Source organism: Grampus griseus (assembly GCF_964374135.1).
Source record: "Grampus griseus genome assembly, chromosome: 1".
NCBI classification, from domain to species: Eukaryota; Metazoa; Chordata; class Mammalia; order Artiodactyla; family Delphinidae; genus Grampus; species Grampus griseus.
In genome coordinates this window covers 82,715,645-82,787,733 of record NC_139017.1, presented here as the reverse complement: position 1 = coordinate 82,787,733, position 72,089 = coordinate 82,715,645, and the positions used below count along the sequence as shown (strand labels likewise).

The 72,089-nt window shown below is 38.6% G+C and overlaps 2 protein-coding genes across 3 annotated transcripts; both read right to left on the bottom strand.

Annotated features, from left to right (window-relative positions):
• Positions 1-12,377: 12,377 nt before the first annotated feature.
• On the bottom strand, positions 12,378-27,985 carry BCAS2 (BCAS2 pre-mRNA processing factor). Its single transcript, XM_082679226.1, has 7 exons — positions 27,704-27,985; positions 27,502-27,594; positions 24,901-24,971; positions 23,023-23,184; positions 14,780-14,830; positions 13,996-14,076; positions 12,378-12,688 (listed from the first exon to the last, which is right to left on the bottom strand). The coding sequence occupies exons 1-7, from the start codon at positions 27,794-27,796 to the stop codon at positions 12,562-12,564; spliced, it is 678 nt and encodes a 225-aa protein (XP_082535352.1). The 5' UTR covers positions 27,797-27,985; the 3' UTR covers positions 12,378-12,561.
• Positions 27,986-28,797: 812 nt separating this feature from the next.
• Positions 28,798-66,430, bottom strand: DENND2C (DENN domain containing 2C; the record flags this gene model as incomplete). 2 transcript variants are annotated; one of them, XM_082671757.1, is made up of 18 exons in its annotated part: positions 28,798-30,845; positions 32,326-32,412; positions 32,655-32,894; positions 37,129-37,234; positions 38,175-38,216; positions 45,081-45,258; positions 45,733-45,881; positions 46,362-46,502; positions 47,087-47,164; positions 48,078-48,147; positions 49,742-49,851; positions 53,824-54,011; positions 55,846-55,890; positions 60,194-60,290; positions 63,489-63,659; positions 64,243-64,355; positions 64,784-64,920; positions 65,607-66,430. In XM_082671757.1, the coding sequence occupies 18 exons, from the start codon at positions 66,428-66,430 to the stop codon at positions 30,814-30,816; spliced, it is 2,808 nt and encodes a 935-aa protein (XP_082527883.1). In that variant the 3' UTR covers positions 28,798-30,813. The 2 variants fall into 2 exon arrangements, with proteins under 2 accessions (XP_082527883.1, XP_082527882.1); XM_082671756.1 differs by lacking the exons at positions 63,489-63,659; positions 64,243-64,355; positions 64,784-64,920; positions 65,607-66,430 and having other exon boundaries at positions 55,842-55,890; positions 60,194-60,441.
• Between the last annotated feature and the right edge of the window lie 5,659 nt (positions 66,431-72,089).

The window sequence follows — 72,089 nt, the reverse complement described above, 5'->3', positions numbered from 1 at the left end:
TGTTGACATTTGTAGTTTAGAACACCAAGATCTACCTTTTATAAAACCTGTAATATCTAAGATCACATAACTTTTTTTTGCAATATACATCACTTCAGTTTGTGAAGAGAGTACAGCTACAAACAGCTAAGCATAAATAATGAATACCAATCAAAAGGAAATACTGAGCTGGTGGTAACTGTGGCTTGGCAGGCTAATGGAGCACATTGCTGGGTGTCTTGTATAGTAATATACTTGCAAGTCACAGGTGTTCTGCAGAGGTGGTCCATAGCTGAAGATTTTACAGAGTGCTGTTTCAGGTCACGAAGAATCATGACACCGTCTGATTTTTTTTTTTCAGTTGTCCAAAATATCTTACTTTTATATATTTTGCACTTAGCACTACTTAAAAAAAAAATCACCAACAATTATACTACCAGATGGCTCTCAGCGAAGCACATTACTGTCTTGAAAACACCTTGAACAAAGTTCAGAAATTTAAAACTTGGAATAAAAATGGGTAACAAAATATTACCATCCTAAAATTGGTGGTAAAGTGGTTACCATTGTTACAATGGTTGCCTCAAAGTGTCCACAGCATCAAAGTGCCTGTGAAAAATATCTTGCTAAGACAATGACTGGTCTGGCAGCTTTTTTTTTTTTTTTTGGCCACCCCACACAGCTTGTGAGATCTTAGTTCCCCGACCAGGGATTGAACCCTGGGCCCACAGCAGTGAAAGAACAGATTCCTAACCACTGGACCACCAGGGAATTCCAGGTCTGACAGCTTTTGAGGGAAGGAAGTGGTATGGAAAAGGGATGGAGAGATTGGCCATCCATATTGCTGATAGGCTACGGCCACTATTTTGTCCTTATGATGCCTTGTTTTTCAAAATGTCCTTTTCTTAACAAGATTAATAGATATAGTTTAGAAATAAGTAACACTCAGTGCTCACTGAAATTATCAAATGTTTAACCCTGAAGTAAATAGGCTTACATTGCACTCTTTATAATACATACAAATTCAGTAAAGGGAAACATCCATTGAAAATGCTGGGTCTGCAATTGACATATTGCCAAAGAATAAATTATATCCTGTGCTGTAATTATGTATTCAGAAATAATGAATACTAGGAGAAAATAGCAAAGTAGTAATTATGCCAATTACAATTGATTAGTTGGTATTAACATTAAAAAATGTGCTCATTTTATTATACTCTCTTATGCCACATGAAGGCTCTGATATATAAAGATATCTCATTCCTCTTTAAAATCCCTTTTTATAATTGATTAAATTCAGTGAACTCAGAATAATACTGGGAATTTGTATTATTACCCATGATGAAGTTTTATTTAGTTATGCTACAATTTTCATTGTTTTATGTTAGTCTGTTTTCTAATTTTCTAATCTGTTTCTCCTGTGCTATTGGAATACTATCACTGCATTTTTTAAATCACTGCATTTTTATATAGAACAAAATAATGCAAAAGAGCTGTAATAAGTGGAGTGCCTCAATATCCACTGTTGTTTACTTTTTGTTAGAAATTGAGATTAAATGTGGCAAAGTGATTGCTGTTCTATATAAAGTAGAGCTCTGTTTCTCTGCAGATCTACAAAGTATGAATTTGTTTAGCAGGACAAGATGATAATCCAGTGAGTTGGGTGCCCTTCATAGTTTTAACACTGAAAGTGAAGTCTACTTGAAATTAAATTTAACCTCTGAAAAAAACAGAAGGATCCTTCAATATGTGAAACATCAGAGTAAATTAATTATCTTCGTTTTCTCAAGTCACGAAATGGAGAGCAGACAGGTATTACGAATTGCTGCATAGGTAATTTACTTAACTTTTTATGACCTTGTGCCCTCTATGGTCAGAAAAGAATACTACAAGAAATAAGCAGTTTCTCTCTTAAACTAAGAGAGCATAACAGAATGTGAATTGAAGGAAAGACCTTCACACTTAGTGAAAAGTAAAAGACAAAATAAGGCAAGGAATATTTACGTGTGGCTAGATAGATTTTCTTAGGACCAATTTTAGTGAGTGGTTAAGATTTAATTATAGCGGGACTTCCCTGGTGGCTCAGTGGTTAAGACTCCGTGCTCCCAATGCAGGCGGCCAGGGTTCGATCCCTGGTCGGGGAACTAGATCCCACATGCATGCTGCAACTAAGAGTTCACATGCCACAACTAAGGAGCCCACATGCCGCTACTAAGAAGCCTGCCTGCTGCAACTAAGACCCAGTGCAACCAAATAAATAAATAAAGATTTAATTACAGCTATAAGCAAAAGCCTAACATATATGGTCATTAACAGAATTCAATTTAAGAAAGTTATTTCCTAAGCTGTACACACTTCTTTCCTTTGAAAGAATTTGATTGCATAGTATGGAGGATAAAAGAAAGACTGAGGGAGAATGAAGCTGAGGTGTTTTTTTTTCTCTTTTTAATTGAAGTATAGTTGATTCACAATGTTGTGCTAATCTCTGCTATACAGTGACTCAGTTATACACATACAGACATTCTTTTTTCATATTCTTTTCCATTATGGTTTATCACAGGATATTGAATATAGTTCCCTGTGCTATACTTTAGGACCTTGTTTATCCATTCTAAATGTAATAGTTTGCATCTACCAACCCAAACTCCCAGTCCATCCCTCTCCCTCCCCCCTCCCCCTTGGCAACTACAAGTCTGTTCTCTATGTCTATGAGAGTGTTTCTGTTTTGTAGATAGGTTCATTTGTGCCATATTTTAGATTCCACATATAAGTGATATCACATGCTATTTGTCTTTCTCTTTCTGATTTACTTCACTTAGTATGATAATCTCTAGTTGCATCCATGTTGCTGCAAATGGCATTATTTCGTTCTTTTTTATGGCTGAGTAGTATTCCATTGTATATATGTACTGCATCTTCTTTATCCACTCATCTGTCGATGGACATTCAGGTTGTTTCCATGTTTTGGCTATTGTGAGTAGTGCTGCTATTAACATAGGGGTGCATGTATCTTTTTGAATTATAGTTTTGTCCAGGTATATTCCAGGAGTGGGATTGCTGGATCATATGGTAAACCTATTTTTAGTTTTCTGAGGAACCACCATACTGTTTTCCATAGTGACTGTACCAACTTACACTCCCACCAACAGTGTAGGAGGGTTTCCTTTTCTTCACACCCTCTCCAGCATTTGTTATTTGTAGACTTTTTAATGATGGCCATTCTGCCTGGTGTGAGGTGGTACTTCATTGTAGTTTTGATTTTCATTTCTCTAATAATTAGTGATGTTGAGCAGCTTTTCATGTGCCTACTGGCCATCTGTAGGTCTTCTTTGGAGAAATGTCTATTAAGGTCTTCTGCCTATTTTTCGATTGGGTTGTTTGTTTTTTTGTTGTTGAGTTGTATGAGCTGTTTGTATATTCTGGAGATTAAGCCCTTGTCTATAGCATCATTTGCAAATGTTTTCTCCCATTCTGTAGGTTGTCTTTTCGTGTTTCTTTTTCTCCTTTTTTTTTTTTATGGTTTCCTTTGCTGTGCAAAAGCCTATAAGTTTGATTAGGTCCCATTTTTTTTTTCTTTTCCTATTGCCTTGGGACACTGACCTAAGAAAACACTAGGGGACTTTCCTGGTGGTCCAGTGGCTACGACTCCCAATGCAGGGGGCCTGGGTTCGATCCCTGGTCAGGGAAGTAGATCCCACATGCCGCAACTAAGAGTTTGCATGCCGCAACCAAGAGTTCTCATGCTGCAACTAAAGATCCCACACACCACAATGAGGATCCCACAGATGGCAGCAAAGATCCCGCATGCTGCAATTAAGACCCAGCACAGCCAAATAAATAAATAAATATTTTAAAAAAATAAGGTCATGTTACAACATACTACATACATTAAAAAAAAAGAAAACATTGGTATGATTTATGTCAGAGAATGTTTTGCCTATGCCTTCTTCTAGGAGTTTTACGGTGTCATGTCCTATGTTTAAGTCTTTAAGCCATTTTGAGTTTATTTTTGTGCATGGTGTGAGGGTGTGTTCTAACTTCATTGATTTACATGCAGCTGCCCAACTTTCCCAGCACCACTTGCTGAAGAGACTGTCTTTTCTCCATTTTATATTATTGCCTCCTTTGTCTAAGATTAATTGACTGTAGGTGTGTGGGTTTATTTCTGGGCTCTCCATTCTGTTCCATTGATCCATATGCCTGGTTTTGTACCAATACCACACTGTTTTGATTACTGTAGCTTTGCAGTATTGTCTGAAGTCTGGGAAAGTTATGCCTCCTTTCCCCACCCCCCTCGGGATTGCTCTGGCAATTCTGGGTCTTTTATGGTTCCATGTAAATTTTTGGATTATTTGTTCTAGTTCTGTGAAAAATGTCATGGGTAGTTAGATAGGGATCACATTAACTTTGTGAAGCTGAGCTTTTTACTGTCCTGAATTATGTAACCTTAAACTCCATACCCAAATTACCAGACCAAAAATTTTTAAGATCTAGAGAGAGAAAATTTTATATGAGGGTATTAACACCCCTCCTCCTGTATTTCTTTTCACTTACTGAGATATAATGGGACATTTGGAGTACCATCCATTTTATTTCTAGGTTCTGCAGAGTGAGATTATATATTCACATGAACAAAATTTGGTTGTAACAAAATGCTGATGCCGATTTTAATGGCATTTTTATCTGTAGCAAACTGTATATAAATTAATATTACTAGCATACTTCTTTCTTTTCTCTTCAATTGGTTTGACATTCTCTTGAAATTAATTTTTTAAATGATGGTGCAAAATCAGCTTTGGGAAAACCAAAGTATAACTGAAGGTAACTCAAAACATTGCAGTTGATGATAGTGGTTTTTACTGTACAGTAAAATCCCATTTTAATGAATATGTATTGCCACGTTGTATCCAAATCTAATTAAAATGGAAATTTCCTGCTACTGTGCACAGACTATTTAACCATTTAAGTAAAATAAGTACTAAGCATATTGTTCACATCATATCAGCACAGAATTCTCCTTTTTCCTCATTTGTATACCACCCTTTCTTCTAATGTAGCTTAACAGTAATTTATGCTATGAAGTTAGATAAGTCATCACTGTCCAGGTGTAAGATTCTTGGTTGGTAAAATGTGGAAATTAAGAGCATGACTTGCACCAACTAGGACCTATTGTATAACACAGGGAACTATATTCAACATTTTGTAATAACTTATATGGGAAAAGAATCTGAAAAAGAATATATATATATATATATATCACTGTGCTGTACACCTGAAACTAACATGAGATTGCAAGTCAACTATACTTAAAAAAAAAAAAAGGGCATGACTTGCAAGTTGCAGACATCACTTCAGTTCCTATCTCATTGAACACAACCTAGTCACGTGGCATATGCACATGATTGGATGGGAAACTGGGAAATTAGTTTTTAGTTGAGCAACCATGTGCCCAGCTAAAACTTCTATTATAGGAGGGGATAACATACCAGAAGGACAAGTTGTAGTCTCAGCTACAGTAAGTCACTGAGAGAGTAAGCTGAGTTTACCCTCTTCCCTCTCAAAAGACATACGAATCCAATCAAGTCAGATAGATATTATAGGGGAATCTTGAATTTGTATAATATATTTAAAAGACAGTTATTTAAAACTTCAAATACTGACCTACTGTTAATAACAAATTTCTTATCTGTCATCTCTCAACAAATCACTACAGCAAGGTTACGAGCTGTTGACTTTTATGGCTATTTCCCAGCCCAAAGTATATAATAGACCAGTAAAAACATCGCAAATTTTCCACTGCTGGGAGTTCCCTGGTAGCCTAGTGGTTAGGACTCAGCACTTTCACTGCAGAGGCCCAGGTTCAATCCCTGGTGGGGGAAACATCCAGCAGGCCGCTTGGTACAGCCAAAAAAAAAAAAATTTCTCCACTACTAAAATTATATAATCAATACATCTATTACATTTTTCTTGATGAAGAAAAACATCGGTACTTCCCTAGTGGTTCAGTGGTAAAGAATCCACCTTCCAATGCAGGGGACGCAGGTTCGATTCCTGATTGGGGAACTAAGATCCCACATGCGGTGGGTCAACTAAGCTGGTGGGTCAACTAAGCCCCTGCACCACAACTACTGAGCTCACGCACCTCAGCAAAAGAGCCCACAAACTACAGAGCCCACGTGCTCCGGAACCTGCACGCCACAACGAGAGAAAACCCACACACCACAACCAGAGAGAAGCCCGCGCACCACAATGAAAGATCCTGCATGCCTCAATGAAGATCCCACGTGCTGCAACTAAGACCCAACACAGCCAAAAAAAAAAAAAAAAAAGAAAAGAAAGAAAAGAAAAAATGAAAAAAGAAAAGAAAAACAACATGGGGAGTAGGTGGGTGAAAACTTTATCATAGTGGGCAGCTAAGTTAAAGGGGTTATCTTTTTTTTTTTTTTAAAAGAAGATGTTGGGGATAGGAGTTTATTAATTAATTAATTTATTTTTGCTGTGTTGGGTCTTCGTTTCTGTGCCAGGGCTTTCTCTAGTTGTGGCAAGCAGGGGCCACTCTTCATTGCAGTGCACGGGCCTCTCACTATCGCGGCCTCTCTTGTTGCGGAGCACAGGCTCCAGACGCACAGGCTCAGTAGTTGTGGCTCACGGGCCTAGTTGCTCCGCGGCATGTGGGATCCTCCCAGACCAGGGCTCGAACCCGTGTCCCCTGCATTAGCAGGCAGATTCTCAACCACTGCGCCACCAGGGAAGCCCAAGGGGTTATCTTTTAAGCTAGGGAAGATTCAAAGTGTAACAGATTATTTTTGTTTACTCAACTTCTTTCTCTCCTGACGGTGGAAGCACCATCCCCATCTTACTTTGAGGAAATATCACTCCAATCCAAACAACTGCCAACTATAGCACCCTACCACAAGACCACACGTATATGACCACAGCCTGGCCAATTGTACTACCCCAAATCCCTGGCCATACCGCTGAGTCCAAGGATTGAACATGGAATCCAAACGTGGTCAATTGGAACTCTTCTCTAGAATTATATATACTGATACACTTGCTTTCCTCTGAGATTGCTGAAGGGGGATGGTGTAAGTCTGTAGCTGCCTTGTACAGAGGAAGCCTATCTGTAGAAGGAGAGAATAAGGCCAGAAAAGGAGAGAGGAAAAAGATGAAAAACAATTAGGATGACATAGAATCCCTGCATTTAGCTGACCCTGAAGTCAGCTCCACCTCTGTCCTCACCAGTTAAATGAGCCAATAAAGACCCTTTTACTGCTTAAGATAGTTTTAGTTAGCTTTCTGTCACTTGCAAATAGAGTTCCAATATACAGAAGTACATTCTAAGGATGGAGGAAACAAAGAGGATATAATGTAATAAATGTTAGTCCTTAGGGTAGAAAATAGGGTAAAATATATACATCCATTCATAAATGTTTACAAGGTATCCCATTAGTTTATCTTATTCATTTTTGATTTTATGTATTGTAATTAAATGAAATTTGGGGTTTCTATCTGTGACCATGTGCTCTTCTGGCATTAAATTAAAATAGCACCTTCTAATACATAGAGTGGCTATCTTTGAGTGGTGGGTTTATGAATAATTTTCATTTTCTTCTTTTTTGCCTGCATTTTCTGAATTGCCTATGATAACCATTTTTTTACCATTTTAATCAGTTATTTTTATTATTTATTAATTTCCTATTGCTGCTGTAGCAAATTACTGCAAACAGTAGCTTAAAGCAAAACAAATTTATTATTTTATCATTCTGGAGGTTAGAAGTCTAAAACTGATCTATAAGGCTGTGTTTCTCTGGGAGAACATTCTAGGGGCAGTTTGTTTCCTTTTCTTTTCCAGTTTCAAGAAGCTCTGTACATTCCTTAGCTCATAGTCCCTTTCCTTCATCTTCAAATCCAGCAGTTTAGCATCCTCTCTCCTCTCTGATCTCCTACTTCCCTACGGACGCTTGTGATTACACTGGGCCACCCAGATAATCCAGGATAATCTCCCCATTTCAAGAACCTTAACTTAATCCATTTGCAAAATTCCTTTTGCCAAGGAAAGTAACACACTTATAGGTGCCAGGGATTAGGACATCTTTGGGGGCCATTATTCAGCCTACCACAGTTAGCTACATGTGAAAGGTAATTAACATAAAAACTGAAAGGTAATTAACGTGAAAGGTAATTAACATAAAAACTGAGAAGCATAACCTAGCTATGTAAAGAGAAGGTATCTTAGTCCATTTGGGCTGCTATAACAGAAATACCATAGACTGTGTGGATTAAACAACAAACAATGATTTCTCACAGTTCTGAAGGTAGGAAATCCGAGATTAAGGTATTAGCAGATTTGGTGTCTTGTGACAGCCTACTTCCTGGTTCATAGACAGCAATCTTCTCACTGTGTCCTCATATGGCAGGAGGTGGGAGGGAGCTCTTTGGGGTCACTTTTATAAGGTTACTAATACCATTCCTGAGGGCTCCATCCTCATGACCTAATCACACCTCAAAGGCCCCATCCTCAAATACCACCACACTGGAGATTAGGTTTCAACATATGAATTTGGCGGAAGGCACAAATATTCGGTCTAGAGCAGAAGGCAATATTTCAGTGGGTTGGATAAAGACCCCTGGGAGAAAATAAGCTGAACAATCTCTGGGTCATGGTCTGGCTTTAGCTTCCCCAACAGCTACAAGAGCCTCTTCTGGGGAAGTTAGGCAACAAGGCTATAAGTGAATCCTGGGAGACGAAAGACTCATCAGCATTTTTGGGCTTTCTGGCAAAGCTGGAATATAGGCTAGGGGCTGCACCTTTGGCAGAATATGTTCAGGAGATGAACTCCTATGAATTTTCTACTTCTAAGCCCTCCAGAAGTAGGATATAGCAGAACACTTCCAGCAGGTCAAGGAGGGGAGAACAGGAACTTCAACAGGACAGAGAGCAAGCCAAGTGTAGGTCAGAAATGTGGGCCAGCTCACCTGGGCATCCTGCTCCTCAGGGTATAAGGATGGCGTCATTGTAGTGGGCACCCTTGTGATGAGAGCTCTCAAAATGTTAGTCTCTTGAGTCATACTATTCCAACCTGAAATGGCTGCCCTCTATTGAGTGTACAGATATAATCCTGGGATCCTCTTTCACCAACCTCTTTGGAAGAGTCCCTTTACCTTTTCCCTGTGTTGGGTCAGAAGAGCACATCCTCCAGTAGCTCCTTAAGATGCTCAGGAAGTAAATGTTTTCAAGATCTCACTTGACTAAAAATGTCTTTATTGTATCCCCACACTTAACTGTTAACTTGACTATACACAGTGTCCCAGGTTGGAAATTTTTCGTAATTCTGAAGGCACTGCTCCATCGGCTTTTTTTTTTTTTTAATTTATTTTGGGCTGTGTTGGGTCTTCATTGCTGCATGCGGGCTTTCTCTAGTTGCAGTGAGCAGGGGCTACTCTCTGTTGCTGTGCACGGGCTTCTCATTGTGGTGGCTTCTCTTGTTGCGGAGCATGGGCTCTAGGGTGTGTGTGCTCAGTAGTTGTGGCTTGCGGGCTGTAGAGCACAGGCTCAGTAGTTGTGGCGCATGGGCTTAGTTGCTCCGCGGCATGTGGGATCTTCTCAGACCAGGACTCGAACCTGTGTCCCCTGCATTGACAGGCTGATTCTTAACCACTGCGCCACCAGGGAAGTCCCTCCATTGTCTTATTTCTAGCTTCCAGAGTTTATGTTGAGGAGCCTGAAGATATTTTGATTGATTTTTTCTATGTAGCAGGTCTCCTTTCCCCCAGATCTTGCAGAATGGGCTTTGTTGTTGTTATATCATTAATCATAAACTTAACTCTGCAATCCAGCTAGACTTGTGATAAGGAAAACATGGAACCCAAAGAACTGCAGTAAGAGCACAAAGGTTATAGGAGGTTGTGAGTAGATGGGGGTGGAGGGGTGCTCTCCTGAGCTACGGAAGAAATCAGCTGGTAGTTAAGATCAAACACGAGTCAAAAATTTTGCAGGATCTTAGTTCCCCGACCAGGGACTGAACCTGTGCCCTTGCAGTGAAAGCATGGAGTCCTAACCATTGGACTACCAGGGAATTCCCTCAAACTTTTTAGCTGTCCACAGTCAGCAATAGTGATCTTCCTGCCGGTATTGCTATTATTCATGGACCCAAAACACTCCATGGCTTCCACAACATTCATATCCTCTTTTCACCTCGCCAAAGACCACGTTTTCCATCCAACCATTCAGTTTTGGCAGTGCAGATGAAAACTGGAAACGATGGGCTTCTTATTCAAAAGGATGCAGTTCAGCTGAGGTTGAATCTGGGGAGAAGGGAGAGAAGGGACACAGGAGGATTGGAACTTGATTTGAAAGAACAGTCATGTCTACCCGGGGAGGGATCTTTCTTGCATACATCAAGTTCAACCTGATGTAAATTACACTCTATTAAAATTGCATACACACATATAAAGCATTACACAGGATGTGAAGCAGTTCACAGAACCCTTGAAGCCATTCATAGATCTTTAGCTACTTAAAAATACTTAGTATATAACCTTTCAGGTATTTGCCCATATAAGAGAAAGTCACTTTTGTATATAAATTCCTAAATAAATTTAGAAAAGTTAGATAAATGGGGAGGGTGGGAGAAGGATGTTGTTTACAGAAAGCTAGAACATAGAAAAATCCTAAATCACACTAGTGTTTTTCCCCTTGAGGGTGGCTAACTTTGCAAAGTGTATTATCACCTCATCTTAAAATTTAAAAAAATCTGTTAAGAGGAAATTAAAATGTAATTCCTTTTCCCCCCAACTCGTCATAAAGAAATATGTAGCAAGCATTATCCTCAACAGTTTTAACATGCTACTGAACTTTCCCTAGGGTTTAGGTTTAGACCATTGTGATGCACTTTGTTTGGCTGTGCTGTGTGCTGCGTGCTGCACAACTTATGGGGATCTTAGTTGCCCGACCAGGGGTCGAACCTGGGCCCCCTGCAGTGGAAGTGTGGAGCCCCTCGCTGTGATGTGTTTTGGATACCGATTCTAAACCTTTAAAGATTTTTAAACTTCATCACTATACCTTTTTTGACGTTTCGTAAGTACTTCATACGTTTCTCTAATTTATTGTCCTCCGTAATTAAGCAGTCAACAGCTCAAGACCAATGAGCTTCCGACTGAGGCTAAAGATTTGCCAGTTCCAGCATATCTCATATAACCATTTCCATCATTTTTATTTTAAAAAGAGCAACATATGAAAATATTCAATAAATTATATAAATACTGCTATTCAAAAGATGAGTAAAACTGAACTGATAGATGGTATGAACTTATAATAATATGAAATATTTGATAGCTCACATATGAAACTCCATACTTACTGTACAGAGAAGTTATGAGTGCAATACACAGAAATTTTAAGATGATTTTTAAAAAACCGTAAATGAGGTTACATTATACAAATTATTCTGTAACCTGTTTTTCCTATACATGTACCTTCAAAACCACTGACCCATAATATTGTCAATTATACTTGGAAAAAAAAAGGCACTGACCATTACCAACATAATAGGTTTAAAAAGTTCTAGGTTTAATTTGTATTCTTAATGTTAAACATCTTTTTTTTCTGGTGAGAGTTCACCTCTCAGTGATTTGTAAAAGGTCTCTCTGTACAGTAAGACTATGACTTATTTGATATAATGCAAATATTTTTTTCTGAATTGGGCAGGAATCTTTTTACTTTTTCATTCTTTACAAGTAGAAGGGTAAGAGCATAACCATGGTGCTAGACTACTGGGTTCAAAATTTGGATGATGCTTTCTAGCTAATAAAACTTCGACAAATTAATCAGCACCCGTTACAGTTTGTGTATGGGAACAACAGTATGTAATTCCATAGGTTTTTGTGAGGATTCAATTATTTTTCTATTCATGTAAGTTTAGTTCATCTACCTAAAGTGCTTGGAACAGTGCTCAGCACATACTAAGCTTTATGTGTTACTTATGACGATGATCATCATCACAGATGACATATATGGAGTCATTGTATTTCTTTAGTCTTGTCTGGTAATTAAGAAGTCATTTAGAACTACCTCTTTCATTTTATTTTGGCCGCACTGAGCAGCATGCAAACTTCCCCAACCAGGGATCGAACCCGTGTTCCCTGCATCGGAAGCACGGAGTCTTAACTACTGGACCACCAAGTCAGTCCAACTACCTCTTTATTTGAAATACTTATAAATCAAAAGTTTCCAACTTCTTGTACATGTTGAAAACTTTCAATAAAGATCTCTTGGGTACAAAATATGATCCTGGTGACTCAAAATTAATTCTACGAACATTATTATAAAGTCATACTTATTTTGAAAGTCTAAAGTTCTTTTTTTAAATGGCAAAAACACAAGACAAAACAAGCCACCATGTTGAAATTTTTTATTTTGCTGAAATGTACAAACAGAATATAACAGTCCACATTCTATGCTTTCTAAACATTTAACCACTGATGATTTCCGTAAGATGCTGTTGTTTTTCACAGTTCAGATGTTTGATCTTCTGTGAAAGCCCAACATGCCTTCCTTTCTACCCACCAGATTAGTCTTTTTCAGAAGTCTTGCCGTATGTTTTCTTTGTTTGCCTCTCCATGTTGCTGCTTCATTTGAAAGAGTTCATTTTCTAATTGTACAATAGTCCTTTCAATCTCATAATTCTTACTGACCAGGGATACCCAACTAGAAAAGAATAAAGGGGGGGAAATTACTTAATGTGAACTTTCCCTTATAAGATTTTTATAGTATATATATTTTCAGCCAGGGTCAAAACACTAACCTTCACTTTTAGCTTTACATTTTCAAAAACTGAGGTGTAATTAGGCGGGAAAGTGAGTAAAGGGCGTATAGGACCTCTGTATTACTTCTTAAAATTGCATGTGAACCTACAGTTATCTCAAAATAAAAAGTTTAATTTAGAAAAGAACAAATTAGAAAGAGCTGAAGAGATATGAAAGAGTGAAGTTGGTATTTAATTGGATTAACAAAAAAGGAGAGAAAATAGGGCAGAGGCAATAAAGAAAAATGATGAAGAAATTCCTACAACTGCTAAGATAAAATTCCATAGATTCAAGGAATCTTCCCCTTCCCCCAGAAAAAAATCTCTAGGACAAATGAAAAGAAACACACATGTACATGTAGAAGATTATATTAGTTTGAAGAACAGTGTGGAAAGATGCATAATAGACTGATAACATGGGGTACTTAGAGGATGAGGGGAAGGTGGAACAAGGACAATGATGTGGGTGATGGAGGCAGGGAGGTTAGGGAAAGAGCAAATCAAAAATGAAAAGAAATGATAAAAAAACATGACTATATTCAGAGATTTGTACAAACTTATTTGAATACATGAAGAACAACATTAAAAAATATATATATGGGGCTTCCCTGGTGGCGCAGTGGTTGAGAGTCCGCCTGCCAATGCAGGGGACACAGGTTCGTGCCCCGGTCCGGGAAGATCCCACATGCCGCAGAGCGGCTGGGCCTGTGAGCCATGGCCAGTGAGCCTGCGCGTCCGGAGTCTGTGCTCCGCAACGGGAGAGGCCACAACAGTGAGAGGCCAGCGTACAGGGAAAAAAAAAAATATATATATATATATATATATAAACAAAGGGAAAAAACCCCTGAGACACATAAAATTATCAAGAAAGTATGGAATCTCCCTCCTGCAAGAGTTAAAAGATAGACTTTTTTCCTTCTAAAAGGAGAATATAGGTAAAATCCTATTCAGAGCAGAAGTACTGGGCAGAAAACAGGGTGCTCTAAGATCAGAATAAATTAGCAGTGGTTCAGTTTTTGTTTCTAACTCTCATTTCCTTCCGAGCCCATACTTCAGAAAGAGGAAGAGGCGGTGAAGAGTGGGATTCAGAAAACAGCATTTCTGTGACACCTGTGGCACCCCATTTGAATACTGTTTGAATTATATTGTTGAATCTTGATCTTAAAATGTGCTAAGCAATTTAAAAGGTGATGGGATTGTGGATACTCACGTTGACTCCATTTCTCTTAATTTAGATCCAGCTGTGAGCTGCATGTTCTTTCGCTGCCAGTTTAAGTCTTGAATATGTTTCCTGTAAAAAAAATTATTTATACAACCCACCTACATTCTAAAATAAGACTAAAATCAGCAGAAAAATCTATAACTAATACATTTTTAATACTTTGAGAAGAACAGATATATGTATGTGTATATATATACACATATATAGTCATAGACTAATTCCAGGAAATAACTTACTTTTTTTTTAACTTTCTTCTCATTATTTTTCAATTACAAATTTCATAAAACATGCTCATGGTGAAGAATTAAATACACACACACAAGCATGCACACAGACAGAATAAAAATCCAAAGTCCCTCCTCCCATGTGCTTCTCCTTCTCCCTGATAACTTCTGTTCAGTTTTTGGTGAGTGTCTTTCCAGATTCTTTCCTGTATATGTATGTGCATGTATAGATTAGGGTGTTTTGTTTGCTTGTGTTTTTAACATAAATCAGATTATACATGTTATTCTACAAATTTTCCCCTTCTAAAAGTACCTTTTCAATGTCTGCAGACTTGCAAACTGCAAATGACCTGGTAGAGATGTTTTCAGACCTCAGGTCTATTTCTCCTCTACTCAGGTAGGGCAAACCCAACACTAGACACTGGACACAGTGGATCATCAATTATTTACTCTCATATGACTATAGTCCAATGGTTCCTTTTTCTTCTCATTCTGTTTATTAAGATTCACCTCAACTTTATTATAAAATAAGAAGAAAAACAATTTACCTTAACTTCTGGAGCTCTTTCTGTGCATGTTCAATCATATGAACTAGATTTCTAAAAAAGAAAAAGAAAATCAGATTAATGTACATTAAAATCACATAGTACCAACTAAAAGTGTACTATCTAGTTGATACAAGGTCAAGTTTTTCTGCTAAAAATAGTATTAATTGAGCTCTCTGTGCCAAACACCATGTTAGACACTCTATAAAACTAATTTAATTCTCATAAGAATTCTTTGAGGTAGGTATGATTATCCCTATTTCACATGTTAGGACACTAAGAAAGATAAAGTAAGTTGGTCAAGGTAACATGGTTAAGTGTCAGCGGTGAATTCTACTTCAGGTCTTTTAAACCCTTGAGCCCAAACCATTTACTGATATTCTGATTTTGTGTACTTATATCACGTCTTAAACTGTTATTGTCTTTTCATAGACAAGATGGGAAGTATCTGATGAGTGCACTCATTTACACTCCCTTTTATCTCTTTATTTCTTTACCTACATTTATCTTGTCACTCTCCCATCTACTGCTAGCTAGAAAGAAGAAAAAAACTGTTGTGGAAGGCTATAGATTCAGATTCCAGTCCAAGTCAGCTCTAATGAGCAGAGGGAAGAAGTTGAGCCATACAGAGTTCCATGTGATTATTATCATTAGAGAAGTGATTCAAGGGTAAAGTTCAAAATCTATCTTTTCCTAAATAACAGCTTTACGGAGATATAATTTACATACCATATCAATTTCCTCTTAAGGCAGTAGAGTCCATTTCAACCACATTGGCCCTACTATGCTCTTGCTCTAGATCCAGTATTGTTTCCCGGCTTTTGTGACTCAAATTTCCTGCTGCCCTTCTGAGTTATTCTCCTATCTCCACTGACTGATTTCCTATAACTAACTCCAATTCTCTAGAGATCTGGTCTTCAAAAAGTGGTGCCTCTCCAGCTTTCCTTTAGCTCATCCCAATTTCCCTGACTTTGACACTCATTCCATGCTGAGGACAATAAAGCTTAGTACTCTATTCCTGACCTCCAACCATTAATAGGGAGCTTTCTTTTGAACCACCTCTTCCTGAAAGCCCAGTTTGTGGTCTTCTCCCTTCTTCCAGCCTCCCTCTTAAGTACACAGGTCTCTCCTCAAGTACTCTGAATGCTGAAACTGATCACACTGCATTATGGGAGTCAGAAGACTTGGCTTCTAGTCCCAGCTCTGCCCTAAATAGCTATGTTTCCTTTGACGAGTCACCTGACATCACTTGGGCTAAGTCTGTTTATTTGTAAAATTAGGGGCTGAACTTGAAGGTTTCCCTTCAGTTTCAAGTACAGAATTCTCTCCTTATTAATGAAATACTATTTTTTTTAAAGAAGTTCGGCACCAAGACCTACTTAGAGCTTTCTGCCTAGCATATTTGACACCCTCAAATCCTATCACGGAGAAAGAAAATATAGTACAGCTCCTCTGGAGAAGCATCCATTGGGTTTGGAGGAGACAAAATATGTGCAGAATGACCAACACTATAAAGTGTTATGTAATTAAGTGTACAACAAGTGATGTGCATAATAATTTGTATAGTTACTCAGAAGAGAGAGAGAGTACCAGAGGCAGAATTTTAATCAGGGAAGAAAAGGAAACAGATTAAAGTTGGGCCTTCAACAAGTTGAATTCGGGTAGAATAGTTAAAGGTATCCCAGGTGGAGATAAGGCCTGAGTAAAGGTTCGGAGGCAGAGTTTATGATAATCACCAAGGAGAGGACTAGTTTGGCTGGAGTGAAAGTCTACAACCAAGGTATAGCCTTTTGCTTTGAATATCATGTTAAATAGCCTGGACCTTACCTTGTAGGTAAGGGAAAATTATTAAAGGTTTCTAGGCAAGATGAAAGCAATGCTCTCTTCAATTTAATGCCTCCTCCCCACCCCCCATCCCCTCACCTATGTTCTCCTCCATTCCTGGAATGTTCTCACTCTCCTTTAAACATCCAAATCTCACCCTTTTCTGGAACCCCTGTACACTGTTGGTGGAAATGTAAATTGGTGCAGCTACTATGGAAAATAGTATGGAGGGTCCTAAAAAAAAAACTAAAAATAGAACTACCACATGATACAGCAATTCCACTCCTGGCTATATATCTGGAAAAAATGAAAACTCTTAATTCGAAAAGATACACGCACCCCAATGTTCACAGCAGCACTATTTACAATAGCCAAGACATGGAAGCAACCCAAATGTCCATCAACAGATGACTGTATTAAGATATGGTGCATATATACACACATACAATGGAATATTACTCAGTCATAAAAAAGAAATACTGCCATATGCAGCAATGTGGATGGCCCTAGAGAACATTATGCTTAGTGACATAAACAAATTGGACAGAGACAAATATTGTACGATGTCACTTATATGCGGAATCTAAAAAATAATGAAAATTCATGCAAAACAGAAACAGACTCACAGATATAGAAAACAAACTTGTGGTTAGCAAAGGTGAGAGAGAAGGGGAGTAGGGACAAATTATGGGTATGGGATTAACAGATACAAACTACTATATATAAAATAGATAAGCAACAAGGATATACTGTATAGCACAGGGAATTATACCCGTTATCTTGTAATAACCTACAGTATAATCTGCAAAAATACTAAATCACTATGCTGTATACCTCAAACTAACACAAAAATCAACTATACTTTAATAACCCCCACCCCCATTCCCTAATCTCACTCTTTTATAATGGTCCTAATCCTTAACGTCCCTTTCTTTGGATCTCTGTAGTTTATGGACCACAACACACAATGCAGCACTTGCCTCCATACTGCCAAAAATGAACTACTAGTTATCTGGCCTAGAATACCTTGCCTCCTCAACTAGATAAAGCTTCCTGAGGACAAAGATCACATTTTTCCACTTTGTGAAATACACATTTTGAGAATTGATTTGTTCTCAAATTTCTTAATCATCCCAACCCCATTTTCCCTTTATTCTCCTTGCAACATATTCACAATAGAAACTGAATTGTTTGTTCTGCAGTTTCTTAAATTCTGGATTTTGCCCAAAGATCCTTATGTGGCCAATAGACATTTAAACATGATTCTGAAAACCTGAGAAAAGGTATTTATTATTTTGTGATTTTTGCTTTACTATTTCAGGAATCATACTCTAACAAATAGTTTTATGCACAGTTGTGTAGTTCAATGGCCTTTTTTCCTTAAAAGAGACTCAGGATTTTAGGGCTCAAAGGAGCCATGGAGATCATCTAACCACTGAGTTTTACAAGTTGGAAACTGAACCCTAAATAGATAACAAAACCTAAAGCTAAAGCTAGTTATATGGAACAGAAACAGGAGCTAGTGGCACTTTTGTTTCTGGTGTTAATTCTCTACTTACAGTCAATTCTCATCATTTGCAGATTCTGTATATGTGAATTTGCCTACTCACTCAAATTTATGTGTAACCCCAAAATCAATACCTGCACTGTTTTGTGATCATTCATGGACATACTCAGAGCAGCAAAAAATTTTAGTTCCTGGGCACGTACATTTCCAGCTGCACTGGAACAAGGAGATACTCCACCTTCTTGTTTCGGGTCTCATGCAGGCATGACCAAAGGATAGAGTTTGATTTCCAATTCTGGCAAGTTACTTAACACTTCTGAACTTTATCTTTTCTTTTATAAAATAAAGAAAATATAGAATCTGCCAGGATGAGCTGTTTTAAAGGATTTAAGACTATAATCTGTCTGAGATGTGTATATATACATATGTACATATTTCTCCTAGGAGAAATGGTTCAGTATTTGTTAATTCAGTATCAAAGGCCACTTTATAAAGCACAACAGGCAATAATGAGAGCTAACTGTATAAGCAATCCCCCACATTAAGGATTACACTCTACCAAGCTGTGATTTGTAAATCAGACCTCAGAACTCATTATTGCAATATTACACAACAAATGTGTTACGTTTACATCCCCTTAAACTTTGAGATGGGTCTCAAAGCCTTTCATATGGGTTGTAGTTCTAGGACATGACCCCAAGTGAAAGTCCAGCTATACTATTTTTATCCCACTTCTCCTACTCTACTTCCCACATTAAAAAAACAAGACTGGTGAGTGGTCTTAGCACTGCAGGGTCGGGGGCAGAGGGGATGCAGGGCCTGGGCCCTGGTCCCCTGCCTTCATTTGCTCTGGGATCACCAGTGGCAGTGCCATAAAGGAGCCAGGCGCCATCCAGAGAGTCAAATCTCCACCCAGCATGGGGCACGTTTCTCCTCCAGCTGTAAACACGGTATTTCTTAAGTAAACATTTAATACACTCCCTCAGAAAGGCAGCCATGGGGGCACGAACCACACGGGGGTGAGAGGAGAGAATTCCATTCTCTTGTCCCAGTGCCTCTGGGATGAGAGGGTGCTAAGGCCTACAACCTTAGTCCCGGTGCCCAGGAGGGGGTCATACGGAGCTGGTCTCCAAGGAAAAGACTGCATCCTCCCGGCTGGAGGTAAGAGGCGGGACCTGCTGGGGAGGAGGTGGCCGAGAGTGCACCTGTCTGCAGCACAGTCCTGGCCTCAGCAGAAGCTGCTAGTGAGCGCCCTGTGATGGCTGGGGGTCACGTGCCTGGCTGCAGCTCTTAGGAAAGGATGGGGCAAAGACCGGGGCGTTCATCCTCCCACGAGGCTATCTGTGGGCGGGGGGTGAGAGTTTAAGTGGCAGATGAACACCGAGAGGGAGAAAGAAGCCTTGTACTGCCAACTGAGCCAGGCAGTCGGGCGGGGAGGGCAATGGAATAAGGCACTATGATCTGTCTTGCTGATTTCTCTCACTGAGGGGGAACGGAGCTCAGATCTGTAGGGCTGAGGCCCAGATCCTCCCTCCAAAGGCTATCCTTTTCACAGATCCCAGGAGACAAGAATAACTGACTGCTATTTTAAGGGTTGGAAACTCCTAGAACTTGGACAGGACTAACAAATTGGTGGTGCTAAGATGATGCTCCCCAGGGCGGCTGCCAGGCCCGAGACCCAGGTAAAAGGCAGGAAGAGATGACAAGGCTGACTCCAGTGGGAAGAGGTGAAGAGTGGCTAAGGGAGAGGACGGCTACCTGGGCCTAACTGAGGCTAGTCTGCCGACTGGGCAGAGCCAGCCTTGACTTCGGGCTGACTTCCACCCGGCTGCTGGGTGTCCGAGGTGGATGAAGTGGAGAACAGGGGAGGGAGAAGAGAGACAGGCACTTGGGGCTAACAAGCTGGGCCTCAGGAGCTAGGGAAGGAGGTCCTGCCACCAAGCAAGGACGGGCTAGGAGTCCTGCAAGACAAGGGTACGTGGAGGCTGCCCACCTCACCCGAAAGGTATAGCCACCTGTGACCTACAGTTCCAAGACCTTAGTCAGAGCTAAGAGACCTGGGGAGGGCGGAAGGGTAGGATAAGCAAAAGGTAAATAACCTGTTAGGCTTGAACCCTCACTAGGACTTCAGAGTGTGGGCTGTGGCGAGGGACAGGTGAGGGCGCCAAGTCCGGGGACTGTTTTTCCCACGTGCTCATGGACAGACAGACAGCTGCCCTGAGGGAAGGCAGGGAGGTGGGGCAGAGAAGGGGTGCGCACTGCAGTTAGGGGATGTGCTCTCCCAGCTGCAGCTCAGAGAAGACTCTAGGTCGTCTGAGAAGTCAGAGGGAAGAGACAAGAGACAGATGATGACAAAGAATTTCAGCTGAGGGAGGGGAGGGATGGGCCTGGTCACCTCCTGCTGCCCTGCTGGATCCTGCTAAGCACAGCTAGCCATCTGCCCTGGAGAAGGAAGAGGACTTGAGAAAAGGTGGAAAGAATGTGAGCAAACACATTGCTGAGTTTGCAAGTCTGGGCTGATGCTGTGCTGGTCTCTCCTAAACTCCCAGGGCCGAAGGGCTGTGGCTCTGGGGGGGAAGCCCTCCTTGGTCACATACCAACTTAAATGCCCTCCAACATCTCCCCTATCCATCCTATGCTGGTTTAGAGAAAACAAACAAAAACAACTAAACACAAAAGAAGAATTCCTTTTCCCTTCCTTGCTTTGCTGTAATGGGGTTAGAAGCCAGGTGAGGGGCAACAGGAACAGCTCTCCTTCTCCTGGCAAGGGGAGAGGACACCCCACTTCAGAGGCCCAGGAGTAGGGAGGTTGCAAGAGTCGTTGGAGAGCGGAGGAAAGGCTACAGACAGACACTGGGGGTGGGATCACAGGGTCACAGCCAACAAGCCCACAGGCACCTAATGGCCATGGTCCACCCCGTCAGCCAGGTCCATCCTTTCCCATCAGACACATTTACACTGAGGGTAGCCCCTAACAGTTAAGTCCCTGCAGTGAGGGAGATGATGGTCGACACTGTCACCATATGTGACACCAGGGGGCCAGCACACAGGGCACATCCCTCACTGTGAGGAGACAACAGTGGCAGCCGGTTCAGGACACCCTGTTCTTATGGCAATGGTCACAACTGGGTCTTGGGGACTCAGGCAGTGTCTGACGACCTAGACATCTGGCGGGTACATCTGGGAAGACGATGATGCAGGAGGTGATGGGTGCTGAGCTCACAGGAGTGACAGATGCCCGCCGAAGACCCACCTGTGTCCCAGGCAGAGGTTTGGCACACAGTTTTTTCTGGGAATCATCCTCTGGGAAGAAGATCACTAACAGAAAGGTAGGCTTATAGAGCTGGGGTGGGCTGGCCGTTCAAACGCCAGGCAGTATGAGATGATCACCCTCTGTCCCTCCCCACCTCAGAATTCCTGGTTTTAAAGGGCAGTAGAAGGAATGGATTCCCTCTTAAGTCCTGGTGTGGCCCTGGGCTTCCAACTGCTTAAAGAGGACAAACCCAAAATACAGATCTTCTTTCTCAAGTTCTCCTGGCCAAGCCCTGGTCCTCCCCTTTCAGGTGGTTCTTGGCCTCTATCATCTCCAAGGCCCAAGGGCCAGCCAGGAGCAGGCCACCAGGGAGTCCAGCAGTTCCTGAACCTGGTGGGGAGGCAGCACAGAGGCCTCCTTCTGGATTCCAGAAGAAATCCCCAAATTCTCCATGGAGGGGCAGGCCTTCTCTGGGGAAGTGAGGTGTTATAAGCAGAACTAAGAGATGGGTAAAAGAAAGAAGACGGGAAAAATAAAGGACAAAAACAAAATAGCTCCCTAACCTCTTATAAAAATGAAATTTATACATATGCTTTGTCCATATTGAGTTTCTTTAAAGAAATTGGTGCCTGTCCACAGCATAGCTTCCTGTTCTTCTGAAGTCTTAATTGTTTAAATTTAAAAAAAAAAGGGGAGGAAAGGAAGACAAAAAATTTAAAAATTAAGCAAAACTAAAAGGAGGGGGAAAACCCAAACAAAAGCTTCACATTGCTGGAGATCCAGCTGTTGGGAGATCGCCAACCAGCCAAGCCACCGCCCGTACCCTCTGCCGTCCTCTGTGCGAGACATGATGAGACTGTGGGTCCCGAGGATCAACGTAGTTTAAAAACACCCAAGATGCTTTGCCCTGAATTTTAAGCAGCACATGTGACCCACTACTGGGCATATACCCTGAGAAAACCATAATTCAAAAAGAGTCATGTACCAAAATGTTCACTGCAGCTCTATTTACAATAGCCAGGACATGGAAGCAACCTCAGTGTCCATCATCAGATGAATGGATAAAGAAGATGTGGCACATATATACAATGGAATATTACTCAGCCATAAAAAGAAACGAAATTGAGTTATTTGTAGTGAGGTGTATGGACGCAGAGTCTGTCATACAGAGTGAAGTAAGTCAGAAAGAGAAAAACAAATACCGTATGCTAACACATATATATGGAATCTAAGAAAAAAAAAAAAAGGTCATGAAGGACCCAGGGGTAAGACGGGAATAAAGACACAGACCTACTAGAGAATGGACTTGAGGATATGGGCATGGGGAAGGGTAAGCTGTGATAAAGTGAGAGAGTGGCATGGACATATATACACTACCAAACGTAAAATAGATAGCTAATGGGAAGCAGCTGCACAGCACAGGGAGATCAGCTCGGTGATTTGTGACCACCTAGAGGGGTGGGACAGGGAGGGTGGGAGGGAGGGAGACACAAGAGGGAAGAGATATGGGAACATATGTATTATGTATAACGGATTCACTTTGTTATAAAGCAGAAACTAACACACCATTGTAAAGCAATTATACTCCAATAAAGATGTTAAAAAAAAAACAACAAGACTAAAGGTGGCATGGGTTTAAAAGAAACAAAAAAGGCTTCTTACTCATTATACACTTTCCAGGCATTGCATCCATGCTGTGACATTAGTTCCAGATTCTCAATTCGAACCGCTTGATGCTCTAACTGGGCCATAGAATTGTTTACGCATTCTTGCCACGCAGTAATGTCATTTTTCTGACCCGAGGAAGGGGCTGGAAGTTCATATCTGAAATTAAACAACAATGAAATAAAACCACATATTCCTCCAAACCTTTCTTTCTCCTCCCAACAGAATGCCTCATGGGTCTAGGCACACTGTAAAAACTACAGAAGACTGAAGATAAGATGCAGACCTTGCAATAATAAGAAATCTATTTATCCTAAGAAACAATCAATTTACAAATAAGATTTAGCATCATTATACACAGTAACAAAAAATTGTTCACTTTAATGAACAATTCAATAAGCTACACTGTGCATTCATATAACGTACTGTTATATTAGCTATTAAATGTTATTAAAGAATAGTTAAAACATTAAGATGTTTGTAATACATCAAGGGAAAAAAGGATAGAAAAAAATATGCACCTACATCCATCCACCATCCCACCCACGTACCTACACCCCTCTAGAGAAAAAATGGCAAAGGGGTATAATAATTTTTACATTTTGAATTCAGCCTTTTCTCTGTATTCATAATACCCAGTCCTTCAACACTACCAACATAGCCAGCAACATACACTCTTCATAAATCTCAGCTCATTACTCAGTTACTACAAACTAACTTCTAATTTCCATTTTGTTATTTTTAATAGGTATTGTAAAAACTCCAAATCATTCCTATGAAAAATTGAGGGATATGCAACTGGGATTAAGAAGTGATAAACCATTTTGTTTAAAAACAAAAAAAACCCCCAAAAAACAAGCTTTACACATGCAGCATTTTGGGAACTTCTAATCATAACCCACAGTAAGAAATATTTTACACTGTGATCCAGTCCACAAATACACACAGCTGAACAGAAGTTTCACAAAACAAAACTTACTTTTACATGCAATGCATTCTGATATTTTCTATCCTACTTCCTTAAAAAAGTGCTGTGGTGTCTTACTAAACTTACTGCACAATCTACTGCTTAAAGGATCATGACCTACTTATGGGTTCAAAATATACTGTTATGAAGGAGTTACTATCATGAACATCTTTAGAGCAGAAGCACCTGGAAACAGAACTGAGGAGTCCTAGGAGTTTTCCTGCCTTTATCATTCAAGCCAGATAGGAAATGGAGCACAAGAAAAGAAAAAATCTGGTCCTTCGGTTCTATAGACTAAAATCCCTCTTTTAATCTGTACATATGCTGAGAGGATAACCCTATTGTTCATGTGGCCCTCTCTGCTCTGCCAGATTAGTTACTGGTTCTCATAATTTCATAGTTTTCTTAGAGCTGAAGGGGACCTCAGATGTTAAGCAACCCAATTCTCCAATTTAGTGAAAGTAACAAAAGGGTGTTTTGGTTTTTTTCCTGAAACAGTTTTGTAGTAAAGTGGTATGGGAAGGGAGACAGTAGAACCAAAGTCAAACTATGCAGGTACTCTGAGTTTACTAATGTTGCCTGTGTAAGAGCGAAGCACTACATGTCTAACCAGGAACCTTTCCTCGGGAATTCTTAAACATGAACTTAGTTACAATTTACCATTCCCCTGTTATTGGATTTTAAAATAGTTTGCATTTTTAAATAAAGGTGCAAAGAATATTTTTGAACATTAACACAAGATTATATGAACCACTATTATAACTATTACATGAAAAAACATAAATGCATAAAAACAGACAAGAATTTTTTCTCTTCCACATTTATTTTAACATGGCTACAGCAGTTTTACTAATAAATTAAAATTAAACAATGATTTGAGGCCAGCTGAACCCAGAAATAGGACTTACCGTTTCATACTGAGCAATTCAATTGGTTGTCGAGCAGCCAATCTTTCAAATTCATTTCTCATTATGTCGGTCTGATGTGTAAATTGAAGAAAGAATTATTTCCAAAATCATATCAACAAACTGTATTACTATCCATTATTAACAGATCATTTCCCTTCCCCCCAGGTCTTCTCTGCAGTCAGTGCTCTCTAGAATCTGGAGAAGTGCACAGGCACACACACACTTCATATGTAAAGGGGCCCTCAGAGAAAAGGATTAATCCTAAATCAGTGGTTCTCAGTCCAGCACACATTTAGAATCAAATGGGAGTTTCGAAAACAATTCCAATACAATTCACATTATCACTCCTCTCCCCCACTACAGGACGTGATTATAACTTTTGCTTTCAACTCACCAGTTGATTGTAAAGTCAAGCCAGTGTTGAGAACTATGGATCTAAGTATTCACTGGGGGCATGGGAAGAGAGAAGAGGACGTGGGACATAAAATAATTTGCTTTAGCGCTATGAGCCTAAACCTATACTTTCTTTTTGATCCTGGCTGCTCTTTTCACTTTACTCTTTGCAAAGGAGTAACAGGGGAAGGGACAAAAGGACCTGGTTCTGCTGTTTGCTCTAACAATTTTACTATTTTTAAAAAAATGTGGTATAGCTCTACCTCTTTAAGTCCAGTGTTTTGGTCACCATCTTATTCCATTTAGACTAAAGAGTAGGCAAAAAAGACCTTCCAGAGGTCACATTCCTTGCTTAAAAATTGTGCATTAAGCATGTCTTCATTGGAGAAAGACTTTTTTTTGGACTATTGCTGAGTTTCACACAACTCTAAGAAAATGTGGTTACTTAGTTTCCTGCAGAAACTAAGGCATTCTAGCTAGAAGGCTATGCACAGTGACAGAGTAAAAACTAACAATTAGGTAAGACAGAAACTACAAAAATATAGTACAAGCCAATCTTCCGCCACGTAACATCACATGGCTAGTAAGCAACAGATCTGGAATTTTAACTAAACTCTCTTCAACGAATGAGCCAATTCTCACAGGGCTAAGTCATAAGAAGAACTCCAGGCATGAATTGCACACATTAAGCATTCATTAAACTGCCTTAGGCACTCTTCATACATTCAGTGATAAATATCTGGGTTCCTATCGTGTGCCAAACACTGTTTTAGGTGATGAAAATACAGTGCTGAAGAAGACAAACAAGATCCCTGCTCATAGAGCATTCTCATTCTCAGCTTAGACAGGCCTTCCTCAGCCATCCTATCTAAAGCAGTCACCCAGTCACTCTGTATCACATCATTACTTTAATTCTCTGTATAGCTTTATCAATAATCTGATATTTTCTGATTTATCTGTCTCCACACTCTAGAATTTAAACTCCTGTTCCCCAATAACTCGAATAGAATCGATTTTCAGAAATAGCTGTTAAATGAATTAATGAAAGAGCAGTTCAAACGCAGTTTGAGGAGTGCTTAAGGTCTTGGGCAAATTAGTTAGCCTAACCTGCAGTTTTCCCATCTAAAAAATTGGGATAATAAACATACAGTTATATAGTTCACAGAGCTGTTTTTAGGACTGAGACAGTGAACCCAGTACACTATTAGCTTCTACTATTAGAAAGCGTTAACTAATCAGTATACTAATTATAAAGACAGGAAACACAGGCTGTATCTAAAAGAGGTAAAAAGAAAACTGGCTCAAGTATTTAAAAGTTTGTGACTGAATGCAGTTATCTAAAACTTTCAGAAATCAAGCTAATAAGTACCCATTACTGTCCTTAGTTCTTAATGTGATAACATCTATATTTGGGCAACATCATTTACAAAAAGCATGGGAAAACAGCATGCCATAGGAACATCTCTCTCCTACTTAAAACTTAACCAATATTTTTTTTCATGTTACTTCAATAGGAAATCCTGCGTTTTAATAACAGAATTCTTTCATAAATAAATGGTTAACTGTAATGGGGGAAAAAACGGAACATGTATGTACTAAAATGCCTAACAGAATCCATTAACTTAGAAATGATATTTTACATTTCATTCAGCTAATTAGACCCTAAATAGTATTTTGGGTGCACTTCTGGGCTAAATAGCTAAATGGTTTGATATGGTTCACTTAGATATGATTTACCTCTACAGTCATTCACGTCCACCCAGTAAATATTTTAAGACTTTTGATACAAAGGCCGCCCTCCACTGGTTCTCAGAGGCTTAGGTAATTAGGCTTTTGTAAATATATTAAAAAACCCTAGATCACTTGTTTTACAGTAGTCCTTAATTAGAGAGAAGAGGATTCCTTTGAGAATTTACGCAATAAACCTATCTCGGAAAAACGTTAACACTAAATTTTGCTGTTAGGTCAGTTCGCGGAGCCCCAGAAAGTCCTTCCGTGGCTCTCAGAATAAGAACCCCGGGGAAGGCTTATCTGTGTAGCTGTTTTCAACTGACTGACAATACCTATACAACAGGGTAAGTAGTAGCTAAGCAAGTAACAGTTAAAGCTGGAATTTAAAATTCACTTCTACGTGGCGAAGCCTCTCGATCCAAAATAAGGATTCACAGGATCCTGGTTCATACGCTAGGCTCAAAACATCACACTTACTTCAAAAGCGGAATAATCCGGGGCTGTCAGGTAGCTCAGGTAGTTCTTGGTAGGTCGGTATCTGCGTGTTTCCTCCTCCACCAATGCCGCAGCCTAAGAACGAGAACAGAGGCCAGGGTAGGGGCAGCAAATTGTTAAGCGATTCTTCCAGCACTAAGGGCCAGCGAGCGCTGAGTCAGTTACACAGACACCCCGAACTTACCGCTTCCCGCACACCAGGCGCTTCATAACCTTGGTCAAAATACGGCAGCGCATCCACCACAACCTCTCCGGCCACCAAACCCGTACCCGCCATTCTTAGGTTCGCCGAAGTTTTCCGACTCCGCGCTGGCTCAGGTTCACTTAAATACTCCTGCGCCCTACGCTAACGTAATGACGTCGCCTGTGCATCAGCTTTGGCGCCTGCTAAGTTAATTCTGATGGCGCGCTCGCTAGAAACTGCCCGACCATTTTGTTTTGGTCGGAATTGACGTCACGTCGTGGTTTCCCCTAGTCAGCGGTACATCTCAACTTCCTGTCCCCACGTGCTCTACCGTTTTGCCTCCGACTGGCAGCAAAGTGGAGAGGAGTTGGGACTTTCGGTTTCCTCCAGGACGCTGATATTTGGTTGGGGAATCCTTTAAAACTTTTGGAGGGAACTGGCTGCAGGATTTGGCGGGGAGCAAGATACTGGTTTCCCACCTCGGCTTTACTCTCCTAACCTTCCACCTTCTTCCGTTAAACTTCTCTCTTTGCACTTCCTTGCTGTATCCCCATCATTCTTCGTTCTCAGCGCCCCGAGGGTCTTTGCACTAAGTGCAGTTCTTTTACAGATTCTGGAAGTGGGCGCTAGTCTCCAATTAAAATTGCGAAGCTTTAGACTCTGCGTAACAAAACGAACCTGATCTCGCCCCCAGCGCGAGATAACCGCCCGCTAATCCCATCTTTTAAAAAGACTGTGATTTCGCATTCAGGGCGTGTATAAAATCCAATCATTTTGCCCTTAGAACTTCTGGTAATAGCATAGTTTCTCATTGCCTCCGACCACTCCTGCTACTGCTGGTGCCCAGTCTCTGGTCCCTGGCTTCCAGTTCCTTTTGACTAAGCAGGGAAAGACCAAATAAGGTAGTCGGACTATATATACCGTGCCCGGTGTGCAAATCTAGACCCCGACTTTGCCAAGAGCCTGGAAATGTTGGCCACTGTAATTAAAGCTTGGTTAGTCTTGGATCGATTATCTTTTACCTACCATTAGATGAATGTGTTAGCTATAGATTTAAGTGAAGTAAAATATCTTTACAGCTTAAACAATTTTATTTCAAATTCTCCAGAAGATCCATTGAATTTTTTGTGTTTATTCATTAAAAGATCTGTAAACATTTTATACAAATTTTCAGCGATTATTTTACAAGTGTGTCCAGAATTTGTAATACTTTACAAACAAATAATAAAACAGACTGAAGAAAAGGAAGCAGCTTCAGATCGCAGGGATAAGACTCCCATCCCTGAAGAAAAGGTCTCCTCACAGAGGGATGTCTGGGATCCACCACAGTAACACCTTATACCCCCGTTTTATAAACACTCAATTCCCAGTTACTAATTGTTCCCTCAGGGTGGGAGTGTTAGAGGAGACCAAATGGGGACATGTCTGGTAAAAGCCCCACTGAGGTAAGCTGCTTAATAAACTTTTTTTTTTTTTAACATAGGCTTAGTTCTATTTTCTTGGCCCACATCTATAGGAATTGAATTATACAGCACCCATCTTAAATGGTGTCTGATTCAGATCCATTCATGCACACCTGAATGGGTTGTAATGACAATACTGCACAAGTTAATAAGTTGTATCATAACACAACTTATAATGCTTTAAGTTTGAATAAATATTTTTTATGCCAGTTAAAGCCATCAGCAGGAGTTGAAGAAAACAAACTGACACTTGCTGTAACATTTATCAATTAGCGTTACACCAATGCTGACAAATTCCTCTTTCATACCACTACTACTACTTTAGATATTATGGGTTGGAGTGATTATGTGGTGTGTGCCCAGGAAATGTCCATATTCTGAGTCCAATTTAACTAGAGCAAAAAGTCCAACATTTCTAGAGGAACCAAAAAAAGTCTCATCTAGACACCTATAGTTTGAAGTCCCTTATTCTCAGAGCTGCAAGTTGACTCTGGTACACTTCAGCTTAAAAAACAAAAACAAAAAAAAAGCTTTTTCAATAACTATAGTCCCACAGAGTTCAAATTTCCATCTGTAGGAATAACCAACTTTCTATGTGTTCATAAACTAATAGTCCTAGCTTCAGTTTAAAGTTATTTAAACTCTGAATTCCATTTTCCTCATTAGTAAAATGCAGATGCAAATATCTCATAAAGTTGATTTAAAGACTAAACAAGATGACATACATACATGTACCATTCATGGCACATGGTGGACACTAAAAAAGAAGGTAGTTCTCATGCCCTTAAAGGACATTTTCCTGTTAGGTATATATTTTTTTCTTTTCTTGTTTTTGGCCATGCCATGCGGCATGTGGAATCTGCATGGGGGATCTTAGTTCTCGGACCAGGGATCAAACCTGTGCCCCTGCAGTGGAAGCATGGAGTCTTAACCACTGGACTGCCAGGGAAGTCCCCCATTAGCTATAATTCCCCAAAGTTTAATGCTGACATGCGTGGGACAAGCTACCCAAGTGCCACACAATGTGGAGGAGGCGCTATAAAATGTCTATTTTTATAAGATACTCAATAACAGTGATAATACATAGGGCTTCCACATAAGTGAGATTCCCCTAGACAGGGCATTAGACCAAAAAAAAAAAAAAAAAAAAAAAGAGTATAGTCCTTAGCTCAGCTCAAACAGCCCATAGGTTTAAAGCTGCCATGGTATTTCAGTGATGAGAATTATGTGTGAAGGGCTAGTCCTCTACTTCTGTCATGCCTCCGTAGTACCTTAAATGCAGCACTTTTCTCATTGTGCTCATCTATGAGCTGTTTTTAAAATGCAACACCATCTCTTTCTTGTAAAAGACAAATGCCTTCATAGACTAAGCTCAAAACACAAAGAATGAGCTCAAGAATCAAAAAGAAAGGCCACTTAAAAAAAATCTGGTGGCAGAAAAAAGGGAGCATTGGTTCCAGACTACTCCCAACAATTCTCCAGTGATTACTACAGCAGCAACAGGAGAATCCTCCTCTGAGAACCTGGCCCGCTCTGTAACCTTTCAACTTTCAAGACTTTGTAGAATACTTCAGGGCATCTTGACTCTTGGAAAAACAGTTTGTCACTTTCTGTTCTATTTAGGATGGAGGCTGTCAATCAAAGATTTCATTTCTTCTGAAGAAATTTCATTTTACTTCCTAAAGGAAAAAAGTAGAGTGAACTCTCATTAGTTCATTTTTATTTATTATACATTATTTGAGGCAAGGGATTAAACCTAGTCATTCAGAACAGCCCAGAAGTAAGCTGCCATCTCAAGCTATCAGTTGATGGTTTGTTTTGTTTTGTTTTGTTTTTTTGCGATACGCGGGCCTCTCACCGTTGTGGCCTCTCCCACTGCAGAGCACAGGCTCCGGACGCACAGGCTCAGCGGCCATGGCTCACGGGCCCAGCCGCTCTGCGGCATGTGGGATCCTCCCAGACTGGGGCACGAACCCGCCTCCCCTGCATCGGCAGGCGGACTCTCAACCACTGCGCCACCAGGGAAGTCCAGTTGATGTGTTTAACCACCAAAAAACCCCAAACCAAACCAAACCAAACACACACACACAAAATCCCCACATTTCTAATTGTAGAGGTAGAAGAGAACTGAGACATCATCTAATCCCATGGTTTTCAAACCTGACTGTAGGTTAAAATCAGCTGTCCTGCTCCCCACAGATTTTGTGGAGCCTGGTGTGGGGTGTGGGGTGGATTTTCTTTTTGTTTTTTCTTTTTCTTGCCGCACCACACAGCTTGCAGGACCTTAGTTCCCTGACCAGGGATCGAACCCATGCCCCTGCATTGGAAGCGTGAAGTCCTAACCACTGGAACGCCAGGAAATTCCCTGGATTTTCATTTAAATTCCCCAGAGATTATAATATTGTAATCAGAGCTGAGAACCACTGATCTAATCTAACACCATGGTATAAAGATGAAATAATAGCCCTAGACATGATTGTCCATGGTCTCTCAGCTAATTAGGGGCTAATTTTAATTAGGGGGGCATATATTTCAAAGACCAATATAAATACCATAGAATACAGGTTCTTCATTGTTTGGGGCTACCACACCACTGTTCTCCTACATCATACTGGATAATTAAAAGTTAAATATAATTGAAAAATCATAAACAACTGTGTTTCCTTGTGAAGAGTAAAATTAGAGACTTGCAGGAAATCCTCTTTTGCCTCAGATGCCCTCTGAACCAGGTATTTTTAACCTGGAGCATATGGATGGGCTTCAAGGGGGTCCATTAACACCCTAAAATTATATGCATAATTTGTTTGTATGCTCCAAGTATATTTTTCTGGGAAAAGGTACAGATTTTAATAAGATTCTTCCAGGGATGTGGCCTAGAAAAGATTAATAATCATGATATGCAGAATTCTTATATCATGAGGGAGCTTCATCTGAGGAAAACAGCCCCATGGACGACTCTGATGGAGAATCCTAACCTCTGAGAAAGACTTTTGTCTTTCTCCAAAACACTTTGGAAATAGGGTCATGGTTTCTGGTCACCCTCCTTGAGGTTATATTGTTGATGTGATGATAAAGCTTTTGTGATGAGGCATGCTTACCGCAAAAGTTTTTTTTTTTTTTTTAACTATATTTATCTAACAGGAAAACACAGCAACTTACCAAGAGTCCGCAAAATTCTATTCACTCCACTGGGCTCAGACTCAGGAATTGTTTCCAAATACTGGAGGGCCCGGACCTCAAACAAACCTACAAGAAAAACTCATGTTGATGAAACTGCCATACATTTAAGACTGAAAATCAATTGAATAAAACTCTGTACTCACTACCAATGTACTTCTGTAGCTAAAACAATATCACAAAATAAATGTTTCCCATAATAAACAACTCATAGTGAGCCCTTGTAGCTTTATGCTATTTTTTTATATATTATTTTCAAATCTTTCAAGTACTCACTAAATACAGAGGGAGAACTTTATGATGAAACTGACCTTTCACCCCACTTTTCCGAAGCTCTCGGTCCTGGATGAATCCTGCAAACATCTGAGTTTCCATGAAGAGATCCAGGAAGTGGCGTACACTTCGGGAGGTGTGGGATTTACGGAATGGCTCCCTTTGGAATACACGCTCCCCATGCTCAGTGACAGTCATGCTCAAAGAATAATGTCCCACCAGTTCAACAAAAAACCTGACAAATGCTTCGGACACCAGAGAGTTGAGTGTCACATCTTCTGCAAAATGAACGAAAAAAGAAAGAAGGAGGGAAAAAAATCCCCTAAGTTTTGTGTTTATAGGGACACTGGCTCCAGTTATAAAAGTGACGCCTAGGGGATCATAGATTAAAGGACAGAGAATAAATGTAGGAATCCTCATTCTTAGCTTTCTTGTACTCTTCATGACCTGAAAAAAAGCAAATGGCTTATATCCTTACCTTCATGTTCTTCCCACGCATACTGTGGTCTGCACGTCTGTGATTTCACTGTAATGGCTCTTTCAAAGGCCACCAGTGAGAACCAGCCAAATTTAATCTCCTTTTCTATTTTTATCCTCCTTTAAACTCTATGCTGTATTTGTGCTGACCTCCTCCTCATTCCTCTTGTCTCCCACAACTTTATGCTCTCCTGATTTCCTGATTCCTCTCCTGCCTTTAGGACCAAAAACATTGGTTTTGCTCTTGCCTCTTCTTCTTCTTCCTAGGCATGGTCTTTGGACCCCTTCTCTTCAACATTCCTTTCCTTAAAGAGCTAACTGGTATATGCAGAGAGAGCTGGCTTTCTTTGTCAATAATTCTCAACCTCAGATCTCCAGTCCTGATATTTCACCAAAATTCACTTTCTACATTTTCAGGCTACCTATAGGTGATCATCATTTGGCTGTCCCATTAGCACTTACATTCCATTTGTCTAAAAGTCACCATCTAGGGAATTCCCTGGAGGCCCAGTGGTTAGTACTCTGTGCTCTCACTGCTGAGGGCATGGGTTTGATCCCTGGTCAGGGAACTAAGATGTTGCAAGCTGCCCGGCAAGCCAAAAAAAAAAAAAAAAAGTCACCATCTCAGGTCCTTTTGGGAAATTGGTAGACTACAAATCAAATAAACAATACATGCCAAAAACCAAATTCATTATATTTCTCCACCAAATCAGTTTCTCTCTCAACTTTCTCATTTCATATTGCATCACGATTATTCCATAATAAATAATAATGTATTGAGTGCTTTTACAAATTTTAAAATAATCCAGTGAGGTAAGTCTATTATTTCCCTTTTACAGCTGAGGAAACTGAGGCTCAAATCAAAGACATTCTCCAGGGTCCCCTCATCCAGTACCATGGAGAAGCTGCAGGGCTCCCAAGTCAAGTGATTCTTAACCACTATAATATAGCACAATGTGTTGCCTTCCAGGTTCCAGGCTGAAACCTCAGGTTCAACTTAGACTCCTCCTTTTCCTCCCATATCAAAATAGTATTCTTTTCCTCACAATGTCTCTTGCTCTTTCCCATGGGCTGACTGGGGATCTGGGACCCAGGTTTAATCAGACTTCTACCATGAAGCAGCTGTATAATAGTGGGCAACTTGCTTTACCTCTCATGGCCTCTCTTTCCATATCTGTATAATGAGGTGGCTGATTAGGCAATTTCTGAGCTCTCTTCCGACATTAACATTTTTATTCTTTTTTTTTTAATTTCATTTTTATTATTTGGCTGCATCAGGTCTTAGCTGTAGCGTGTGGGCTTTTCTCTAGTTCTGGCATGTGGGCTTAGTTGCCCCATAGCATGTGGGATTTTAGTTCCCCAATCAGGGATCGAACCCATGTCCCCTGCATTGGAAAGCAGAATCTTAACCACTGGACCACCAGGGAAGTCCCTACATTTTTATTCTAATCTAGATTTTTGTTATATTTTGTTCAACAGACTTCCTTCTCATCTCTTTCTTTCTGCAGCTGAGAATCCATCACTGCTTTATCATTAACGCTTTTGCCCCACTCTCCCATCGCCTCCAGTTACTGTCCCATCTCTCCTCCAGTTCGCAGCAAAAGATTTCTTGGAAGAGCTGTTTATACCTGTTGTACCTACTTTCTTACACCTAATTCCCTTTCTTTAAAAAATTATGTTTTTCTATAACTTATCTTCCATTCTTTGTTTCTGTTTTAATGAATAACTTTATAGATTCTTGTAATATGTATGAATATTTCTTAAGATCAGGAGTGAGATGACCACACAAGTGCCCACCACAAAGCTTAGAATAGAACATCACGTGTATCTCTGAAGTTCCCTGTGTGATGCTCTCTCAGTGGTGTTCTTCCCCTACTTTGCAATAAGAGGGTGACCATTTTTTGTAATTTTGTGTGTATCATTTGCTTTACATTACAGTCTTACCATACACATCCAACACCAACAACATACTGTTAGGTTTTGTATGTCTTTGAACATTATATAAAACATTATATTCTTCTGCAACTTACTGTTTTAATTCAACGTGTTTTTTTAAAAATATTTATTTATTTATTTATTTGGCTGTGTTGGGTCTTAGTTGCGGCACGCCAGATCTTCAAAATGTGTGTTTTTAAGCTTCTTTTTTTTAAATGCTATATTCTCCTGTCAGTGGACATCTAGGTTGTTTCAGTTTTTGCTATCACATACAATAACACTATAAAAATTATTGTACTTGTTTCCTAGTTATAATGTACAAGAGTTTCTCTGTGTATATATCTAAAATGGAATTGTTGGGTTGCAGGATATGTACACCTTTAATGTTACTAGATGATGCCAAATTGTTTTTCCAAAGGGGTTGAAGTAACTTACACATTCTCATCAACACCTGATACTGTCAGACTTTTAAATTTTTGCCAATATGGTGGGTATAAAATGGTATCTCACTGTGGTTTTAATTTACATTTCCCTGATTTTGATGGGGTTGTATATCTTTTCATATATTTATTGGCCTTTCATGTTTCCTCCTCTATGAAATGACTGTTCATATCTTTCCCCCATTTTCCTCTTGGGTTGTTCATCTTTTTACTTTTAAACTGTAAGAATTTTAAAAACTAAATTCTAGATACTATTCCTTTGTTAGTTATATTTGTTGAAAATGCCTTCATCTAGTTTATAGCTTGTTTTTTATTTCTTTTAGGGTTAGGGAGATTGGGGTTGACATATATACACTATTGATACCATGTATAAAACAGATAACTGATGAGAACCTACTGTATAGCACAGCAAACTACTCAGTGCTCTGTGGTGACATAAATGAGAAGGAAATCCAAAAGAGAGGGGCTATATGTATACATATACCTGATTCACTTTGCTGTACTGTACAAACTAACACAATATTGTAAAGCAACTATACTCCAATAAAAATAAAAACAAAAAAACATAACTGCTTACTCTTTCCTTCATGGAATACTTTCTTCACTCAGTTTCTACAATATCACATACTCCTGGTTTTTCACCTACTTCACTAGCTGCTCCTTTTAGTCTCCTTTGCTGGATCCTTCTCCTCTTCCCAACTACCAAAAGTTGGAAATCTAAGCACATCATCCCCAACCAGGGCTCAATCCTTAAATCTTTTTAATTTTCTCTCTATACTTACTCTATTGGGCTATTTCATCTGTTCCCACAGCTTTAAAATAGCAACTTTTAAATGTATGTCTCTAGCCCAAATCTTTCCTCTGAATCTCAACTTCACGTATATAAATGCCTACTTGATATCTCCAGCTGAAAGTCTGCCAGGTATTGGATGTCCAATAGGTATCTCAAACTTAATATTAAAAACTGAACTTTTAGTTAGTCCTCTAAACCTTCCCCTTCTCTAATGTTCCCCATTGGTAAACAGCCTTAGTGTTCTCCCCTGTAGAATGGGGATTAAATCATAACACCTGCTTCATAAAGATATTACAAGGATGAAATAAGATGTATGCTAAGTGCTTAAAACAATGCCTGGCACAGAGTAAGCCACCCATAAAATATTATTCATCCTTTTATTCAACAAATACTTATTGAATACCTATTTACTGAATGCTGTTTAAAGTACTGGAAATAGAAAACAAATAGATGGTCACTGCTCTCATGGAACTTACATTTTAGCACATCAGATGGTGATGAAAGCCATGGAGAAAAATAAGGTCAGGGAGGAGGATAGGACATGCTAAGGGAACAGGAACAATTTTAAACAGCACAGTCAGAAAAGGCCTCACTAAGAAAGTGACATTTGAGCATGGGCCTGCAAGAACAAAGAGCAGGAGCCCTGTGGATATCTAGGGGAATAGCATTCCATACATGGAACTGAGCAAGTGCAAAAGTCCTGAAATAGAAGGGGACTTGGCACAGCTGAGGGTGAGCAAGAAAGCTGACTATAAGCTTACGAAGGCACAGGCAATCTCATACTGCTATTGCATATGCTTTGGCAGGGTGCTGGGCATGTGGTATTTACTGCCTTGACCTTAAATCCTCAGACCACTTGTCTCATACCTTGTAAAAAATTCTGCTCCTGAGCCAAAATTTCATTTCGTTCTTCCAAAATTTGTATCAGGGCAGCCTGGAGTTTAGGTGGTAGAATTTCATCCTCATCAGATACCTTAAGAGAAGAAATTGAGATTTTCATGAGCTTTGAGAGAGAAAGTCTCAAACATGCCTTATTTAAGTCCCTCAAAGTCCACAGGTAGCTTTGTATATATTATGGCTGAAGAGTCAGTCTCAAGCTTCCTTCCCTACATTGAGCAGAATCCACAAAACTTATGGTGCATACATCTTCATTACATTTAAGAAAAATAAATAATATGCCTTATAAAATTTTCTGGCACTTTCCCACAAAATGTTTCTCATCTCCAAGTCTTATGCTATATTACAAAGATCATCCCCAAATAAATGGTGCTTCACATGTGACGAGCTGACTGATTCTGAAAAAAGACAGTCTTGGGAAACATTCTTTTCACCCTGCCCTCAGTGCTCACAAAACTATATACAGGTTACATACAGAGGGCTGCTCTAAGGCTTTACTAACTCTCCTCTCCACTTCACTATCTAGAATAAGTGACACTTCCTTTCTGCCCCTACTGTATCTTGTATAAGTTTCTATTACACCATTTCTAAAACTTTATGGCTATGTCTGCTCCCTCTCCCCTCCCCTTTAAACTATAAGGCCTGAGAGATCAAACTGAGTATCTTACTCATCTTTAGTTTCTGACTGGCTAACAGAATATCTAGAAATAATTGGTGCTGAATGCTTGTTAAATTTAATTAAATTAGAGACCTATACATCAACCCATAAGACTTGAAGGGAGGGTTACCTCTTTTGAGAATGGCAGTTAATCTGTTTCCTCCTTCCCTAAGTTGGGACAGTGAGCTATGAACCCAAATCAAATTTTTCAGGTCAATCTTGTATGATTGGCCGCAGTGTCAAGTCAAGTATGTGTAGGAACTGTAAGTCTTGCCTGAGTCACCTTCTCTAAGTACTTTCACATATTTTCTGGCCAATTATACCCAAACATTACATAATCACCTCCTTTGTCACTCACCTCCTGTAAGAACTTGTCTGCACAGAGATCAACTATCAGCACCTACGGAATAAAGGAGCCAGACAAGTTAAACCAGAGACATTCACAGAGAAATACATTAGACACTGCTAGATCAGGAAGAGTGTGTTTTGATTCTTTCATGCAAAGGGGAATAGTTTTAAATAAACTTAAAGGTTTATTTGTTTTGTTTCCTTTCTTTTTTTAAAAATTGAAGTATAATTGACTTAAATATTATATTAGTTTCAGGTGTATAAAGTGATTCAATATTATTATACACTAACTTAAAGTGTCAGCCCATTTAAAAGTTAACTCATCAACACAAGTAAAAAGAATTTCAAGTTAAAAAAAAATGATGGCAGCACACCTAGAGATTAAAAGAGCCTAAAAAAACCACACCAACCAAATGCACTGCATGGACTTTATTTGGAACTTAATTCAAACTATTAAAAATTTATGAAATAATAAGAGAGCTGAATACTGAATTTTTCTGATATTGAGGAACTGTTATTAAATTTTTTAGGTGTGATAATGGTATTGTGATTATGCTAAAAATGACCTTATAGAAATTCATATTGCAATATTTAGAACTATGAAATTATGTCAGGATATACTTCAAAATATTATGGGAGAGAGGTAGAAGTATGATTGGCCAAAACTTTGTAAGTAGTTAAGAAGGGTGATTGGATTTATTTTACTCTCTTGTTTACTTTTACATATGTTTAAGATTTTCCATTATAACAAGTTAAAAAAATAGGTTAATACAAAAATCAGAAGTGTTTCTATACACTAACAATGAAGTGTCTGAAAAATAAATTAAGAAAACAACCCCATTTTCAATTGCACCACAAAGAATAAAATACCTAGGAATAAATTTAAACGAGGTAAAAGATATTTGTGCTGAAAACTATAAGACACTGATGAGAGAAACTGAACAATACACAAATAAATGGAAAGATATTCCATGCTCATGGACTGGAAGAATTAATATTGTTAAAATGTCTAAATTACCCAAAGCAATCTACAGAGTCAGTGCAATCCCTACCAAAATTCCAAAGGCAATTTTCACAGAAAGAGAACAAACAATTGTAAAATTTCCATGGAACCACAAAAGACTCCAAATAGCCAAAATGATCTTGAGAAAGAAGAATAAAGGTAGAGACCATCATACCTCCTGATTTCAAACTATATTACAAAGCTATAGTAATCAAAACAGTATGGTACTGGCATAAAACAGACACATGGCTCAATGGAACAGAATAGAGGGTCCATAAATAAACCCCACACAGAGTCAATTAACTTTTTTTATTAATTTTTTTTTAATTAATTAATTTATTAATTTGGCTGCACTGGGTCTTAGTTGCATCACATGGGATCTTTAGTTGTGGCATGAGGGATCTAGTTCCCTGACAGGGGTCGAACCCGGGCCCTCTGCATTGGCAGCGCACAGTCTTCACCACTGGACCACCAGGGAAGTCCCAGTCAATTAACTGATGACAAAGGAGCCAAGAATATAAAATGGGGAAAGGACAATCTCTTCAATAAATGGTGTTGGGAAAATTAGATAGCTGCATGCCAAAAAATAAAATTGGAACCCAATCTTACACCATACACAAAAATCAACTCAAAATGGATTAATGACTTAAACATAAGACCTGAAATCATAAAACTCCTAGAAGAAAACACAGGGGGTAGCATCTTTACCTTGGTCTTGGCAATGATTTTTTGGATTTGACACCAAAAGCAAAGGCAACAAAAGCAAAAATAAGCAAGTAGGATTACATCAAATTAAAAAGCTTCTGCACAGCAAAGGAAACCATCAATAAAATATAAAGGAAATGTAAAGAATGGGAGAAAACATTTGCAAATCATATATTGGATAAGGGGTTACTACCCAAAATATATAAAGAACTCATACAACTCAAAAGCAAAAAAAACCCCAAACAATCCAATTAAAAAATAGGCAGAGGAACTGAATAGACATTATTCCAAAGAAGACATACAAACGACTAACAAGCACATGAAAAGGTATTCCACATCAGGGAAATGCAAATCAAAACCACAATGAGATATCATCACCTGTTAGAATGGCTAGCAACAAAAGACAAAAGATAACAAATACTGGCAAGAATGTGGAGAAAAGGGAACTATTGTGCACTCTTTATGGGAATGTAAATTGGTTCAGCCACTATGGAAACAGTAAGGAGGTTCGTCAAAAAATTAAAAATAGAATCAGCACATGATTCAGCAATCCCACTTCTGGACATGAAACCAAAGGAAATAAGATCACTATTTTGAAGAAATAGCTGTACCCCCATGTTCACTGCAGCATTACTTACAAAAGACATGACAATGGAAACAACCTAAATGTCCATCAACAGATGACTAGATGAAGATGTGGTATGTGTGTATGCATACACACACACACAAACACACACACACAAACACACACAAACACACAATGGAATATTATTCAGCCATATAAAGAAGAAAATCCTGCCATTGGTGACAACATGGATGCTAAGTGAAATAAGTCAGGCAGAGAAAGACAGATACCACTTACATGTGGAATCTAAAACAAATGAATTCAAAGATACAGAGAACAGATTGGTGGTTGCCAGACATGGGGGTGGGGGATGGATGAAATGGGTGAAGGGGGTCAAAAGGCAAAAATTTCCAGTTATAAGATAAATAAGTTCTGGATATGTAATGTACAGCATGGTGACTACATTTAATAATACTACACTGTATATTTGAAAGTTGCTAAGAGTCTATCTTAAAAGTTCTCATAACAAGAAAAAAAATTTCTAACTATGTGAGGTGATGGATATTAACTAAACTTACTGTGTAATTATTTTGAAATATATGCATATATCATATACTATCATTATGCTGTACATCTCAAACTAATACAATGTTATACGTCAATCATATCTCAATAAAACTGGGGGAGAAAAAAAGCTTAACCCATCAGTGTAATAGGGAAGAAGAGCTATTTCAATAAGTGGTAGTGGGATAGTTGGCTATCCATATGAAAAAAATGAAACGACCCCTACCTCCATTTTTTCTTTTTGGCCACACTGTGTGGCTTGCAGGATCTTAGTTCCCTGACCAGGGATTGAACCCACGCCCACAGCAGTGAAAGCAGGGAGTCCTAACCACTGGACTGCCAGGGAACTCCCCCTACCTCCTATTATATATAAAAAAAAATCAAGCCCCCGACTTCAGAAACAAAAATTAAAGGCATAATAATAAATCTTCCAAGAGATAATATAGGAGGCTATGTCCATCAAGTTAATACAAAGAAAAACTTAAGCAGTTCACACACACACACACACACACATAAAAACACTAACCATAAAAAAATTGATAATTCTGACCACATTAAAATTAAGAACACCACTGTATTTAAAAAACACCATTTTGGAGAATGAAAAGGTAAGCTACAAAGGGGCTCGTATCCAGAGCTATAAAAACGCTTCTTACAAATCAGTGAGGGTAAACAATTCAGTATAAGGATATAGCCTATGAATTTTACAAAAGATGACAAAAAATGACATTCAAATGGCCAATAAACATATAGAAAGATGCTCACCCTCAACCATAATCAAGGAATGCCAATTAAACCACAGTGAGTACAACTACATACCCATCAGATAGGCTAAATTACACAAACTGATGACAACAAGGGCTGTCAAGGATGTGGAGCAACAGGAACAGTGCTGGAGGAAGTTTAACTCGGCACAGCTACTTTGGAAAAGCTTGACTTTACCTACTAAAGTTGAAGGTTTACTCTATGACCCAGCAATTCCATTTCCAAGTATATGTCCATAAAACTGCATGCACATATGTACATATGTACCAAGGGTCATGAACAAGAATATTCATAGCAGCATTATTAATAATAACTCCAAACTGGAAACAACTCAGATGTCAATCAACTGTAGAATGGATAAGAAAATTGTGGCACATTCACACAATGGAATACTATACACAATTAGAATAATCAAACTACTGTTGTTAAACCCATCAACATGGATGAATCTTAAAGACATAATGTTGGGGACTTCCCCGGTGGTGCAGTGGTTAAGAATCCGTCTGTCAATGCAGGGGAAACGGGTTTGAGCCCTGGTCAGGGAAGATCCCACATGCCACGGAGCAACTAAGCCCACGTCCTGCAACTACTGAGCCTGCGCTCTAAAGTCCACGAGCCACAACTACTGAGCCCACGTGCCACAACTACTGAAGTCCACTTGCCTAGAGCCCGTGCTCCACAACAAGAGAAGCCACTGCAATGAGAAGCCTGCACACCACAACAAAAAGTAGCCCCGCTCGCCGCAACTAGGGAAAGCCCACACGCAGCAACGAAGACCCAATGCAGCCAAAAAAAAAAAGACATAATGTTGCTCCAAAGAAGCCAGACTGAAAAAAGAAAAGAAAGAAAGAAAGAAAGAAAAAACATACTGTATGAGTTCATTTATTTCAAGCTTAAAACCAGGCAAACCTGAATTACATTGTTTAGGTATACATGCCTAGGATGTTAAGCTATAAACACAAAAGAAAATGAGCACCACGAAAGTCAACATAATGGTTACCTTTTGCAAGGGGTGGGGAAGGGAACAGTGATTAGAAGAAAGCATGATGGGGGACTTCCCTGGCAGTCCAGTGGTTAAGACTCCGCGCTTCAAATGCTGGAGGTGCGGGTTTGATCCCTGGTGGGGGAACTAAGATCCCACATGACACGCGGCATGGCCAAAAAATTTAAAAAATAATAATAATTAAAAAAATTAAATTAAAAAGGCATGATGGGGGGCTTCCCTGGTGGCGCAGTGGTTGAGAGTCCGCCTGTCGATGCACGGGACATGGGTTCGTGGCCCGGTCTGGGAAGATCCCACATGCCGCAGAGCGGCTGGGCCCATGAGCCGTAGCCGCTGAGCCTGCGCGTCCGGAGCCTGTGCTCCACAAAGGGAGAGGCCACAACAGTGAGAGGCCCGCGTACCGCAAAAAAAAAAAAAAAAAAAAAAAAAAAAAGGCATGATGGGGACTTCTGTTTCCATTGCCATAATATTTCTATTCTATTCCAATGTTGGTTACATAAGCATTCACTATGTGATAATTAGCTGAGCCATACATTTTGTTTGGGCATTTATCTATACGTGTTTTATATCTGAAACAATTTATTAAATTAACCTAGAGTAGTTTCTGTGTATGATTTTTTTAAAAAGACCTATTCGTCTATACAATGGAGAAAAGACAGCCTCTTCAATAAGTGGTGCTGGGAAAACTGGACAGCTACATGTAAAAGAATGAAATAAGAACACTCCCTAACACCATACACAAAAATAAACTCAAAATGGATTAAAGACCTAAATGTAAGGCCAGACACTATCAAACTCTTAGAGGAAAACATAGGCAGAACACTCTATGACATAAATCACAGCAAGATCCTTTTTGACCCACTTCCTAGAGAAGTGGAAATAAAAACAAGAATAAACAAATGGGACGTAATGAAACTTCAAAGCTTTTGCACAGCAAAGGAAACCATAAACAAGATGAAAAGGCAACCCTCAGAATGGGAGAAAATATTTGCAAATGAAGCAACTGACAAAGGATTAATCTCCAAAATTTACAAGCAGCTCATGCAGCTCAATAACAAAAAAACAAACAACCCAATCCAAAAATGGGCAGAAGACCTTAATAGACATTTCTCCAAAGAAGATATACAGATTGCCAACAAACCCATGAAAGAATGCTCAACATCACTAATCATTAGAGAAATGCAAATCAAAACTACAATGAGGTATCACCTCACACTAGTCAGAATGGCCACCATCAAAAAATCTACAAACAGTAAATGCTGGAGAGGGTGTGGAGAAAAGGGAACCCTCTTGCACTGCTGGTGGGAATGTAAATTGATACAGCCACTATGGAGAACAGTATGGAGGTTCCTTAAAAAACTAAAAATAGAACTACCATACGACCCAGCAATCCCACTACTGGGCATATACCCTGAGAAAACCATAATTCAAAAAGAGTCATGTACCACAATGCTCACTGCAGCTCTATTTACAATAGCCAGGACATGGAAGCAACCTAAGTGTCCATCAACAGATGAATGGATAAAGAAGATGTGGCACATATATACAATGGAATATTACTCAGCCATAAAAAGAAACGAAATTGAGTTATTTGTAGTGAGGTGGATGGACCCAGACTCTGTCATACAGAGTGAAGTAAGTCAGAAAGAGAAAAACAAATACCATATGCTAACACATATATATGGAATCTAAAAAAAAAAAAGGTTATGAAGAACCTAGGGGCAGGAGAGGAATAAAGATGAAGATGTAGAGAATGGACTTGAGGACATGGCGAGGGGGAAGGGGAAGCTGGGACGAAGTGAGAGAGTGGCATGATGGACATACACACACTACCAAATGTAAAATAGACAGAGGGAAGCAGCCGCATAGCACAGGGAGATCAGCTCGGTGCTTTGTGACCACCTAGAGCGGTGGGATAGAGAGGGTGGGAGGCAGATGCAAGAGGGAGGAGATATGGGGATATATGTGTATGTATAGCTGATTCAGTTTGTTATAAAGCAGAAACTAACACACCATTGTAAAGCAATTATACTCCAATAAAGATGTTTTTAAAAAAAAAGACCTATTCAGAATAACACAAGAATTAGCCCATGGTTCAATACTGCAAATAAGATACAACTTCAGATTCATGTGTACTACAGAATTTTTCTCATTTTCATAAACAGATACAAAAATATGATAGCATAATGTATTAACAATCATAATTATATATTATTATTAATTAATGACATATCCACCACTGTTAAAGATCACTTGTTTTCATTTGCCAGTGCCCCAGTCTTTTCCACAGGTACTATTTCTCCCATCTCACCTCTTCAATGGGTAGGTCCTGGAGCTGTGGTAAGGAGCAAGACAGGATTCCAATAAGGAAAGGAGTAGGTGAGCACACAATGTCGATCATAGATGCTGGCAGGACTGGGATGTAGGTATGCTGCCAGGTGAATGGATACAGTGTGGCAACCACAGCATGGCCACATTTTGACAGGGTGCTAGCCAGAGGAGAAAGCAAACGGTGTCATATAAAGAACAACAATGGAGGGCATTTCAGACATTACGTTACAGAATTACAAAAGTGATGCCAGTTAGTGATCATAGATTAACAATTCTGTGATTACTCATTAAATTTTAACATTTTATTTAAATTTTAACTTAATTTACTGAATATCTTTAATCTCAATCTAGCTGTTTCCCACAATTTATATTGCTAAAAGCTAGTGTGTACTTAGAAAAGCAATTCCAATTTTTAACAACAGTTTTAACAAAACACATTTTGAAGGTAAATTAATTGCAACCCCCAAAAGTCACTGTTATCGCCGAATGCAAATAGCTTTTGGATTATCCATGTCACTATAGCATTAGGTAACTGAGATCCTACCTAAGTGTTTTCTAATATGCCCAAATTTTAAAATAGTAAGCACAAGTAAAACAACAGGCTGAAGTGACACATTTTACTTATTTCTCACCTTAGGCTGTTGGCAACAAAGATTATCCTCCGCTCCAAAAGGAGAGAGGCACAGACCCGAATGAGATGGCACACACTCAGGCACTTAAAGAGACATTCAAAATCAACATGTTCCAATCGTGAGTCCAGTGGTCGGCACAGTTCAATTGACTGAAATGCAAAATTTGAATCAGGGGAGGCTGAGGTGGGAAAACAATCCCTAATGACAATACTAATGGATCCTGTCATTCTTTTACAGGTTAAATTCAAGAGAGAGGGTCTGCTACAGAGTTTGTGAAGCTGCCTACGCTAATGCCAAGACTTAATACCTTACTTTTGGGCTGTAAATTTCTGGTGAAATCTTTCATCCCACTGGACAATAGTATGTATAATCTTCATTTATCACACTGAAATAGATATTATGCAGGGGCTCAATCTACAAATGATAGAAAACCTCTGGTTCCTGGGTCTAGGATCAACTATCTCACAGATCAACTGGATGTTTCTCCAGTGCTTTGGTGACCAAAACATATTCTGTGCAGTTCATGAAAAAGAGAAAACTACCCTGTAAGGTTTCTATCAGGTAAGGCCTACTAGTGTAAGGCCTGCTTTTTGGCAGCTATCAAACCTTTTCAAAATGAACTAACTTACCCCATCTCCAGCCCCAGGGAGGTAGCTCTTTACTGTGATGGTGCGTCCAGGAGCTGGGAAAGGAGCTTCCATGACACTTCGCATAAATGGGTAAACCAAAGCTGGAGACATTTCTCTTCTCTTTTCTACTTCATCTAGAATCTACATACACACAAAAGATTTTTTTTTAATTAGGGACTCAGTTCAAAAACATAAAAGAATCCTATTGAAGGAACTGCCAAACTGGGTGCACAAACTTGAAAATAATACCAACAGATTTCAAGACAGATAAGCTTCTGCAACGAATAAAAGTTCATTAAAGGCATCATTTCTCTTAGAGGTACCTTTAAATCTCCAAGAAAAGTTACTAAAATAAATCAACTTAATTTTAGAAGAGAAGCCCCTTTTTATATCACTAAGGCAGGGGCAAAGAAGGTGACACAATAATACCCTGCAGTTTGGTGTCTGGGAAAGACATGAGACAAGATAAACTTCAGGCAATGTTTTGCTTTAAGCTGGGAGGTTTAGCGAACCAAAATGAGGATGACGGGGCAACATCATCTGGATTAGAGGTCTAAATTTAAGCCTTCAAACCCGTAGCTCTAATCTACTAATGGGAAACCCTTTCTAAAGTACTATGTTAAAGTCTATGCCACTTAACATTGCCTGGTGAAGTCATCAGAAACAAAAACTCACTCAGAGCTCAGAAAGGACAACACTTTTCATAGGGCCCATTCTCCACTCACCTTTGAAAAAAGGTTGAAGCAGCCTAGGCGACTGACCATGCAGTATACCTCAGGGAGTCGCTTTCCTTTGCCTTCTGGCTAAAAAAAAAAAAAAACAACAAAGCAAAAATTAAACAGCACGAGTCTTTACTAATTTGGACTATTAATACCTCTTAATACTCCTTAGTATAGAGTAGGAACCAAAGCTCTCATTCGCAATGAACACTGAAAGATGAGAAAATGCTAAAAAAAAAAAAAATGATAGCATGATTTATTCCAGTTTAGTGATGGCATATAAGCAAGAAGTAACTCAGAGCTCCCTCGATTGGCTCACTGTACTCCATTCCTCAAATATAACCAGACTGACTTCAGCTACAATGTCAGTGCTTTCTTCATCTATTACAAACAAACAAATAAATAAAATAACTCCATACCGTTTCTATTATGGAACACTCTGTGGCTAACCTCCACCTTGCTCTTACTGTTTAAAGCTAACATAGCTTCGGGACTTCCCTGGTGGTCCAGTGGTAAAGAATCCTCCTTCCAGTGCAGGGGACTCGGGTTCAATCCCTGCTCAGGGAACTAAGATCCCACATGCCACAGGGCAACTAAGCCCGTGAGCCACAACTACTGAGCTCATGTGTCTCAACTAGAGAGCCTGCGTGCCGCAAACTACAGAGCCCACACGCTCCGGAGCCCGTGAGCCACAACTAGAGAGAGAAAACCCGCACGCTACAACTAGAGAGAAACCCATGTGCCACAACTAGAGAAAAGCCCGCATGCCACAACTAAGATCCTGTGTGTCGCAACTAAGATCCTGCGTGCTGCAACTAAGACCCACCGCAGCCAAAAAAATAAAGAAAATAAAAATATGAAGCTTAACTAGCTTCTTTATAATACACAGATCACTGAGTAGCCCCCAAACTCATCTAGAGATCGTGTTTCTGAAGTTCCTAGTCTGACTCTTTTGTTCCTCTACCAAAGCTGCCTGTAGCACAAGTCTGGGACTTACCAAGAGCTTCTTACAGTAACCAAACCACCGGCTCCCATCTTCACCAGTTAAGACAAAGGAGAACGTTTCACTGAAAAAAACAGTCAATAGTTTGAGATCCAAACAACTGCTTATGACATTCCTCGGAACAAGCAATTAAAAATTAGAGTCCAACAGCAGTCATTTTGTGATGTAAGAGGAGGCAGCAATATTGTATTTATTGCAAGTCACATTCCTCCTGAGGGAGAATGTCCAGCCCTTGAGAATATCTTGCTTTGTACTGGAGTGAGAGAATAGCATGTGATGAGCTGTTGATGCCGCTGCCTCCTTTTACTTTCTTATTTATTTAGTCCAGCTATTAATCAAGCCTATTTTCCTTCTGCTGAATGTCCAGTTTAGTCAAATATATAGGTAAACTATAAAGAATTCTGATAAGCTATCTTCCCTTCCAAATTCTTCTATTTAGTTCTGAGAGGTCATATGGAACTGTGATAGGGAAAAGTTTATATCCTTAATACATAAAAATTATTAGGAAAATTACCATCTCATTAGAAACACTGGCAAAAAATATGCATAGATAATTTACAAAATGAAGACCTAGAGATGCCCAAGAAATAAATTCATTAACAATCAAAAGAAATTCAAATCTGAACAACATATACATATGTCTATATTTGGCCACGAATAAAGATTGGAAGGGAACATCTCAAAACATTTACAGTGCTTATCTCTGAGTAACTAGAATGCCAGTGATTTTTAATTTCTGCTTTTTATTTACTCCTCTGTATTTTTCAGACATTCTAGAATAAACACACATAACTCTTGGGGAAAGCCAACCATGGAGCAGCCAGGCCAATAAGAAAGAAGCCGCCTATGCAATTAGTACAACTGACAGCACAAAGGCTTCAGGGTTGATGGCTCAGAGATGAGAGCGCCGATCAGGCTAAACTGGTTAGGAGAGACAGGAGCAGAGTCTGGAGGCAACGTGGGGTGGAAGGGCAGAGCTACTTAGGCAACAGCTGAGGCTGTCTTCCAGCAGGTCACTGGCATGTGATATGGTTCACATAATCACGCTTTTCAGCCTAAATACATGATTCAATAATTACAGTTTTGAACAAAGCACTTATCTATTTATAAGCAGGATATAATTTTATTATATTATATATGGCTTATTAATTGAAAATAGTAATTTCCTCTAGATACTGGGAAGCAATTTCTTATAATTCCCTTCTCAATATACTTACACCTTCCAAACTACAGCCCCCTCTTCGTACAAGTTCGACAGGGAACATACAATCTGGGCTATGGCTTCTTCTAACAACTTGAAGGAGATAACAAGATGCAGACATTGCCATGTTTTATCTCTGTTTCTCAGTCCCTAAGTTAAAGTCTTTTTTTCCTTTTCTGTCCACTTGGTGGCATTTCTGATTATATGTAAAGTGGAACTTTTTTTCCTGCAGAATTGGCAAATTGAAGAGACTCTCAAACTTGTTTTCCCTTTGACACTGTTTTTCTTTTTTGAGCCCCACATAGGAAATGTCCTAATTGTTTCTTCCTTTCCTCCCACTGCATCCTTGATCTGCCACAGAGTCCACAGAGCTTCACTGCTGACTCTGTTTCTCAAAGATTCTCGTTCTACTTTTGCTCGTCCAACAAATAGAAATCAGATAAAGCAGTCTATTTACCTCTTGAGTTCTGAGGTTGGCACCCAGTCCTTTGAATCAGGAAAACAAAATTTTGGGATAACTTTGAGCCTGTCTTCAATGTCTCTGGATTGCTTACAGCCATGATCACCCTGAAAAAAAATAACACTGTAAGTGACTAATATTCTGTGTGAGCGGAGTATATAAATAAACTCAGCCTGGTCTTAGGAAAAGAGTCTCTGATAAGTCTAGGTAGGTGTCTCAGAGTGGTTCTGTGCTATTTAATAAAACAGGAAGGCCAAGACTGGTAGTCACTGGAAACATACTGAGAACTGAGTTTCTAAGGAAAAAGAATTCTGTTTTACATAGAGAGGGTACTTATGGACATCCTATAATCTGATGTAAGAGAAATGATTGAAAACAGTTTCTTAGCTAGAGGAAGAATCTTAATTCAGAATTAACATACTAGTGAGAATATTTTTATGAATCATGGGACATAAAATAAATGAAAATCTATTCTACAATATACTGATAGCAAAAACCTAGTTAGCTCAAGACACTCTCTGATCAATAATCCAAGATGTTTTGAAAAGGCAGGTGAACGTTACTTAGAAAAGATACTATTTTTAGAATCCACCCCATATATATAATCATTTTCCTTAGCATATAATCTTTGCTACCTAATTATGGGTTTGCAACTTCCTGTAAGATTTTAGCATGGAAGACCTTTTGTGCAAGTCTGGTATTGTACTTTAAAGGACAGTCTAAATTTAGTTAAACCAAAAGACATTTTAAAATTAGTATAAAAACAAGCAGATAAGTCTAATTACCATATTGCCTTCATGTAACTAATACCAATGACCTATCCTTTAATTTCTAAAACAAAACATGCAGCCATTCTGGGTCACTTAGAGATTAAGCCCTTAAGAAATGGAAAAGCACTCTAACAAAATTTTAGTTGTGTCATATTCTATTGTTTTTATACTGTTAAATGATTCACAATCATCTTCATTCAAGGTTTTCCACATCAGAATCAAGAGGGGCTCAGGCAGCTCTTTCCCTCCCAGACTTATAGATGCCTAATGCACAATAACGCCAAGTAACTTGCTTAGAGACATCCTTGAATTACTGTCAGAGTCAACTGGGTCCTCATCTGGTTCCAAACCCATAATTCAGGCTGTGCTGAAAACAGGTTCAACCTCAAGATTTCTCTTTGCAAATGTAAGACTGATGAACAACAGAGAAAAAAATTAAGCTTCTCTTTATGGGAAATTTGATTCCTCGACTATCTATTTTAGACTCTTACGGTACTGTGTTACTAAAGAGTGCAGTGACGCTGTGCTCTCAGGCCACACTGAGGAATTTTATAAGAAATTAAACATTGATTTATTTACAGCAGGAATGTTGGTGAGGACTTTCTTAAAAAATGAGAACCCATGCAGGAAATGTCTCAGATTTCAGTTCAGTTGTGCTTCATTAGCTTTTCTTATTTTTATTTATTTATTTTTTGGCTGTGTTGGGTCTTCGTTGCTGCTCATGGGCTTTCCCTAGTTGCGGCGAGCGGGGGCTACTCTTTGTTGCGGTGTGCAGGCTTCTCATTGCGGTGGCTTCTCTTGTTGTGGCGTATGGGCTCTAGGCGTGCGGGTTTCAGTAGTTGTGGCTCGAGGGCTCTAGAGCACAGGCTCAGTAGTTGTGGGGCACGGGCTTAGTTGCTCCGCAGCATGTGGGATCTTCCAGGACCAGGGCTCGAACCTGTGTCCCCTGCATTGGTAGGAGGATTCTTAACCGCTGCACCACCAGGGAAGCCCTTCACTAGCTTTTCTAGTGAAACATGAAACTCAGGGTTTAAACCCGAAGTCCTAAAGTTCCTGAGCAGATAATGAGAGCAGTGGTCCAAGTAGTAAGCTGGAGGGTGAGTAAATGTCCCTGTTTAAAGGGATTACTCCTTCCCAAGGCCAGCTACATAATTTGCAGAGCACAGTGCAAGATGAAAAACTGTGAGCCCCTTGTTCAAAAAGCAGGAAAAAACAATGTAAAATGAAATATAAAACTTGTTACTTTCTTCTGTGGTTTCTTTCTCAGCCTGCAATGGGGTTTTTGATTTTCTGCTTAATGGCATGCTCCCTCAGGCACGAGGATCCTGGAGACAAGTGCAGACTCTCACAGGTGCCCAGGGACCCTGGCCTGCAATCTGGTGCCCAAGTGGCCCACCAGCTGCTGGGTTTCCCCTCGGGCCAGCTGCAGGACTAAAACTCTGAGTCCTGACTAGGGGTGGGACAGTTGAGCCAAGGACTTCCCTTCCCATGGGCCCACTACTCGAACCCACAGCAGCTAGGCGACCCTCAAGGGGTTGTAGCCTCCACATGGGGACGTGCTCAGTACTTGGATTGGGGGTGGTGAAAAGGCTTGCCCCCCCAGGCCACCCACTGAACACAGGGGCAATGCCCAGGGTAGGGAAGGATCTACCATGTGTTGCTTAAGACACTTCGGCGTTAATGCTTGCCTGATCCTGACCCCCTCCATGCCCGTGCAGAGGGTGGCAGCAGTCACTGAGTGAGGATTGAAAGGGGGAAGCCAGACGGGGCCTGGGGAACCAAGGGGTAGGAGTGAGGACAACTGGAGAACCCATCCTGGAGAGGTGACAGCATACATGAGCCAAGGCTTTAAGACCTTGGCACGTGCCCCACTGTCTCATCAGATCTCACTCCTCACTTACAAAACACAAATTCAAATATAAAATTATTGGGGCTTCCCTGGTGGCGCAGTGGTTGAGAGTCCGCCTGCCGATGCAGGGGACGCGGGTTTGTGCCCCGGTCTGGGAAGATTCCACATGCCGCGGAGCGGCTGGGCCCGTGAGCCATGGCCGCTGAGCCTGCACGTCTGGAGCCTGTGTTCCGCAACGGGAGAGGCCACAACAGTGAGAGGCCCGCATACCGTAAAAAATAAAATAAAATAAAAATAAAAAAATAAAATTATTAAGAACTTCAACGGTGACTGCGGAGCAGGGTGCAGGGCCCTTGTAAGTGAGGGGCCTTGTGTAACTGCACTGGTCACATGCCCATGAAGTCAGTCCTGCTCTTACTCAGCTTCAGCCAATTCATGCCACTTAGGAATGTAGGCTGAATGTTGGCAGTCTTTCTAGTTTCTCAGGAGAAAGCAGAAATACAGATTTTTATGTGAAATATGACTTTTAAACAAAAAATTGACAACAAAACTTTTATTATTTTATTACTGTGCAAACCCAAAAAACATATCTGTGGGCTAAATATGCTCAGAGGCCATCAGTTTGTTAAGCCCTGATGTAACGATTATGCTCTTTGTATTTACTGCCACAAAGCTCAGAGCCACATTTGGGGTCTATTTTGTAAGCTCTGTGAGGTAAGCTCTGTGCTCTCCCAGCACCTAATCTTGGCAAATAGTAGGTATTTATGAAATATTGATTAAATAAATGAATGAATTATTTTGTGAAAAAGGTAAATGAAATAATACCGTTAATAACAGTTACCATTTATCAAGTGTTACTATGTGCAAGGAACTGGATTAAGCACGTTACATACATTATCTCATTAAATCCTCACTAATAGGGAATAACATTACATAGTGCTTACTGTATGCTAGACACTGTTCTAAGTGCCTTATATTAATTATAATTAGCTCATTTAATCCTCACCACAACTCCAAGGGGGTAGACACTATGAAGATTATCCCCCTTTGACCAATGAAGAAAATGAGGCACAGAGCAGTTCAACTGGTCCAAGTCACAGAGCTAATAAGTGGCAAATGCAGATAGCTGGCTCCCAGTCCATGCTCTGAACTGCTACCCTACTCTGCCACATTTATCACTCCCCTCATTAAGGATGAGAAAACTGAGGCTCTGTAACTTGCTAAAGGTCACTTAGTAAATAGCAGAGCAAAAGATAAAAGCCCAACTTGAATAACGAGCTTTAATTCCCCCTTGGTTGCAGCCCATGCCTGACACGAGGTATCATTAGAGTGCACCGGATCCTACAAGAAGTACAGTATTAGTAAAAGCTAACTGAGACAATAGTAAACAAGAAGAGAGGGAATAAATACACAGAGACACAGAAACGTTCCTGGATGCCTCATAGCCTCCATGCACTTACCTTGCTAGGGAATTGTTGTATGACCTGGGGAATGTAGCTTATTTCTGATGGCTTCTTCTGTAGAGACACCACCACAAAAAGTTCAAACAGCTGCTGCTCCTGTAATTCAATTAGATCCCGCTCTAAGGTCTGGTAGTGAGGATTCCTCTTGGAAGGTTGCTGCAGTTGCGCTATGCGCTTGTAGCGACCTGCGATGAGATTACGGAGTCTTGTTTTCCTTTATAGCCCTATCTTCCCTCTAGCATCCAGAGGTCATGACCCACGCAGGACTAATCTTCACTCAGTCGTTGCTAATGAATGTTGACTAACCAATGTCTGCCACCCAGACATACTTGTTAGGGCTATGACACACTTGGAGGACAAGTGCAGATTCTCACAAGCACCTGGGGGCCCTGCAGTGGGACCGATGTTCTGTGTCCCAACTGATACCTATGTATGTCCCAACACATACTCTGTGCCATCCCATCTTTCATGGCATGACGCCAGGATACACAGAAAATGTCAGGTAAAAGCACTGGCCTGACAAAAGATGTCATTTTGGGGACCATGAAATCTTAGGTGGGGGAAAAGATCTGATAAAAGAACTGAGTCCTATAGAAGGTAAGTTCCTAAAGAGACAAGTTTGATCAAGTTAAAACAAAAACTATCCTCACATTAAAGAAATGTTCTTTTCCCTTTTCTCCTTGGCATATATTACTAATAATGGACATATACTTATATCAATAAATGGTGCTAAATGCAAGAGAGAAAAATGACATGTAAGAAGGTATCCATTAGCAGACTATTTCTCAAAAGAAAGAATTCATAGAAGCATACTATGTAAACAGTATGAGCAATCCCACCGAAAAGTGGATACCATTTATCCTTTATTCTCATTTATCTCTAAATTCTGAATAATTTGGGGTAGTCTCCACTAGGGGACATGCAGTACTTGCAGAAGAAATAGTCTAAGCATCCCAGAGATTTGCTTATGTGTCATTCTGAGCCAATGATGGAAAGACTCATCCACTAACTGTTTCGCTTTTCTTTTGAGATATGATGCATTCTGCCCCCAAAGAAGTTACAAGGTAGATCAAAATATTAAGAACACTTAAAAAATAGTTTTGGAGTGCCTCTCCAAAATTATCCGGTACATTTAGTGCTCTAGGCAAACCTTCCTTGCTCCAAACTCCAAAGGGCTCAGTTCAAGTCAAGAAAATTTTAGGGCCTGTTTCTCAGTAGCAACAGAACAAAATTAATCATCTTTACACATCCAAGCTGAACCTGATGATGACTTAAGTTTCACCTTCAGTCAGCCTACAGAATCAAACACCTGAAGCAATTTAGGCTACTGGTAGGAGCACATGATTATTTATCATAAGATCAGAGTATCAGACCTGGAACTGCCCTGTACTCAGCTTTGATAATTCAGGTCTCCTATTTTTTCCATGCTTCAGTTAAACAGAAATTAAATAATTTGCTGTGAAAATCCATTAGATGAAGGATACAGAGCACTATGACTGCTTGAACAAATACAGCCAAAAAAGCACAGCATCTTCTATATTCTAACAGAAAGTAAATGGCACAATAATTTAGAATATAAATACCTATGAATAAGAAACAGATCAGTGTTTCCTGTCCCAATGTCAGAGATATCTAAGATACTCAAATGAATGACTATGAAAAAATCAGATATTTAATGCAAAGTATTTGCCTCAGAGAATGACTCACATACTCTGTTTTGGCTGCTGCACATATGTCTGAACGTGCAGCTCTGCCGCTCCCCTCTTAAGATGGAAGGACATTCCATCTTAAGAACTACACTGGTCTGCCTCACTCTACCATGGGAGACCTTTAATGCTGTCAAACATCTGACAGTGTACTGTTTAGTTCCCCAAATCTCAACAGGTTCTTATAATGAAGAAATCACCGACAAAGTGAAACTTCGTATAGAAAAAACATGCTTAATCACAAAGGCAGGTGCCACTCCACCTACAACCAGGATCATCACGCGAAAGGGAGCAGCCCCACTGACTCACTCACTCTTTGGCAGATACTCGGCATCACTTTCGTACCCACAGGTTTCACCTGAAAAGAAAGAGTTTCCATTTGTACTGTCCAACAAGAACAGGCAGAACATGAGGACAAAAACAATGTAAAAGCTCCACGGACCTGGGGACTTACTTGGAGTAAGGAATAATTAAGGAGGCTGAGCCTTTCTCCAAACCACTTAGCTGTATCAGGGCAGGACAGGTGCAAAAAAGAATAAAAGGCTCAGAGAAGAAACTATTCCATTCCATCTTCTTCCCATACCCACCTCCCTCCTCAGTTCCCCTCTCATCCCTAATTCTAGAAATTAACAGCAGTTCAGACTAGTTTTAGAAAGCCTTGATCAGAGTGGATTTTATTTCTACCTTCATATCATTGTCTTTATATTCCCAAATAAGGTATCAAAGGTAAAACACCAACCTGGCTAAACAAAAATCTCAATACGGAACAAACTGTGAATTTAGATTAACAGGAAAATGTGAGGCTAAGAAAGATTACCAAGTAAGTTTATGAAGTAATATTTATGATGCCTTTATGATGCCTCTAAGCCACCTCTAATGCCAAACTAAACTGAACTTTACTCTGAATTCTTATAGTACTCAAACAGCTTTGAACTGCTCTTATTTTCCACAATTGGATTTTAAGTATCTTGAGGCTAAGATACTTTTAGCCTGTTTCTAGAAGGGAATGTTCTGTACAATACTAGGCACATTGTCAATTTACAAAAAAAAAAAAAAAAAGAAAGAAAGAGAACAACCAAAACACAAAACAAAACATCGTGAACAGGTGAACGAAAAATTTCTAAATTAAGTCTGAAAAGTTAAAGCAAAATTTTAAAATAAAAAGAAAGGGAAAAAATTTTAATATATCAGGAAAAACAAGGACTAGGAGTCACAAATGAAAACTGTACGGAAGTTTGATTGTATAAAAATGTAAAATTTCTAATCTAATAAAAAATCATTAGTAAATTCAAAAGGTAAATAAACTGGGGGAATATTTGAAATCCACGTTGCAGACGCAAGGCTAAGTTTCTTAATATTTAAATAGCTGTTACAAATGAATAAGTAAAAACACAGCACAACAAAAAAAATGAATAAAAGAGTAGGAAAAGACAATTTATAGAAAAAGATTGATAACTATTGATAAACATAACTGTTCAAATTCATAATTAATAAAATAAATTTAATAACTTAAAACAATAAGTAAGATACACTTTTCAACCATGATACTGGCAAAAAATAAAAAGCTCTAATAAAACACAGTATTAATGAAGATTACGAGGAAAAAACCATTTTCAAAAGCTCTTCATAGAAATATAAAGCTGTTTTTTTTTTTTTTTGCAGTACGCGGACCTCTCACTGTTGTGGCCTCTCCTGTTGCAGAGCACAGGCTCTGGATGCACAGGCCCAGTGGCCACGGCTCACGGGTCCAGCCGCCCCGCAGCAATGTGGGATCTTCCCGGACCAGGCCACGAACCCGTGTCCCCTGCATCGGCAGGCGGACTCTCAACCACTGCGCCACCAGGGAAGCCCAAAGCTGTTTTTTTTTAAGTTGTTAAAATCTATTTGTGAGACAATTTGTCAGCAGTTATAAAAATTTTAATTTATGTGTTCTTTAAAGTATGTGTTCTTTGATTAAGTACACTGCTAGGAACTTATTCTACAGATGTATTCTTACCAACATACAAAAAAATATATAAACAAAAAATATATATTACAGCATTGTTTGAAGAAAAAATCTATATCTATATATCTACCTATTTATAAAACTTAATTATCCACAGGTTAAATAAAATGTTAGAAACAGCCAAAATGTCTACCAGCTAAATAAAATTCTTTTACATCTATACCAAGAAATACAGTACAGCTATGTGGATCTCTATGTGTTGATACCAAAAGAGCTCCAAAGTATATTAATTATATATTTTTTTAAAACAGCAAGATATACAAAGTCTGAATAGTATAAAAGTATTTGGGGAGAAAAAATATTTGCATGTGCATAAGATTTTCTGGGATTAGTAGGAGGAGGTTTGGGAAACTTTGGCTTTCCGTTTTATGTTATTTTATATTATTGTAATTTCTTGCTGTGCTCATTTTAATTTTGTAATAAGGAAGAAGAGAACATAAAAACAAATACTGTCTCTTCATTAGATATGTGGGAAAGGTACACAAGACATGTTACAGAAAAAGCAGGTATTTAAATATTGTGTACTGTACAGGTTTTATAACTTCAAACTAACTACAATGACAAAAAGTATACTGGGGCTATAAAATATTGTTCAGTATGAAAGAACAAACACTGTGAGCTCCTGAGTCCTATTTGTATCCTTAGCACCAAGCACCTCTTGGGAGCCCATGAAGTGTTTGGAAAGACAAAAAAAAAAAGAAAGAGGGAAGGGAGGAAAGGTAATTTACCTGGAAAAGACCTTACAAAAGCTCATTTAAATGGCTTTAATATATTCACATCTATGGGTTTTGACGATCTGCATTCCAAGACACTGAATGAAGGTTAAGGGGTTTATAAGCCAATAGGAAAATCTGTTGAGAATCTGTAGGGATCAAAAAAGTACTAGGTTGTCCCTTTTTAAAATGTGACTTCAACACACAAAATTATAATTTTGAAGAAGGACAATAAATCATTTTGTGATACCTGATAACTGAGAGTTAAGAACTGTTTAGGTTGCAACAGATTCGGTAAAACCTAGCATGTACTGGCAGAGCAGGTAAATACAATCATCTGGTTCTATGAGGCATTGCTGATATACAGACAAAAGCTTAAGGAGGTAAACAAAAATCTGAGAACTGTGACTACTGAGCCAGGAGATCCTCAGGCATGAGAGAAATTCCTCGGGTCCACTGAAGGAGTTGGCCACAGAGACTGAGTAAATGCATATTTCCTTTGAGCCACGCAAAAGAAAAATCTGTAGGGACTCCTCCTTTTTGTGTGTGTATGTGTTAGAAGTTGGCAGTTTATGCTCTTGAATTTTTTCTTTTCAATAATGATACAGTGAAAAAAAGGATTTGGCTCTTCAAAAACTTTTCTTCGAGCCAAATTTACTAAAATGTTCCTAATCCATAAAGCATTCAAATAAAATAAGAGATTGGTGATCATCTACCTAGGGTGGCATATCTGGTGAATACAGTTATCAATAGAGTGCTGTTAATACGGGAAAATGATAATGTTTTCTAAGAATTTGTCCTGGTTCCAGTGTCTTGATATTTCACAAAATTTGCAATTTACAATTTATTTCCTTATCTATAAAACAATAATATTTGCTACATGCCGTTATTTAGAAAAACAATCATAATAGAGAAGAAGAAGACTTTGTGGTATCATGTTCCTTGATTCAAATTGATGCTTCCTCCTCTGGCTCAGCTTCTTCCTCTGTAAAATTAGGACAGTCCCTACCTCCCAGTGTGGTCATACGTTATACACCAGATAAAGTACATAAAGAAACTATTACTTCATTCAGTAAATGGTAGCTATTATTATTAACAATAACCAGAAGTATTTCTTCTACAGAAGAGAAGGCTGAAATGTTGTAATAATTGCTTTTGCAAATATGAAAACTCACATTTAAAATGGTGATGAGATGATTTTAATCATCACAAAGTAAGAAGAAAGAGTCTTGAATTATTGAACAGGGAAGTTTATTTTCACATAGTAATTGTTAGAATGAAGAAGAGATTTTCAATGAAAATGAAGAAATTTCTGTCTTTGGAAGTCTGCAAAAATATGAAATATTCTTTTCTGGTATGACTTGGCTGTTGCTTCTCACTTATGAATCTCACAGACAAAAATTGCTAAACTCTACACATCCTTTGCCAGACAACCAAGTTAAAGTTGTAAAGAAGATTCTACAATAATAATTCACTATAGATGTTGAAAGTTTCTTAAGACAATCTAAGTTTTATCTAGGCATCTGAGGAATAAAACTACTGAACTTATTAGATGACTATAGGTTGAACACCACATACATTCAGTATATATATACTTAATATTTTCATTTCGACACTGAGAGAGTCTATACTGACAAAAGACTGTAAATCAAAGTAGTACTACATAATAAGGATGCAACCTGTCCATGAAAATTAGTCTCATTGGTTTATAACTATTTTTTAATTTATTTACTTATTCATCCAATAGTTATTACTTGGTACAGAACTAAACAAAAGGGATTTGAGGAAGAACAAGAAATAATCCCTTAGCCTAAAGAAGTTTTATGTTTAAGTGGGATAGACAGGAAAGTAAACCAAAAATTATAATTCACATCAAACATTAAATTATTTAATGATTTGCCCCTCATATGCTAATAGCTATGGACAGTTGGAACAATTCTTACCTTTAGAGGGAGGTACATCTTTTCCAGTGTAAGGGTGTAACTTTACCCTCTTCTTCCCTCTCTTAGATTCAAATATATCATCTATTTTCAATACAAGCTGAAAAAAGACCAGAAAAGTACAAGCTAAAACAAACACCAACAAGTTTTGCAGCTTGATGTTAACTTATTAGTGATTCTCGTTCAGAGAAAGATCCATTTTATAAATAAAAACCTTTACATTTTTCAATTTTGAATCTAAAATTATCTTTAGTAAGATGATATGCTATTCTAATACATATTCCATTTAACATGGGTAAGAGAAGTGGGAAAGGATATTTCCTTTCCAGAGGAAGTTTAGCACAGGTTCTTAGAGAGATTGCTTGTCATTCCATGTCACAACATGCAGGAAATCTGGCTACTGCACTCCATATATTGACCAAGCCTTACCAATGGACTCAAGTTTTTGCGAGCCCAGAGTAGGAAGTGGGATATTTACTCACTTGTAAGGCAGGGTGAGGCACAGTTATGTCTGCTCCCAGGAATTTTTGCAAAGAGAGGATAATCACGCTTAGAAAGCTTTAGTCAAAAGGAATACTCCTTTGCTACTGGGAGCACTAATATTATAATTTATTTTGGAAACATGTCATAAAAATAGGAGATTCTCAAATATGTCCAAGTACAAAACAATGTTCCATTTAATATGCATTATTCATTAAAATTCTTTCTTTGCTTCTGGGAAGTGTGTATAAAAGAGACAGACAGACAGACTGGGCTTAAAAAAGAGAAAAGAATTAAAGCTGATCAACAGCCACTTTTAAAAGGAGAAATTGATTAGTTTTTCTATGTATATTTTTCTTAAAATTCCAAACTTTTTCTTAACTATCAATATTGATCTAACATATTTAATGCCCAGAATTACAGTTGTTAGGAACATTATATAATATGATAACCAACAAAGTTGCTTGAGAAAAATGTTCTTGTTTTTTCCTTTGTCCTTGTTTCTCTAGCAATCCTGGCAATCCATAGGCAGTGAATCAGTCCACTGCAAGAAAAATAACATGTGAGAAACATGTGCTTCCAATATGCAGATTATTCCCACATTTTTGGATGAGTTTATTCTTTTAAAGATTTTCATAGCTATAATTCAAGTGAAAAGTTACCAATATTCTTAAATATTAGCATTATTAAAGAAAATAAGAGAATCCAACATAAAAAGGTATTGCTAGGGGCTATAGGAAAGATGTATGAGAGTAAACATGTATTTTGGATACATAAGGACCCAAAATAGTAGAATTATTAATGTGTATTTGAAAAGTATACTTAAAAGTATACTCAAATGTTATAAAGAAAAGGGAACTATCTATTCTAGAAATATGAGATAAAGTAATAAAATTTAAATTTTGATTATGAGCTAGGAGCCTATAATTACCTTCTAGTTATAGGAAATACCGTAGAATAGTTTTCCTAAGAAATGATGGAAACCATATTGCTGTACACACTTGACACAAACAATATAAAACATTAGGAAATCTACTCTAGCAAACAATCCCACACAGATTGCCACAGCAGAGAAAGAAAGGAAGGGTAGGGAAGAGGCATATGGACTAGATCAGTTACTTTCAAACTATGAAACCAGTTTCCCTTCCAGAGATAGCTCTAGTCATCAAAGAGGAAATAAGTGAAAACTGCTTTCCTCATGGAATGTTGTTCCCGAAGATAGTCCAAAACCAAAATTTGTATTGCAAATGAAACATCCTAAAAGGATTTAATCCAAGGAGGGTCACAGGTAGAAATGCTAACAGTCTGCTCCTGCCTGACAATCAAGAATTCATCACCATTTTTCTCTTCCCCATTTCTTAAGAAAACCTTTGGGAAAATATCCAAACAGGAAAAGTTGGATCATCTCACCTATAATCAGAAAGAGAACAGGCTTTGAGTACTCAAGGGATCCACAGTACATAAAATACTGAGGCATGAAATCAAAAGCACTGCAAATATCCTTGGGTCTCATTAAATTCCACAATCCATAATTTCTAAATATTTGTTAATGCTATTCCAAGAACCACATCTTAAATACAATTCCTTATGTGTTTGTGTTCTAGCCCCTGTGAACGCATGATCTGCTGTTTCTGGAACATGTGGGAGGCTGCTTTGTTGTGCCAGCAATTCTTTTTTTTTTTTTTTTGGAAGTATAGTTGATTTACAATGCGGTGTTAGTTCCTGGTGTACAGGAAAGTGATTGTTATGCATTATATATACATACATCCTGGAAATTCTTTAAACCTCTGATTTTTAAGTAGTCCTCACCATACACAGGAGAATAAACACCTAAAGATTTTTTTTTCCAGAGAGATCAGTTTAGTGCTTTAAAAAAAACTCTGTGTCTTTAACACTTCACATATTAAAGAGGGAGGGGCAGGAAATGGATCAGAAGAATTAAAGTAACTGTGGAACAGAATATTTCCCAAGGAACCAATCAGCAGTTACTACACCAAGAAACAGCTATGACTTTTGTTCAGTGTTAAAATCAGGTACAGAAATCATGTGCTAAATGAATATAACTAATTCAGATGGGATTAAAGACAGGAATACTATTTAAATGATTTTATTTCTGCATAGTAATCCTGAAAACATTCTGAATTACAGAACAAAATAACATAAACAGTTTTTAAATATTTTCATGTAATTTCTTAAATGTCTCTCTTAAAAATATATATATTACAAATAATCCAAATTTCTTTATTTTGGTTCAGTGGCTGTCACTGAGATGATTTACAGACTTATTGCCTTTTCTCCCTTGAGAGAGAAGTCATTTATTTAATATAATTGGCAAAAATTTCTTTTCCCAAGTAATAGTAAAATTTCTTTTTTCCTTCCTTTGAGTGGACATTTTTGGCATATACTTTGTCATTACTGAAAATTTGTAAACTCAGGCACAAAACTGAATTAACTTTGGCTGTTATACAAATAAGTGAGAACAACACTGATGCCAGCTTACTAGAAGGTCCTTTTACATGAGGTTCTAGGGCTTCCTTCACACCGGCAGCTGATTTTAATGAGAACTAAGGTAACTAGAGCGAAGCCCTCCATCTAAAATCAATTTTCCAAATCCACACACACACACAAAAACCTTGGCAAAAGCCATTCATGCATTTTTCTTGCATGAGCAAAAACTTAGCTTAAGGCTGCTTTCCAAATCTTCTAATTCCAGTAGGTCAGTTCTAACCTATTATTCGTTTCAGTCTAAAGTTTATTTATTCGCATTTGTGGAAATGCTGAAGTAAGAGTTGAAGAATCAAAGTGCTGGAGTTCTTACCCTTGGAAGATTTTTCCTTTTCCTGTTTGCAACTTCTCCAGCTCGGAAAAGCTTCCATTCAGTTAAAGTGACAGGCAATGTGGTATCCTTTGTGAGCTTTGACCATAAATAAACTTGTGAGTTCTTCGGTTCCATAGTCTTCCGGTGAAGTAACTGAGGTTTGGGAGGAAGCTAAAACAGAAGAGGTACTGCTAAGGTAAGATCATCTAGGTAATGCCTGTGTTCTCAAAGTCAAAGCTATCCCCCCAAAATATTTATCTTTCCTTTAAAATCATCTAAAATGAGGACACCGTAATTTCTTTTTCACTGTTTGTAAAGAAGTTTCTTGGGTTTCTAATCCAAGTTCTTCTACAACAGTGTAATCAAATTTCCAGAAAACAATAGCTCAGAGTCCTCATTAACTCAAGGCAGCCTTTGCTTTCAGGGCTGGTGAGTGCTTGCAGGGACCAGACAGGCAATTTAGGCCACAGGTTGATGTGAGACTATTACAGTGCTGTGGTAACTATAGTGAACTAAAAGGTTTATGGTCTGTCTAAAGGTGTTTGTATTCAAGTCTTCTCAAGCGCTAAAAAAACAAACAAAAACCCCTCCCCAAAACCAAAAAAAAAGTTTTGTGCTGCTCCCCCCAAAATAAAACAAAGAACAATAAACCAACATTTCAGTGCCTCTTAGTTTTGGCCCTAGTTAAACCATTTTAACCTTTTTGTAGGATCATAAATAAGATTCTAATATTTTCTTATTTCTCTGGTTATACCTTGTGTGCTTTGAAAGCAATTTTAGGGGGTGGTAGCTTCCATGTTGAAAGAGACCTCCACATGGGCAAAGGCTGCACTGGAATATCTTCATATGGATTTTCTTTGATGGGATCTTGAAAAATAATGAAAAAAAAAGTTTAGAGGAACATAATTAAATGGGAACACACTGACTACACTTAAAAGGAAAAGAAAGCAAAAACTGACTAAATATGTTCAGCTTTCTACTCTACATTGCTGTAGGGATGTAGGTCTCAAAATCAATGGTACTTTAAGCTCACAAACCACTCAGGCGTCCAACCAACCTCAAAGAATTCTCAAAATACCATACTACACACATCTACTTCTGAACTGAACAGTCCAATAAACTAGTTGTAAAATCCATTAGAGAATTACGGAATTTATACAACAAAGGTTTCAATATTAGAAAGGAAAATCTAGAGCAAGACATGCTTGATTGTAAAAGAAAATAACATACTCTAGTTAAGGGCTCCACCAACTACATACTCACTAAATTTAATTGCAAAGTTTGTGGACACCTACATATGATATCCTCATAGATATTGTCCTCAGACTGTGTGTAATAAAGTGCTGAGCCAGAATTTCTTCTAAGTTCTTCACGAATCTTCCGTGAGTTCTGATTTCGAAAGTGCTGAATGTCCTCAAATTCAAAGGATTTCCTTAAGAAAGGAGATACATTTTAAAGTTGTATCTTGTAAAACTCTAGTATTCTTTATATTGGTATGATAGACACAAATTGATAAGAAAAGGACTTAGTGTACAAAATTACAAAGGTGTTTTATCAGATACCTAAGAATAATAAATTAGGCTGATGCCCTAATACGCACCATGAGAAAACTGGAGGCTTTTAGCCAATTACATTCATGTTCTTCTTTGGGTACTTTATTAAATTCACTCTGTAATAAAAAGTGAGGCTAATGCCAGCATGTCCTAAATGAAGTAGAAGAAGGTACTTGCTTCCCTATACATTGTTCTTTTCTTTTTTGGCCGCACCGCATGACAGGTGGTATCTTAGTTCCCCAACCAGGGATCGAACCCATATCCCTTGCATTGGAAGCGCGGAGTCTTAATCACTGGACCGCCAGGGAAGTCCCCTATACATTTTTAAAGATATAAAATGGAAGTTTTTCTACAGTACTTATGTCAGTAGATTGTCCTGGATATTACCTATACTCCTACTGTTTCGCTTATATGTATTTTCCCCTTGGGTTAATCAACATCTGTATAATCAAATTATACGTGTAACCCACACATGGAAATGGAAATTGGTTTGAAAAGGAAACAGAAGCTCAATAGTTCTATAAGGAAAATACTTAAAATCATTACCTTTCAAATAAAAACATACCTTTTAGATCTCCCTCTGATTTTTCTGCCATAGTTCTTTGGTTCAGGTTCCTGAGAAGAGGCTAAAGAGGGCTCTGTACAAGAATTATTTTCACAGTATTTTCTGTCACAGTTTCTTTCTTTGTATGGCATATCACCAGATTCAGATAAATATCTGAATGTCCTACGAGGTTTTGGCAAAGGATTTATAGAAGGTCCACACTCTTGTCCCTCAGGTTCAGAGTAAATGTTTTCTAAGCTCTTCGTTACTCCATATGAACTATCCAGACCTCTGAAATTCAGTTCTTTTTCTGAAGAGTCACAATGTTCTAAAGCTAAATTTAAGACTTTATCTGGGGGAAGTGCTTCTATTTTCTTCCACAATATCTGTGAGGTATAGAAATTTCCTGGAGGTAATGAAGTCTCTGGATCCAAAACTTCTTTCCAGCTTTCAGTTTGTTTGGCCCGAGAACATACCCAGTTGGATCCTGATTCATTTTTAAAGAAGTGTGTATCATCATACTCACGTCTCTCACTTTCATCCTCACTTCGATTGTGGCTTTTGGCATCTTCATTAATACCCTGATCAACATTTTGAGAGTTGGTGACATCCAGGTTTTTGCTCTTTCCCTCAGCAACAGGATTTCTCTTAAGAAGAATCTCTTGATTACAGTTATTATATCTCACTCCAAAGTCCTTTGGATCGCACTTATCTGGATTAGATTTACCATTAGTTCTTCCTTCCCACTGAGAAATTTTTTGTTTGATGTTTCTGCAGTGGCTTCTTGACAGTGTATGAACAGCAGAACGAGAAAAACCAACATCCATGTTCCCAGTTGGGTGCATGACAAGTGATGAATTTTACTGAGGTTCCATTACAAGTAACTGTGAAATACTATATTCTTTATCCTGTCAGTTAGAATCCAAACAATTCCAGCATTTTCCTTTCATCTTTAACTTGAAAATGTTTTAAAAAGAAAAATTCTGATCATCAATCCTTGTTGAAAATGGCTACAACTTTATCTTGAATAATCCTATTAAAATGAAATGAATATGTTAACACAGTTTTATAATTTCCTAATTTAAACTCCACTAAAACACTGCCCACCTATCCCTAAATAAGTCGCTAACATTTCATATGTAAAGATGTACCTGTCATCCATTAAGCAATTCAACCTCATAAAGGCATTCCTAAGAGGGTGGTATAATATTACAGAGAAAATATTACTTAATGGTATTTCTCAAATTGTCTGCTTTAACATTCTGCATATTTAATTTCCTAAAGTTAAGTAGAATGAGGTTTTATAAGAGATTACACATAGTAGTATACAATATTATTTTGTGATAAATCAATTCTTTACAAAACCTTCTGTTAATGAAACAAGGACCAACAGACTATTATAAAAAGCATACAGAAATACATCTCAAATAACCAAAATATCCAAATAACCAAAAAGTTTATGATTCATAAGTAATTTAAATAACCACAGAAACAAAAGTCAATATTTTTTACATGAACACATCAAAATCCAGAGGAAGAGCCAGTTAGTCTGGAAACACACCAATAGTTGATTTCCTTCTCCAGTGCTACATTGAGATAATATTAGCTCATCACATACCCTTATTTCAACTTTACTATTAGCAACACAGAATTCCATACACACCACTGTCACTAAAGACAATCCAAGGTGCCATTAACTATCAGTTACTTTGACATGTAATAACCTATTTTGTCACTGACTGAATTTTCCACATCTCTGCCACCACACACTTGACCCAAATCAGCAAAAATACTTACAGTCACATCCCTTCCTTTCACATAGAGGCTTCACTCATTTAGGCCCATTAACTGTTTCCTCAAATGCAAAATTTGGCAGAGAACTTTTCCTGTCAACTGAGTAAAGACCTGATCTCAAGTTCTACTGTATACTGTTTAAAAATAGCAACTGATTCGATACTTCCTGAGACAGGGGTCATCCTTCCTTGAGCTTTGTCTGTGTGTCCTTGATTAACAGGCAGGAAAATGTCTTGGCCCAGCTCTGTCAGTGTAGCTGACCAAAACTGATACACACACCACACACACACACAATTTATTCTAGGCAGAGCAACTGCTAGTCAGGACTACCATCAACTTTCAATTATTTCTTCAAGTTTGTAGGAAAACCAGGTTTGCTAGCAAATAAACTTTGATGAGGGTCTTATGCAAAGAAAATCATTCTAAAAAACCTTAAGAAATTGAACTCATGAGTGGAAAAAAACAAAACAAAGCACCCAAAATATAAAAGCTGTTGGGCAGAACTCTTCACAAAAGACTAATGCATAGAATTTGAACATCCAATCAGCTTCTACTGCTCATTATTAAAACTCTGAAAATCCTTTATACTAGTTTCTGATGTTTACAGAGAATTCCTAAGGATTTTAAGGTGTCTTTAGACTCAGGTTTTCTTCACTACAGACAAGATAGGAGTATTTTTCTCTCTCCTGGGAACCTAGTCAAGGTTTTTGGCAGTCCCAAACTCTTTCATTACTCTTCCCTTGTTAATGTGTTTTAAGTATGAAGGCGTGAAACTGAGAAGAAAAAGATGAAAATTGCTTGGGCTAAAAAAAAAAAAAAGTTTAACTTGAAAAGAACTGGCAACAAATGGCTTAATCTATGGAATTCACATACAAATATAAGTGATGTGTATTCATGGTGTTTCAGTGGCAAGAGAGTAGCATAGCAACATGACACTCCTTAAATCTAGGTAGGTATTATGAAGAGAAATGCTATTTTCTCCTAACTATGTATTAATACATTGCAGCTTTTAAAAAATGACAAATTATTTCAAAACCAAAAAGTTTTAATGCATTCTAATTAGATCAATGCCTATATTGATATTATAATCTGTCTTTATACATGATTGCACAGCTCCAATTTTTGCCAAATTAAACTCTTTATAATGTGGCTTGCCTATTCTTATACATAAGTTGTGATTCTGTTCTATCCAAAAAATAAGAATCACCAAACCAAGAGTTGCCTGTTTTTTCCTTACAGGCATCTCACATCTAACTGTCCTTTTAGTCTAATTAAATTGAGTCACTTTGCTACCCAGCACCTCCTCCCCTATGGCTCTCCTAGCCTGCAAGATTTTTTATATCCCATCCTTCACCTCTAGTTTCTTGCCTTGACCTCCACTATCAGTAGACATTCTAATCCCTATGTGCTGGCCCAGTGTTCAAGTCCTAGATCTCTCCAAGCTTCATCTTTTGAAAGCTCCCTAAAGCCAACTTATTCACATATTTGCCCCTAGACACTGCTTTCTGAGCCTTGCTTCAACAGTTCTCACAGAAACACAGATTGAGAAAATATAACAGCTTCAATAATTTTTAAAATTTTGTTTCTTCTCTTAATACTACAAAATGAGTCCAAAGCTTCTCCAACTATTAAAAACTATTAAGTCAGGCAGGACTCACACGAAGAGAAGCTACAGCTCACGATAACCACAATGGGCAACCTCAAGAGAAGAAACCAGCAACTCAGTTCCTCGGGTGGGCAAAAGAAGTGTAAATGTGAAAAACTAAGCATGATTTTAAAAGTATAATAAAACAGAATGCTTGGAGCAAAGGCTACTAATCAATTATTTTTTCCTACTCTTTGTTCCCAAAGAGGTGATTCTTAATCATGTCCTTTTGTTTTTACAGTAAGTCCTCCATATACAAATGAGTTCCGTTCTGAGAGCACATTTGTTAAGTACGATTTGTTCGTAAGTCCAGCAAAATTAGCCTAGGTACCGGATTAACACAATTGGCTATATAGTACTGTAATAGGTTTATAATACTTTTCATACAAATAATGCATAAAAAACAAACAAAAACAAAAAATAAACATTTTTAATCTTACAGTACAGTACCTTGAAAAGTACAGTAGTACAGTACAACAGCTGGCATACAGGGGCTGGCATCTAGTGAACAGGCAAGGAAGAGTTACTGACTAGAGGAAGGATAGGAGGTGGGAGATGCTAGCGGTGAAGGATCGTCAGCAACAGGAGACAGAAGGCAAACTGCAAGTTCACTCACACCTGATGATGGTGGCACAGGTTCTGGTTCCTTGCTGGATTCAATTCTATCTACCCTCTTGAAAAAACAATCCAGTGATGTCTGGGTAGTAGCCCTTTTTTTCTTGTCATAGATGACATGGTAGCACCGGATTGCATTCTGAACGGCTGCTTCAACCTTTGTGTACTGTTCTATGTTCGGGTCCTGTGCCTCAAAAACTAACAGTGCCTCCTCAAATAAAGAAAATCCCCTTGCCATTTCCTGCATCATGAATCTCTTTGGTTCTTCAGTTACTTCTTCCTCCTCTTGTCTCTCTTTGTCCTTTCTCTGGGCCTCCAGTTCCTGGTCTTTTTAGCAGTACCAGCTAGATCACCACTGCTTTTACACTTGCTTCCGGACATCCTGGGCTTGAAATAAAGATACTGTACTACTGTACTCTATACAGTACTGTAAAGTACACAAAAGCACAACCTCTTGTAGAGGATGCATGCACGTGACAATGTACACCAGACACGTGAACTAACTTATGTGACTGGACATGTGAACACACATTCGCATCTTTGAAAGTTCGCAACTTGAAGGTTCGTATGAGGGGACTTAAACTTGTTTTCTATTGCTTTTCTGAGTATTTACTTTCATCCAAGATAAACAGCAACTACAGTTTATCAGTTTAAGATGTAATTTATAGTATAACCTAACACATACAGGATTCTGTGTTCTTAGCCTTTTAAAAGAAACCAATCTAAATCCATTCAGGTAAGTGAAATTCCCTTTAAGAAAGAGAATATTAACGTTCTATTTTACTGACTCAAGTCTATATAAGGAAAGTTTCTCACTCCAAATCCTTTAAAATATTTTATTTGATTAAGTATAATCTGGACAAATAGGAAGAATTTAGAACATTCTAAAAGTTGACTTAAAAACTGATGAAAGGATATACTTTTAAATGGTTAATTTTTGTTATGTGAATTTTACCTCAATTAGAAAGAAAACAGATGAAAGGGACCGAGAAGACTCTCGTTTCTGGTATGACAGAAAAATTGGACTAGACTTGCCTTCCCAACATAAAAAAACTATAAAACTGGACTTATATGTAAAATAAATGCTTTTAGATATTGAATAACAGCAAAGGACTGTGATCCCTGAAAGAAGGAAAACAAATGAAGTGGGCACCAAGATGGCCCAGCTTTCACCCAGGAGGCTCTTTTCAGAAAACAGCATAGAACATGGTAACCATGCTGAGTTAAGGATAAAGAGACCAGAGTGTGGAGGGGCAGAGGCAAATACAATCTTCAGGGTACAGTATCAGAAAGGAGGGAGCAACACAGAAGAGAAGCTCCAGAAATCTACATAGGATCTACTTGAGTCTTGGGCTGAATACTAAGCTGGTAAGGTATGAGGTAACACTGCACGAGGCTAGACAACATATTACTGGGAAAGAAGAGCTAATGGAACCCTGTAAATCTGACTAACACCCAGAGTTAACAAAGGTCTGGGAAATGTTCAACTTCCAATGATCTTCACAAGGGAGGCCTTGCCAAACACCTGGGTAATTCAGTAGAAACAGGAGGAGGTCACGGCTTGCCAGTGGGACTAAACTAGCCCTAGAGTGAAGGCTACTTTAAAACCACCACAAAAAAAAACTTTTCAGAAGGATCAAGTTGATTCATAAGTAATTTAAATAACCACAGAAACAAAAGTCAATATTTTTTACATGAACACATCAAAATCCAGACACACCACAATGTAACATTTACAATGTCTAGCATCCAATCAAAATTACTAAACATGCAAAGAAGCTTGAAAATGAGACCCATAATCAGGAGAAAAATCAGTTAACAGAAACTGAAGCAAAAATGACAGACACGATACAGTTGGCAGAGAAAGACTTCAATTCAGATATTTTAAATATATTCATAAACTTAAAACAAAATATGAACATAATGAGTATAGAAATAGAAGATATAAAAAAGAAAACAAAGGTAACTTCTGGAGCTTAAAAATACCCCATATGAAAAGAAAACTTCGCTGTTTTGTTTGAACAGCAGATTTTAGATGCTGCAGAGGAAATGATCAGTGAAGTTGAATAAGTAGTAATAAAAACTGTCAAAAACTAACACAAAAACTGAAGCACAGAGAGAAGAAAAGAGTAAAACAAAAGTCTCACTGGGACAATATCAAGTGGTTTACCTTACATATAAATGGGAATCCCAGAAGTGAGGGGTTGGGAGGCAGGGAACAAATATTTCAAGAAATAATAGCTGAAATTTTTCTAAATTGGATGAAAACTCTTAACACATAGATACATGGGGCTCAACAAATTCCAAACAGGATAAATATAAGGAAAGCCTTACCAAGGCAAACCATAATCAAGTTGCTGAAAACTGGTGATAAAGAGAAAATTCTTAAGAGCCAAAGGAAAGAATATACATTACATATAAGAACAACAAGGTAAGTCAGAAAACAATGG

Excerpts from the sequence above, each read along its gene's own strand:
- BCAS2 (XM_082679226.1), bottom strand. The coding sequence starts at position 27,796 with ATGGCGGGTACGGGTTTGGTGGCCGGAGAGGTTGTGGTGGATGCGCTG. Across the intron at positions 23,185-24,900 it reads GAATTGCTCAGTATGAAACG|ATATGAACTTCCAGCCCCTT; the intron begins GTAAGTCCTATT and ends GTTTAATTTCAG. Across the intron at positions 12,689-13,995 it reads TTAAGAGAAATGGAGTCAAC|TTGGGTATCCCTGGTCAGTA; the intron begins GTGAGTATCCAC and ends ATTCTTTTCTAG.